The 72,089-nt window shown below is 35.0% G+C and overlaps 2 protein-coding genes across 5 annotated transcripts; both read right to left on the bottom strand.

The window, feature by feature from the left end:
- Positions 1–46,135: 46,135 nt before the first annotated feature.
- LOC131061045 (putative pentatricopeptide repeat-containing protein At5g09950) lies at positions 46,136–48,642 on the bottom strand. The gene is made up of 3 exons (XM_057994550.2): positions 46,568–48,642; positions 46,442–46,472; positions 46,136–46,201 (listed from the first exon to the last, which is right to left on the bottom strand). The coding sequence occupies exons 1-3, from the start codon at positions 48,640–48,642 to the stop codon at positions 46,136–46,138; spliced, it is 2,172 nt and encodes a 723-aa protein (XP_057850533.2).
- Positions 48,643–58,268: 9,626 nt separating this feature from the next.
- LOC131061024 (pentatricopeptide repeat-containing protein At3g24000, mitochondrial-like) lies at positions 58,269–62,221 on the bottom strand. 4 transcript variants are annotated; one of them, XR_009110479.2, is made up of 4 exons: positions 62,093–62,220; positions 58,785–61,992; positions 58,526–58,589; positions 58,269–58,396 (listed from the first exon to the last, which is right to left on the bottom strand). XR_009110479.2 is itself a non-coding variant. In XM_057994534.2 (2 exons), the coding sequence occupies exon 2, from the start codon at positions 61,920–61,922 to the stop codon at positions 58,875–58,877; it is 3,048 nt and encodes a 1,015-aa protein (XP_057850517.2). In that variant the 5' UTR covers positions 61,923–61,992; positions 62,093–62,220; the 3' UTR covers positions 58,269–58,874. The 4 variants fall into 4 exon arrangements, 1 of the variants encoding a protein (XP_057850517.2); XR_009110480.2 differs by having other exon boundaries at positions 58,269–58,589; positions 58,785–61,588; positions 62,093–62,221; XR_009110478.2 differs by having other exon boundaries at positions 58,269–58,589.
- Positions 62,222–72,089: the final 9,868 nt, after the last annotated feature.

Genomic DNA, 72,089 nt, shown 5'->3' with positions numbered 1-72,089 from the left:
TCTAACCGGTTATAGAATTTTCTTAACTTAAAACATGTAGAGCATATTAATACTGTGTACTGGTAAGCAGAAAGTAATGCAATAAACAGAGATAAAAACAACCACATGAAAAACACACCATAACACAAGGATTTAACGAGGAAACCCGGTGTGGGAAAAACCTCGGTGGGATCTGTGACCCACAATATTCACTTATTGGCCAATAAGAGAATATTACTGCTACAAGAGGGGCTTGCACATGCAGGAAGGCCAACTGCCTAGAGCTCACTGCTCAAATACAAAATGGGAAGTCTCACTGACTTACAAAATGGATTATACAAATCCAGTATCTTGTACTACTTCAAAATAACATCTGCAATGCCAGATCCAATACCGGTTTTTGCTCTGCTTCTTACATAAATCCTTAACCTATAATTCGCATAATAGGTCTGCCTTATTTCACCTAATATATTCCTCTACTTACTTACAAATGTTCTACAATGATCTCTCTTATATAAGAGTCATTTTACAACTTGCCAAGTCAGCTTACAATGATTTAAAAAATAATAAACAAAATATATTACAAAAAAAAAATCTTGTCGGCCTTTGTGCCAGTATGCTTTCTTTCTCTGCTGGTATGCTTCCTTTCACTGCCGGTGCTGGTGATGTGAGTGCCGGTGTAGAGTCTGATTTTTCTAGTGCCGGTGTAATGCCTTGTCGGTGCCATAGGATTGTAAGGTTGTCATCAATGACAAAACCTTCAATCACCTACAATGTCTCATTGGAGTGTGCATATGGCAACATACACATGTGAAATAGTAAAGTTTACAAATGTATCAATAAGTGCCCATGCTTGTTCAAGTAAATACCTTATCTGCCAATTGTCAATATTTCTCTTTATGCAAGCATTGATAATAATAGTTGAGTCGCCTTAGATGTGAATATAAGAGATGTTTAATTTTTTAACTAGTAGAATGCCTTCAAGCAAAGCATATGCCTCTACAAAGTTGTTAGTACCTGGTGGAATGGAAACAAATTTCAAAGCAAAAACACACCCTGTGTGGTCCCTTATGCATACTCCTACTCCTGCATCACCCGGGGTCCCTTTAGAGGAGCCACCAAAATTCAATTTGAAATGCGTCGAATCTGGAGGACACCATTTCACTTTATTTCTATCAATTTTACTAGTTCTCACTCTCAGAAAGCAAGGTGATACAAGAATAGAAATGCCCTTCCAATAATAAATAACTTGACCATCTCAAGAAGTAAATTCCCTATTTGTATTGAACTGATTGGAAACATGCGCATTAACCAGTTCTAATATTGATTTTTTAATTATTAGTTATGGATGGTTTAATAATTGAGAAAATGTGTGATAGTATTAAAAGCTCAATTCTTATAAGAAATTATATTATTGACCATATGATTAAAAAGATCTATTGATTTAATATGCACAATTCTTTTTAAATGTATGCTTATATCATTCTTAATTTTAACTAAGAAAATTATTAAAAAATTTATCAAAAAAGGATCAATATTTTGATGTTAGGAATCTGCTTTAATAATTTTCTGTAAAGGAAATTGCTTTTTCTTTAAAAGATAATAAATTTTCATTGCGTACACATTAGTTAGGTATTCACTATAGTATTCAATTAATAGAAATTACTTTAAAAATAGATTGTGAACTCATTTTGTTGAACCTCAAAATTATATTATCCAATCTAAATGGGACATGCATAAGATATATCTTTAATTTTAGATATTTTGTAAAACTATATCTTTAATTCAATTTTAAATTTTATGTTTGACGACTACTTTTATATATATATATATATATATATATATATATATATATATATATATATATATATATATATATATATATATATATATATATATATATATATATATATATATATATATATATATATATATATATATATATATATATATAGTAGTACCCCTGCCCTAATCAATTTCTAATCTCGGTTTAATCTTGGTTAGTTTATCTTATATAATGTTATAGTCAGATGTTTGATTTAATGCATAGCTGTTGATGTGATTTTCACACTAGTTGTATGCAAGTTGTTTAGTGTTCCTATTTCGTGGTATTAATATCGGGCTAACGCTTTCATTAAGTTTATATATGTATGCATGTATGACTCTTGGTTGCAGGAGATTTCAGGTACAACGCCGCATGAGTGCGAGGTTCGTCTTCACCTGGATTTGCAGGTTTGAGTGTACCTCTTTATCCTTAGAGTTGGATTAGGTGGTCGTAAGACCCTAGTTGACCTTAGTCGTGCTCAAGTGAGCATCGTCAGTCGCCGTCGGTAATCCCTTTTTATTTGGGTTTGCAAGTCGTCTGTTTGGTTGACCTTCTCGGTTTGCGCGCTTGGTGTGTGGTTAAATTGATTAATTAGTCCTTAGTAATTATTTTGATTATATATGTGTTTGTGCATTGAAGATTAATGGACTAGATTAATCGGGATTTCGTTATGCGATTTTCGTTGATATTGGATTGCTCGTTTTAAATTGGGAGTAAGTTCAATTAAATAGCTGATTTTGAATATTAAATGCATTTTGTATATGTTGTCGAAAAAGAAAGTTTTGTATTTAATTGCCATGGATTTAATTGTATTATGTTGGCTTTTGAAATTAGAAAGGGTAAATTGAATTAAATGAGAAAAATCGATTTTTAATTGGAAAGCAATTTAATTGTTGATATAGTTAGAAAATAATTAATTTTGAGAATTATTTTTAAATAAAAATTTTAATTCCAAAAATGGAATTTTGGTCAACTCTTCCATATAACCTAAATTTTGGGAAATTTTGGAGGATGGGCATTTTTGGAAAATATTTGGGTTGGAGAAAGTTTTGGGTTGAAATTTGGGGATTCTGGAAGGAGGAGGAATTCTTGAGCTTGCAGGTTGGGCTCTTCAGTAAATCTCTACCAGGATTGCGTATGAAGGTAGGATTCTAAATTGTGTTCTTGTTGCCAAAAGAATTTACAGTTTTGGTTGAAAGAAGTGAATTTGTTATTGAAAAATCGGTTTGATTGATTATTGGAGTAGAATGGGAATAAGATCTTGAAATTATCCCTCTTTGATTTCATTCTTTGTTTTCAAATCAATTTCTGGTTTGCTAAGAATGATTTAAAATAAATAAAATTTGAAATTTAGTTGGGGGTTTGGCAGATTAGATGTTAAATTTGTGAAGATCAATCTTATTTGGCCAATATGCTGTTGGTCTTTGGAGAAATTTTCCCCTTCCCTATTCTAGGTAGTTTAAAAATATATCAATGGGGTTTTGGTTTAAAAAAAAAAAGAAAAATATAAATATTTTTGTTAGTCTCTGGGAGACTGTTTTTTTTAGACTGTGTAAAACACAGTAAACAACTTTGTTTGAAAAATGAAAATCATTTTAAAAAAAAGAAAATTTTATATAGTTTATTGGGGAGCTGCGCACCCCAAGGGAGTTGCGTGCTTCCCTTTGGGAACAGCAACGCTCCCTTAAGGGAATGTTGCGTGCTCCCTTGGGAAGCAGCGCATTCCCTTGGGGGCTGCGTGAGTTGTCCAAGGGGGACCACGTGGAAACCCCCCCCCCCCCCCTTTTAATTTGCTTTTATTTATTTATTTATTTATAGTTAAGAAAAAAATAAATTAATAAATAAATTTATTAAATTAAAAGTATTTTGGTTTAAAATAAAGTTTTCAATTAATTATTATTATTATTTTATATATATATATTATTAATGGAAATTAATATATATATATATATATATATATATATAAACTAATGGATATTTAATTTGAAATTGGTGCAATACATTAATTATTAGTAAAATATATTTTATTAATAAAGATTAATAATTATATATTAACTAATAATTAATTGGGTTATTGTGCACTATCAGTCGTTAATTGTGTATATTTTATTTATCGTGGAATAATAAATATACTCTTTAATTAACAGTTAATTTTCGGATTCCCTTATATATTTATATTTCCGTGATCCGTATAGAGCAACTGGGCTTGGAAATATGATACTGTAGAGGTTGATATCGAACCAGTATGTCAGTGATGTTTTAATTGGAGATTTAATATCTTATTTAATTGATTAATGGTTATCTGAGTTTTATTAATATGAATTTGGTTTAAGAACTCATTATGGCTTAATATGTCTGTTCGATGCTTTGAACCTTAGAGAGTTAGAAAACCAAGAACAAACTATTGCTAGATGAGGTAGATAACTGTAATCTGATATAGATCATGTAGAAAACCTGATCGACTATTAATGTTTAGATCAATTCGGAAAGATTGTATTTGTTGAATATTACCTATGCGAGTTTAATTTCTGTATTTGCTTTTAAATTATGAAATGGCAAGAGTGCTTTGTTTGATAGGTCCCTGTCGTATGGAATGATTTGGGGTACCTGTTTCTGTCCTCGGTTTTGAGTTGACTGTTGTTTTGTGGTTGTGTCATATTTGGTCATATCCTTTGTGTAGGTGTCGAATGATGAGTCGTGTTTGACCAGATGGTTGGTCCCTCCTTCTTGAACTCCGTTCGTCTGACCATGTGTATTCCTTGGGTTTTGAGTTCGTTTGAGTATAGTCTAGTGTCGTATGGGAAAGTGGCTTTCGATTGGGGGTCGCGCCCAAAGTGGCTGTTGGGTAACCCATCGAAAGTGAGTCTAATAAGTGATAACCTAACAGTAGATTAGAATGTAATCTCTAAGTAAGATAATTTGCCTCACACATGGGACGAGTGCTAACATAGACCCGACATGCTGAGAGAAGGCCTGAAATGGCAAACCATCATCCTTGTCTTCACGAGAGGATGTGTGGGTCCACATGAGGCTTGGATGGACCGGAGGCTCGGATTAGGTTGCCAGGGTAACCCAGTGTATGGGCCCGGGACCTATGAAGACCTGCCATGGTAACCATACCAGGTTGTGTGATGACACTTGTCCCTACGTTCGCTAGTGTATTGTCGTTTTGTCCTGTTATGAGTACCTTTGTGGGTCGTCCTATTGTCTCTGCCCTTGTGAGTACCTAGTTTCGTGTTAGACCTTGGGTGGTGATGACTCAGTTTTGTGGATGCTCTCCTAGACCTTTGTATTAGTTTGATTATGTTCAGCTAGATCCTGTTCTTTTCAGGGATCGTTTATGTATTAATTGGCCGATGTGGTCGCTTGTATATTGTTTATGTTTCGCCTTGATGGCCGGATTATAATGGTGTAACCTCTTGTACTCTTAACTTTATTATTTATCAGAGGGGTCTTGCAGTTGAGCAGACCTGGAGATGTAGCCCTTTAGGGGTGAACTCCGAGATCATTATGGTGTTATGTGATGTTATTCTCTTATGTTTCCTTTATTCAGCTTTATCTTGTGTGATTAGCTTATGTTAGAATGGATAAGTGGATAAATGGAATTAACTTTAAATGCTTATATGCAGTCCTTTCTTGAATGCCTTTTTGATCGAACGCTTAAGTGGTTTAGATGAGATTTATCGTAGATGCATGTATGCAATCGTCTTTTAAATGCAATAAATTGGAATATGAAAGAATGTAACTTAGAGAAATGGAATATATATTCAGTTGTTGTTAAGGAAATATTTAGTATGCTTGAAAGATCTCATATGTTTATGATGAAATTCTAGTGTGATAGAATATTAGATGTATGGCTTCTATTTTTAATGAAAAGCTTGAATGAAGATTATGAATAGATCTTAATGGATGAATCTTTGCTTGTGATTTATATTTCCATCTTTTGAAAGAAATTACCCTGATTAAGAATTATCTCGTTATTAAGATAATCAGCTTATTGGATTAATTGTGTGAGTTAAGTGAATTGTGAGATTTAAGTAATCTCGTTGGGAAACTTCTTAGGTGTTAGTTGATGTCTTCCGCTATGTAATCTGAATCTTTGATATCTTGTTGTATCTTATGTGGTGTATCTTTAAAAAAAATTAAAAAAAATAAAATTGTTGCACTCTATTCTTGTGTTTTTGGCTTATCCCTTCGGGGTTTCTTGGCGGGGCATATATATATATATATATATGTATGTATGTATATACATTTATACATATGTGTGTTTATGTATGTTTGTGTGTATGAATCTACATATGTATATATGTATGTATGCATGTATGTGCGTATGTGTATGTATGCATCTATGTATGTATATAATGTATATATATGTATGTATGCATACATACATAGATGCATACATACATACATAGATGCATACATACACATATATGCATACATACATAAACATACATACATAAACATACATACATACATGTAGACATACATATATATACAGAAAAACATATATATACATACGTACATACATACATACACATACGCACATAATATATACTTACACACATATGCACATACTTGTGTGTGTGTACATGTATATGTGTGTGTATATATATATATATATAGTAATTAGGTAACTAATTACAAAATGATAGAGTCAACCACAATTATGATGAGATTATATCTCTTCTCGCAAAGGGGAGGCTATCTTCATATTGCTAACCATTACAAGTAGTATCTAAACCAAAACTATAGACACTAATCTATTCTCGGGATCATTACATTCATCATATTCTCTTCTTTCAGAATAGATTTTCTTCTTCTTACATTATCACCTTGGCCACAAACTTGTGAAAATTACAAAATATGTTTCCTCAAGATACTAACTGAAGCAATAATAGTTGGTAAATAATCAAGTTTCACAAAAGAGTAACTAAGAATGTACCAGCAATTCCTAAATAACAAAGAAACTCATGCAAGCCCAAAGTCTTTTGTTGCTTCTTCAAGTTGATCACAAGAACAAAATTATGATATATGAGTAGCTCAAATTCTCTCACTGTCTTACATACACCACAATTCAAACTACTCAAGTCTACAAATAATAGAATACAACACACAGTCTCCAAACTACTATCAATTCGCAGATATCAAGAACTTCAAATATAATGATGTAGCACAAAGTGTACAAGATCAAACTTGATTACCTTTCCACAATACACAATTCAATTAATATAAGATAATGCAATGAGAAGGACATAAGAACAATCTCACCACATAAACACATTGAATCCAAGACAAAGATTGGATGCCAAGTTGCTTTCTTTATTGACTAAAACTTGAAATACAACTTAAGCACAAAGTCTTAAAATGCTCTTCAAACTGGCAGAGTTTTGATGCATAAGCTAGTGATGATTATTTACAATGAGGCTTCCTCCTTTATATAATGAAAAGCATTGAGACAAAATAGGAAATCTACAAATACTTTGACTTATTCAACAGTACAATTGGGTGAACCCACAATAGTGGGTTACACTTTTTTGGACGAAGAAATTATACTCGTTTGTCCAAAACATAATTTTTACCACTTTCGATCAAATGCCATGTTCGATCGGACCAAGAAAATGATTCGATCAAACGTATTATTTTAAATACGTTTGATTGAATATAAAATTATTAAAAGAGGGGGTTTGATGGGTTCGATCGAACCCCCTTTTTTAAAGGTTTTTTAAAAAGAACATGGTCAAGGGGTTTGATAGAACATGGGGTCGATCGAACCCCGCGGGGTTTGATAGAACCCCTTTCAATAGACCATATGTTCTATCGAACCCGCTTGCTAGAGATCTCCCCCCGAAACTCTCCTTGTTTCTACAAATTTTTGGCCTTTGAAGCTCCAATTGGGGGCTCAAATGGATGAATTTTGACAAACCCAAATGCATGATGGTAGTACTCGAAGTGACCTTTCCAATGATTATTATTTTAATATATATTGACTATATTAAGATTTTTTTTTAGGTTAATTGGACATAGGTTTCACACCAAACATCAACTTTTGAGTTCAACGATTATGGAAAAATAGTAAACAAGTGAACAAAAATTCTGAAAAATATCTACGCACTAGGTAATGATGTCATCTTTCCAACAACAAAAACAAAAACAAAATTATTACATACACAACAAGTTATGAATGACCAAATGGACATATGTCAAAATTAAGTTAACTCGACTTCAAAACTTAATAAAATATGAAATATTGAAGATAATGTTATGAAACCAATTGAAAACATTAGATATGGATGTTACAAAACTAAATTCAAAAGAATCACATTCATATCTATTTTAGAAAAAAAGTTATGCCTGACCAAGTGAGTATCACTCTTTAAAAATGGTGTTTTTTGTTAAAAAAACTAGTTTTCGAGGGAGATGAAAAAATGGAAGCAAATTGATTCCAAAAAATTTCAATCTAAACAAAAAATGACACAAATCACTAGTTCACATCATCTACAAATTCCTTACAGTTTAGCAATAATAGGTGTCCAAATGTGAAGTTTTTTCTGAAAATTAATATTGCAATGTCAAAGTTGGCAAAAAAGTGTAACCCACTATTGTGGGTTCACCCAATTTGATTTGATTTAGGACTTGTGCTCTCTTTACATGTCATTTCATATGTACTCTCTTTAAATGTAATTTCATATGTACAAAAAGACATGTAAAATATCGATAACAAAACTAGAAAGCATGAAAACATGACTAAGTGCCTGGAAACACATTTCTATCATTGACTTCATTATTTTTCAAGAACTCCTTGAACCTTTGAATGACAATGTGCATCTATGATTCATCAAGTCTCGGAGTATGACTTGAGATGGAAAGAACCCATGTGATTGAATCTTCTACGTTGATATACCCTTTCTTTTGCTTTTTCAAGATTGTTTCTAAATTATAAAGGCTCACCTAAAAATCCACTAACTTATCAATAGAGGATATTGTAAAATCTCATGCTTCAATCTCCTTTTGAATTAGTGAACTAAAATATTGAACAACAGTGTATGGGAAGATTTTTTTAATTTTTATCCAACAATTTGCAAGGGAATCCTGAAGCCTTGGTAGCAATATCAAGCTCTTTATTCGTGCATTCTTCTTGTTCTTCTTGCAAATCCTTTATCAATTCTTCAAGAATATCTCTGCAATGTATCATAGCTTACCTTTGCTGAATGTACATTTTCCTAGTAGGGATCACTCCATTTTCCACCAATATCTTCAATTTAAAGTCCCTAAGCTTTTTCCAAGCCTCAAGGTCTTTCTCTTGCATTTGTAGTCCCTATAAGAGAAGATCAAGTGTTTGGTCCAATTCAGACTTCCAACTTTCCAAGTTGTCAAACAACTTGATTGAAGTACTCAATAGATGTGTTCCTTGAGACAACATTCTATCGATCCATATGTTGTCTACCATTCCCTATGAACTGATTCACTCAACTTGTCTGATGATGCCACTGGTTTAATCACCTCAAAAGACAGAGTTAGTTTAATCAATATGACATTGAGATGTTCAACCTGAAGCTTGAACTTATCTTTAATGGCCTTATCTCTATCATATCTCTCAACAAGAGCATCCATTGCATCTTGTAGGTCATCTTTACAACTCTCATGAGTTTGTTTCCCAAGCTTAACCCTTGTTATCACATAGCCAAAATCCTAGACTTCCTCAACTATTTTATTTGGTGGAGGTACGACCACTTGTGCATACTTATCAATTGGTCCACCTTCACCCTTGAAATAGTTTTGGCCTTATTTGAAACTTTTGGTTTTATAGGAACAAGCTGGCCAAAATCAAAGTCATTTGGGGAAATCGCTTGTTTATTTCTTTTGGGTGTCACTGTTTGTAGCCAAGGGGGAAGAGTCGGATCCAACTCTCCACTTGTAACCACTGCTTTAACAAATGTTTGTTGTTTCATTATGATGTGTGTAGTGTGAGTCATTATTGCAGATGGGGTTTCTATAATTGACACACTTGGAAAAGAACCAAACATAAACCTGTCAAAGTCAATCAAGGTGGCATCAAACATAGTAGTTGACACTGTTGATAAATTGGGAAAGGAGGAAAGTAAACCCAAAAACATTTTCCATATTATCATGGGAGGTATCAAAAATTAAATCACTGGTGGTGGAGGAAATATTAGTTTGAACAAAAATTGTTGACACCACAATAGGAATAGTAGAGACAAAAGGTGCAGATGCAATAATATAAACAAAACGTAAAGATTGCACATTCGATATAATAGAAACATAAGGAATATATTGTACACTAGTGGTAGTTACAAGAGTGACTATTGTAGAAACCAAGGTGAAGACCTCTAGAGCCACTTGTGGTGTAGACTCATGTTATGATGTGGTTGGAGGCTCTAGTGCGCCCTCCTCCCGATTTATTCTTCTTGTTCACCATTTTCTTCTACCTGCTCCTCAACATGATTAGATGATTACTCATGTATTTTTCCCTTGTCCTTACCCATAATGAATTTATACAACATCCTCTTTATTCTTGGTCCTTAATTCCCACCTTTTACCAATAGGTCCTCCAATGTCCACTTTTGAACTTGTTGTGAAAAGGCTTCAATTTGATTCCTTTCTCCTGCAACCAAGCATTGGTATTAGCAAGGATAGGTTGGAATCTTTCTCTTATAGAGGTTGATTCCTTCTAAGACCATTGCATTAGTGGAAGGGGAGTGTCAACAATCTTCTTTTGTTCATATACAAGGTCCAAGATGTCTCCATGTCATTCAAGTTTAAGATCTTTTTAAGCTTGTCCTCCATTCCTCTATAATCAAAGTCCTCTCTTCTTTTGAACCTTTTTATTGTTACCCATTGCATTTTTGTCTCCATGGACTTAGCTTTGTATATGTGGTTAATGTGTACTGACCAATAGACATAATAAATTTGAAACCAACCTTATGTGATTCGGATTGATGACCATGAACTATCATGATTTGTCGACACAACTCCATAAACACAATCTTGTCACTTGGATACCTTGGGAGCATAAAAGGACTTCCTTCATAGCAACCTGTTCTGATATATGTAAATGTCGAAATTGTAGGAACATGCAACCATACTTTTTAACAGTTGCTCAAGCTTCCTCTGAAACTCTATTCTTCCATGCCTTCTTATCAAACATGCACGTGTATGAAGCAAAGAAAGCATCAACAACTCTTCTAAAATGATGAATACTTTTTTTCCAGAGTTAATTGTGAGTAGTATACATGCACAAGAATCCGCTTTCTATCATCCCCTGTGGTCAAACCTGGAAATTGCCTCATTGAAGCAACCACATAGACAAGGTAAGAAGCCATGTAGAACTTGAGGGTAGTTGTGACCTTTGCAAGCTGATCACAAATAGCATCACTAATTTGTTTCCACCAAAAAATCTTTTGTTTGCCTTGCCTAATAATATGGATATATTGGTACATTCTTTCTTGAAAAACATTTGACATAGGAAGGCCCTTAACCCTACTAAGAAGGGTTATTATATTACTGATATCCTCCTTGAAATCATTGCACTAGAGGGTTTTTGGCCATCTTGTAATAGTTGGCCTAGATCTTTCAAGCTAGTTTGCACAAGTATGTTTCGTTTACACTTATCATAAACTTGATCTTAATACTTTTGAGTTGAATCCACTATGAGATTTGCATATTCTTCTATATCAAGACATTTGAAGATCTTGTCAAAGAAGTTCTCATCAAGTCTTATAATCGTGTTATCATCTGTGTCCTTCACGCTTTTTCTCTCTTTGTTGAAGTGAGTAGCTGCTACTAGGACAAATTCAAGATCATGAGCTACCACAGGGAATGAAGCCACAATATAAATATCATTGTTTAGAATTAGTTATATATCAAGTAACACTGTCTCCTTGTTCACTCTATCTTGGAAATTTACCATATCTACATGTCTAATCTTTGTATCCTTGATGTGATTGGCATTGGATGACACCGAGCTTTCTAGGAACACATTATGATATTTATAAATTTTCATACTCGAGGAGGGCTCTGACATTTCTGAAGAAACAAAAAAATTGTTTGACAAATTCCTCCATAGTTAGAAAAATCATATATTTTGAAAAAAAGTGCAAATCTAGTTTTAAAACCCAATTTGCATAAAATAATTGCTTATACGTGCAAGACATGTTCATCGAGTTTCAAACCTCGATGAACAATTTGGTAAAACCTTTGACATGTTCATTGGGTTTCAAAACCTAATGAACAAGTGAAATAGTGCAAAATCGAAAAGGTTATGGTGTTGGTTGGGGCTTGAAACCCAACCAACACTAGATAAGTGTTGGTTGGGTTTCAAACCCCGACCTACACATAGTGTTTGGTTGGTAGTTTAATAAGTACTAGTTGGGATTTAGAACCCAACCAACACGTAAATCGTGTTTGGTATTTGAAATCATGGTGCATTGTGCTATGGTGTGGGTCATTGTAGCATAGGTCGGGTGGAGTCCGAGTTTTGAAATTTGGACTACACCCTAACATGAATACTAGGTGTAGTTTGGATTTCTCAACTTGAACTCCACCCTAAGAGGATTCGACAATCAGTTGAGAGGGTAGGGTCAGAGAAGAACTCCGCCCTCCCAAGGAAGACAAGACAATAAACCCTAAGATAATAAAATAAAGACAACCATGAAAAAGAAAAATGAAGAAAAATACCTGCGAATAAAGACAAAATGGCACGAAGAAATCCCTTCCAAATCCGAATGTGTGAGAGAGAGAGGGCACGAGAGGTTAAATGGAGATAAACAAAGTTCAAATGCCCTGAAATGATTGTAAATTATGATAAAAAGGAGTTCAAAATTATTCAGAAACTTAACTAATTCACATTTCTAACAAGACGTGTGAAAGGAGGATTGCATTTCGGGTTTTGAAACTCGAAATGCAATCATGAAAAAAGCACTTCAAACATGTGTTTTGGGATTTGAAACCTGAAATACGTGTATTTCAGGTTTTGAAACCCAAAATACGTGTATTTCAGGTTTTGAAACCTGAAATACGTGTATTTCAGGTTTTGAAACCCAAAATACGTGTATTTCAGGTTTTGAAACCTGAAATACGTGTATTTCAGGTTTTGAAACCCGAAATACATATTATTGAAACAAAGGAATGTAATTTTGGTTTTAAACCCCAAAATTATGCATAAGCAGAAAAAGGCTAACTCTCAAAACTAAAAATTAACAAAAACAAAAATACTAATGAAAGACCTAGTCGAAGCAACTTTTGAGGGGGTTAGACCACGCATGAGGGGGACTAAAAATTACCTCCTAGAGCATTCTTAGAGTCTATGGGCTACAAAACAAACAAGTTTCATAGGGTTTATCCCATAATTTGAGTCAACTAAAAATCGAGGATAACACGTATACATACATACACATATATACATATATGTATATATATGTGTGTGTACATGTATACATATACCTACATACATACACATATACATATACATATACATATGGAAAAACATATATACATATTGTAGCATCCTAAATTGTAGTCCCTTACAATTTCATCGTCATTTGGGCCCTCACCTTGGCGTTCATGTCTCGAGGCCTGATCAGAGCCCTAATCCTCCTCACATTATGCAAACTTGTCATTATTTTCATCTCGCACTTCATTTCCCCTCATTTTCTAGTGTCTGATTAGTCAGGACCAAGACGCCATGGTCCTCCCAATTAGGACCTATTTTGAGGCCCCTTAATGGTCATAATATTTTGGTGGGGACCTAGATCCTGTGTCATCTCATTTCGGAAAATTAAGTTGTTTTTCGATGGGTGAGTATAAAAGGAGGTCTACCCCTCTCATTTTGATAATACACAAACATCAATTGAATTTGACATCAAGCAATCAAGCATTCAAGTTCAAGTGAGCAAGCAATCAGTCTTCTTTCAAGCATTGGAGTAGAGATAAGGTCAAGATTCAAACATTGGAGTTAACATTCATATTCTATGTTGTTGAAGACTTCATGAAACCCTAATTTCGTATGGAGACAAACAAAACTCCATACCAAGGTATATTATCAGTGTTTTAGTCATTATTCAACATCTCCCTCAAAAGGATAACATTTCTATTACTGCAATACTATTACATTTCATTTCTATTTCATGGTTAATTCGAAAATTGGGACTTGACCTAAGGCAAACCCCTATTCCCAACCTATTTCCCTTCTCTAGTGTGCGTAGGAACAGGTACAGAGCTACAATATTTAGAATTAGCTTTATTTACAGTGATGAATCAATCCCCCATAGGAGTGTGAAAAGTGCAGAGGACCAAAGCAACCACCATCTCGATCTCGACAAATCAGGAGCTCCTTCTTGGAACAAATATGAATATATTTACATTTGCCAGATCCAGGTTTGTGGCTCGATCCAATGGTTAAAGCTCAATGTTCATGTGTTTTTACATCAATTCCAACACATTTACCCTAATTTAAGCATTTTCATAATTCAATTTAAAAGAGGGTAGTCAATCTAGATAACCAGTAAATCCAATAAAATTCTCAGCCCTTATCCTTGTTGGTTTGTGGCTAGATCCATTGGGTTTACCCCTTTTTTCAATGTAATGGTCCCCAAGTAGAAACTAACAGTTTTCATATATCTAATTGTGGAAACCCTAATATTTCACCATTACACATATATATACATGTATGTATATGTGTATGTATAAATGTGTATGTATATATATGTATGTATATGTATATATATACATATATATACACACATATACATATATACACACATACAAATATATATATGTATGTATGTGCATGTGTACATGCATACATACGCGCGCGCGTGTGTGATCCTTCTTCTAAATATGAGAGTTTTTAAAATCTAGAATTCATAGTAAAGAATCATAGAGAAATTTATAAATTTTATACATGTGAGGATTTTTTCCACAAGCTTAAATGTAAAACACTTTTTTTTTTTATGTATGTAATCTTTATAAGAAATAATTACAAAAAGACTTGTATATCTTGAATATGTGTAGATTTGTTATATTGAATATTTATAATTTCACAAAGTATGTGTATGTCTTATGTTGAGTATGAAGGCTACATTGTGTGTGATCTTCCTATGTTTTAAATATGTGTCAAGTAGATTCTAGATGTGAAGCTATTTACTATATACAAATTTTGCATATATACAATTATAATTGTTCAATATTTGTAGGTGTCCTTATTATCTTAAAATACTCAAACATTTGGTTATAATTGTGTTGTTGGATGTGAGGATTGAAATATGTGTAATATTGTTTACTTACAATGGTGGTCATGGAATATATGATAATGTAAAATTATTTTAGACTTTTTGTTGTGCAAGTACAATAATTGTATGTGCAAAAGCTAATTTTATACATACATATATTTGTAATTTTCTATCAAGTTATGTGTATATTGGATCTCTATTAAATAGTTTAATTTACAATTTTTATTTATTTATGAAAATGACTAAGTAAAGAACTATGTGACCTCTCTATAGATATAAATAATGCATACATGCAACTATATATTTATAAATTTGCATACATATGCAACTATTATCTGTAATTATTGCATTCATACATTTGCACATATGCACATATTGGGATGTGTTTCGATAATGGCGACGAGCAACGAGAAACTAGGGTTTCAAGCATGGTCGAGCGACTCAAAACCATGGTGGAAGAACTATTCCGAGGAACAAAAATCCTTCCTGGCATCCACCAAGCCGAGCTTGGGAGGATAAGACAACTAGGAGGCTGGCTTCCTTTCTTGTCAAACAATGAGACTACTTTGATTGAGAACGACGTCCACAAAATTGGTGGGGTTTTGCAAAAAATTTCCTTGGCCCAGGTGGGGGTTTTAAGAGTTTGGAGGGTAAAGTGTGGAAAACAAAAGGTTCACAACTCAAAAATGGGTGACCAAGATAGTATCCAAACCACTCAAAATAGAGTGATTTCCCTTTAGATAGATAATATAGAATGGAGAGATGCAGTTAAAATACTTAAAGAGAAATATTTTTACATGAAGTGGGCTAGAGAGTGACCAACCTTTTCTAGAGTCCATAAATGGTATGATGAGCATTGGGGTAGCAACTTTGTTCTAATGGCCTTGCCAAATGGTTTTTTTTTGGGTAATCTATGAACACACTAGAGAAAATAAATGGATTTTAAATGATGGTCATTTTCTTATGGGGGAATGGGTTTTTTTTATTAATGATTGGACCCCCAACTTCGATCCTTTAAAGACATCCATTGAAGATATCCTTATGTGGATACGTCTTTATAATCTTCCACAAAAATACTGGAAAATGGAGACCCTCAAAATAAGTGGAAACAAGCTTGGAAGATTCATTAAGGTAGATGAAGCATTAGAAAAAAAGGACTTCAGTAAGTATGTGAAGATTTGTATCTACTAGAAACCTCAACCCCTCTTACCAAAGCAATTGAAATTGGTTGGATGAAGGAGTTTGGAGGCAACACATAGAGGTGGAAGATATAGTTGAAAACTACAAGAATTGCAAAGAGGCTACTCTACTAAGGACCGTGTCAAAGATAAAAGGGGGAAAGAATTGGAAAGATCAATTGGTCAATAAGTTGGCCAATTTGAGTAAGGATAATGAAATGATCCCAACCATGGAAGCTCATACCAACAAAGAAATGAGAGAGTCATCATATCTTGGAGAGGGATTGGGGCCTTTGTTAGAGCATGTGGCAGACGATCAAAGCAACCAACATCCTTTTGAAGAGATAATAAGACGGTAGGATAAGAATCAGATGGAGAATCCAACTCTGGAAGAGCCTCTATGTGATAAGACTGTAGGTGTCTTTTATTACAAGGAATTAGACCATGTAAAGGATCAATAAAATTTAGATGTTGTTTTGGGGAATGAGAGAAATGAGTCAGTGGAAGACCCAAGAGCTAGTTTGGAATGGGAGAATGTTGTACTAAGCAATCCTAAGGAGAATGTGGATACGATTATTGATGCTATGGGTAGGTAAAAATCTAGTATACTTGATAGAGAAGCTCACATATTTGTGAGAAGAGAGGTCATTGATAAGGTTGAACTAAATAAAACACACCAAGATAGTGAAATCCCAAAATAATGATAATGGGTTGGAGAACACCCCGAAGTTTGATTAGAACTTTCAACCTATTAAGGATATTCATATTTCTCTAGGAAGGAATTCTTCTCCTCTACGAGAGTGTGATATTGTATGTTAGTCAACTCCAGTAATGACTTCCAAAGGTATCTCTGATATTCTTTTCTTGGATGAAGAGAATGTTCGAGGTGTGGGGGATTATGATAGTATTTTAGAGAATAGAACTATTTGTCAAACCCAATGTACTAATGACAGAGTAAAAAATGGTGAAAAAAGATCTAGAGGACCAAAGAAAAACAAAATGAAGCTGTAAATAGTGGGAAGTGCAAAAGGTTAATGAAAGCTCAGATTCAGGAAGGGCAAGGAGCCATGAAAACCTTATCTTAGAATGTCAAGGGTTGTAATGCCTTTGACAAGAGGTGTTTGATCAAATGGTGTTTTGATTAGACGTGGCAAGATGTAGTTTTAATTCAAGAAACAAAATTAACTAGGGAAGAGGTAGAGAGGATTCTCAGAAGTTGGAAGTAATGGAAATGGACCCTTGTAGAAGCGAACGGGGGCATCTATTGGCCTAGGTGTCTTAGGAAACCGTATCATTGTAAGGGCAAAAATGATTCTTCAGGACAAAAATTGGTAGTTGGTTATACTTCTCCCTAACACAATCAATGGAGAGATGTATATTCTAAATGCTTATGGCCCACAGGCATAGGTCCAAAAAGAGATGTATTGGAATTGCTTTTCAAGCATCATTCAAAACTATGGTAATGCAGTCATGATTATTGGTGGTGATTTTATTGCTACCCTTGAAGTTGTAGACAAAAAGGGAGGCAAAGTTTGGTTTGGGGCAATTCAAATGGATTTCCAAAACTTTGTTACAAGTAATGATCTGTTGGAGTTCAAACACAAAAATGGTGCATTTACTTGGAAAACCCACAAACAAGGTTTTTTTAATATAGTAGAGAAACTTGATCGTTTCTTCCTAGTTGGTAAATGGGCAAATCTTCCCTTTGTATTTGAAGCCAACATCCTACAATTCTCAGGTTTGGACCACTACTGAATCTCCCTATTGTTACAGAATGATGCCATCCCTACCAGGTGCCTTTTAATTTTGAGAAGATGTAGTTACGCGTGGAAAGTTTCTAAGACTTAATAGCACAGTGATGGGACAATGCTCTTGCTAGAGAAGGTAAAAAAGCATTTATATTTTTAAGAAGCTTCATTTTATTAAATCTAGCTTAAAGGAATGGAATCGAGTGCACTTCAAAGATATTATTGTAGAAAAGTTTCAATTCAAACAAAAATTGGAAACCCTATATAGAATGGCATGGAAGAGGTTGATTTCAATAAGGAAAAGCTACTAAACTCACAATACTAAAAAGTTTTAGCTAGAGATGAAGTATTTTGGCATAAGAAATCTAGAGAGTGTTGGTTAAAAGAAGGAGAACATAGCACAAAATCCTTACATAATTTAGTTAAGGCTTAGAAGATATAGTTATAGAATTCATGACATTAAAAAGATAGAAGGCTAGTGGCTTAGGCATAAGGAAGATTTTTAATAGGGAGGTGATCAAATACTTTGAAAATATTTTGTCCATAAATGATAGCCATCATTTAGAGTCAAATGATGACATCTTCAATGTGATTCCAAATCTAATCTCTGAAAATTAGAATCTCATGCTTCAAGAACAAGTCAAGTTAGAGAAAGTTAAAACTTCCCTCTTCTCAATGGAAGGTGAAAAGGCACAGGGCCTTGATTGTTTCCTTGTGATTTTTTTCCAAAAGTTGGGGGAAATTTTTAAAGATGATCTTTTGGGGTTGTTGAAGAGTCAAGAACCGAGAGCTTTGTGCTAAATGATTTAAATAATATAATGATTGCCCTAGTTCCCAAGAAATAAAAGTGTCCAGTCTTTTGATGATTTCAAACTAATATCATTGTGTAATATGGTATACAAGGTTATATCCAAAGTAATGACAAACATATTGAAGAAGGTTTTGGGTTCAATTATTTCTAAAGAGCAAAGCAGGTTTGCCCTAAACAAATCCATAGTAGAGGGCATTATCATTGCTCATGAAGTAATCCACTCGATAAGGACTGCTAGTATTGATAGGATGTTTTTGACATTAAAAACGCTTATGACCAAGTTGATAGAAGGTTTTTGCTAAGAGTCCCAGAACGGTTTGGTTTTTGTCAAAAGTGGGTAGCTTGGGTGTGAAGTTGTATTTGTAGTACACACTTTTCAATCTGAGTATATGGCAACCCTCAAGGTTTTTTTCAGACTTCAAGGAGAAATAGATAAGGGGACTCCATCTCCCCTTTTCCATTTATTATTATGGTAGAGGTACTTGGAAGATATATTTCAAAAAACAGGAGTGAGGGCCAATGGATAGGAGTGAGGATTGTCAATGGATTAGAAGCAACCATTCATCTTTAATTTGCAGACGATACACTATTAATAGGAGAATCTTCTTTCAGGGAAGCTTGAAGTATGAAAGCAATGCTTGATGTATATAGCAAAGTTTTTGGTCAAAAAATAAACTGGAAGAAGTAAAAAAAAATCTTCTTTAATACTAAATTGGAGAAGAAATGAGATATTGTTGAAATTCTAAGTATGAAGCTTGGCTCTCTTTCGAGTAAATTCTTGGGAATCCCCCTCTTTTTTGGGGCTTGTGGATCTAATCTTTGGAGAAGTTTGGTGGACAGTTGCCTTAGCAAAATGGATGGATGGAAAAGTAAGTGGCTTACCTCTGTAGGGCTTATTCTCATGTTGAAATCAGTAATTTCTACAATCCCAATATTTTCAATGGCGTGTCTTAAAATTCCATCCAAGATTCTAAAGGTGATTGAACAAAAAATGCAGATTTCTTTTGGAATGGAAACCATGATCATGACAAGATTCCTTTGCTAGCATGGGGAAAAATATGTCAACCAAAGCATGATGGTGGTTCCAGTTTGTGAAGTTGGTAGGTAATGAATGAGGCAATGGGGGCAAAACTAATATGGAATATGTACAACAACCCAAATCAGAAATGGGTTAAGATTTTGAAAGCCAAATATCTTGACAATCAGTCAAAAGAAATAATTTTTTACCATAAAAATCCTCCAAGGGGTTCAACTATTTGAAACTTTATGATTTCATTTACAAACATGTAATAGTTTATCATATCACACATGGCTTCTAGGTGATGGACGGTCTGCAAATTTTTGGGATGACTCATGGGAAGGTTATCCAATTTTGGGTGAGGATGCCAAATTCAAGGAATTGAAACAAATAACAAGGGATCGATGGGGTTCCAAGGTAGTGGACATGATGGAAAAAACAATGGTGGAAGGTAGAGAAGAATGGAGGTGGAAGCCAATTAGAGGGTTAAATTTGGATAGAGAAAATACTAAACTACTTCAAAATATTCTTTTAGTGAGGAAATATTGTTATCGGATGGTCAAGATGAAATTATTTTGTGTGGATCACAACAAGGAAACTACTTGGATAAAATAGGATATAAAATATTGGGATCTGTATTATCTGAGGAGGATTGGCCATATTATTTATGTTGGAACAAAAATTGTCTACCCAAGGTGAGATCATTCTCTTGGTTGGCTCTGAGGGGCCGTATACTAATGGGAGGAAGGCTTAAAAAATTTGCATTCTTGGGTCCATTCAAATGTGTCATGTGCAATAAAAGTGAAGAAATGCTTGATCACCTCTTTCTACATTGTGATCACTTATTATTGTTGCAGATTTGTAACAAAGAACCTTGGCTAGAAACTTCCATTTCCAGTATAGAGCACAATGAGAAGATGGAATCTTTTTATTGCATGTATGAGAGAATTGAGAATGCCATTTCAGAACTTGTGAGTACCGTTGCAACAAAGATTAACCCATCCGAGGTTCCTTTTCGTCAAGAGGATAGTTTGATTTAGTCTAAATGGCTCTACATCATATTTCAACCTATGAATGGGTCTTCCTGGGTTAATCCAAAAGTGAAGGAAAATAAATTTGTCAAATGGTCCAAGCCAGTAGAGGATAGTTCAAAGTAAACTTCAATGGAGCATCAAAGGGTAACTTAGGTCCATCAAGGGTTGGATACATAACACATGACTAGACTGGTAGTATCATGGCAATGGGAGCCAAGAAATTGGTGGAAGAATCAAACACTGAGGCTGAAGCACAAGATGCATTATTGGCTAAAGTACAAATGTCAGAGTAAGTGAAGAATGGAATCAGGTTGCACCTGAACCTGAGATTGAAATAGAAGACACTCCCATTATTGCAAAAGAGAAGGATGCTCTGAAGATAAAGAAGAATCAAACGTAGAAGAAAAAGAACTTGAACAAGCACCTAAGACACTTGCAAAGTAGGTCCAGAAGAATCATTCAGAAGATTAGGGCTTTGGACATAAAGATAAAGGAGTTCAAACTAGACGAAGACTTGTTGAGGACAATAAACAAGCAAACTTGTGTTTCTTATCTAAGGTGGAGCTAAAGGCTTGAAAAGATGATGAATGGATGAAGACAATTGAAGAAGAGCTAAATCAGATAGAAAAGAATCAGACATGGGAATTGGTACCTAGACCAGTAGACAAGAATGTGATAGGAACAAAGCAGGTGTTCTGAAACAAGCTGAATGAAGATGGAGAAGTCACAAGAAATAAAGCAAGACTAGTTTGAAAAGGCTATTCACAAGTTGAAGGCATAAAATTTGATGAAATTTCTTTTTTGGTAGCTAGCATGGAAGCTATAAAAATATTTCTTGCAATTGTTTCTTACAAGAACTTTAAGGTATATCAGATGGATGTTAACTCAACATTCTTGAATGGAGAACTTGAAGAAGAGATTTACATTGAACAACCAAATGGGTTTCAGTTGTCAAAAGATCTGGATATGATTTGCAGACTAAAGAAGGCATTTTATGGGCTCAAGCAAGCTCCCAGAGCTTTGTGTGCAAAATTGGACATATATTTGTTGCAACAAAACTTCAAAAAGGGTACCATAGATACTAATTGATATCATGATAATGGAGATTAGTGGAAAATCAATATGAGTTCATCTAAATAACATGCTCAACCATAAACATAATGAACTCAAACCCTTTCAAAACATATCAAGAAAGATTAGTAAAGAAGAAGAAAGTTAGGAACAATAAACAAACACAGATATTGTTTCCCTCATGAATCTTCCATGCTTTGGCTCTTCCTTGTCCACCTCCTTTCCAAGAACTCGTTACTACATGAAGTATGCCCTCAGCTTGAGTACTAGCACAAAAGGATGTCAAATGGAGGATGCGAGATGGTTGATGATAGTCAAGTGTGGATGTTTGAAGATGGAAATGAAGTATTAGATGTCAAATAGCAATTCCAACTAGTGGAAGAGCTAAAACATAATACAAAGACTTCTTTCAAACAAACATTAAAAAACAAAGTAACAATGTATATGGATAACTCTTGTAACCCCTAACAATGAAGGAAAGAGCTCTCTTTATAAGGAAAATGAGCAAATGAAAGGTTGAGATTGAATTGATTGAGGAAGGGTTAGGATTGATTGAGTAAGTGTCGATCCTCAATCCATGTGCTCCCTCTTAAGCCAATCACATGTTGGCAAGTGTCCACAAGGGAAGACTTGAGAGGAGATGGGGACAAAGCATTAAATGCTTGAATACTTGAAGGAAGTCATTAAAGGCTTGAAGACTTTGAAGGAAGCCATTAAAGACTTAAGAAGATTCTAAAAGGAAAGGCTTGAAGACTTTAAAGGAAGCCATTAAAGGGTGGTTAGGCTAATGATAGGGGGTTTAAAAATGATTAGGAGGAGGGTTAACTTGCAACTTGCATTTTCTAGAAGATGCAAGTGGGTGAGGGATTTTAGGAATTTATTTATTTAAATGTGAGAGAGGGGATTTTATGATTTTAAATAAATATTAATTTATATAAATGTGAGAGATGGGATTTTAGGATAAGATGAATTAATTAAACAAATATGTCTTATTTATTTAATTAATAGTTTGAATTAAGTGGTCAAAATTGGGTGTCTACAGTAATCTTTATTTTAAAGTTGAAAGTGGGAAACTATTGATAAAGGTTGTATATGTTGATGATATCATTTTTGGTGGAGATGAAGATGTTTGTAAGAAGTTCGTAGGTGAAAATGCAGAATGAATTTGAGATTTCAATGATTGGTGAGTTGTCATTTTTCCTTGGTCTTCAAGTAACATAGTCAGAAGATGTTATTTTCATTTCTCAGGCCAAGTACATCAAGGAGATGTTGAAAAAGTTTAGTATGAAAAATTGTAAGCCTGTTGGAACCCCTATGGTTACTAGTTGTCACTTAAACAAGGATAATGAGTCTTTGTAAGAAGATCAGAAGCTTTACAGATTTATGATTGATGGATTGTTATATTTGACTGCTTCGTGACTCGATATTATGAATGTTGTTTGTTTGGCTACCAAATATCAAGCTAATCTAAAGCAATCTCATGACTCAGCAATGAAAAGGATATTTAGATATTTGAAAGGGACATAGAATTTGGTTTATGGTATAAGAAGAATGATGATTTCCCTTTGAAAGCTTACACAAACATTGATTGGGATGGATGTGCTAATGACAAAAGAAGTACAAGTGGTGGTGCATTTTACTTGGGAGACATATTGGTCTCTTGGTTGAGAAATATGCAAGATTCAGTGTCATTATCTACAACATAAGTAGAGTATATTGTAGTAGCATCCTATTGCAATCAAGTCATGTGGATGAAAGAAACTCTCAAAGATATCAAGGTGATATATGATGAGAGAATTCTATTATGTGTGATAATACAAGTGCAATTAACATTTCAAAGAACAAAGTGATGCATTCAAGGACTAAACATATTTCTATTTGATATCATTTCTTAAGAGAGAAGGTTGCAGAGAAGGAAGTCAAATTGGAATATGTGCCAACAAATTATCAGAGTGGTGCATCTTTTCAGGGGGAGATTCAAAGTTCATCTATTGTCTCATGGATTGATGTGGTCGCTGCTCCCGGGGGGAGTAGTGAAGGTTGTGGTTTCCTAGTTGTAGGAAAATGTGTGCAAAAGAGAGATATCCCTCATAGGGGGAGTGTTGCAAATACAAGAGATACACTCGGAAGGGGGAAAATTGTTTGAAGAGATTGTGGTTTCAAGTGTTATGCTCTTTGGCCTTGATGTCAAAAGCTGAGAGAGTTACTGTTGGAGAGCCTATTGTTGATTGGTGGTACAAGTGTTGTCATCAATGACAAAGGGGGAAATTGTTGGAAACATGAGCATGTATTGTCATTATGTCAAACTTGTTGTTATGGAAATTTTTTGTTGTTGTCATTGATGTCATATCTGTGTATATTGATGACAAGGGTGAAAAGCAAGTTGTAGATGTTCAATTGTAATTATTGCTTGGTATGTATGGTTAGGAAATGAGTGTTCAGATATTGTTCTGATGTCTAGTGGTGATATTGAGTGAATATGTGGTGGATTTGGAAGGTGATAGTATTGGAAGTTACAATATCTAGGAAAGAATATTTAAAGTCCTTATGGGAGAATGCTTTGCATTCCTCTAGTTTCTAAAGATGATGACTTGTGGCTCTGGATTTAATATATGTATTGTGGATGTTGCACTATTATGTTTTCAGGTCCTTATCTATTCAAGTGTTCAAATTGGTTGTTGTAGTTTGTTGATAGTGAGGTTGTTTGTTAGGACTAGTTCAAATAATGATTCGCATTGCTCTATAAGTGTTGGTTCAAGTGTTACGGCTTGGAGGACATATTCATATTGTTTGTGCAGTATTCCAATTTAGAATTCAAGTGTTGGTTTTCTCTACAAGTGAAGTTATGTTGATCTATGGTTCAAGGCTATCTGGTGTGTTGGTCTCCGATTGACTCAGTTGGTTTATCTTATTTGAATCACATTCTTTTGGTCTGGATATGCATTGGAGGATGAACTAAACTATTGTTTGTTGGTATTTTGATGATGTTTTGATTGTCATTGATGGACACACACTTACTTGATGTATGAGTTATGCTCAACCAGTAGTTGTTCCAACCGGTATTGTATGCCATTGAATGTGTAGTCTTTAGACTATCAGTATTTTGTAGAAGATGGTTTACCGGTCACAGATTGACTGAAGACCCCAAGTGGTATGAAGACCCCAAGCGGTACGAGGATCTCAAGCGGAACGAAGGACTTGAGTGGTAGTCAATTTTTTATCAGAACACTATGATATTCCAGTCTTCATTTTTGACAACCAGTAATCGGTATATTGTATTAACCGATATATATCTGTGATGAGTTACCAACCGGTATTATTGTAATGTGTGATGAGTTATCATCTACCGACACTTTGGTGGTGTTTTTGTGTCGTGTTACCAAATGTGTCTAGATGCACTGTACCTAGGAACTTGTAGTCTAATCTTATTGGAGCGACATGAAATCAAATTCCTTTATAAGGACATCATGTCTAGGTTTTGGAAGTGACACAGAGAAGGAAAGGTTATTATGTGTGATCATTGAAGAGAAGGTTAGGTCTGTGTGAGGAGATAGAGTGTGCAGATATAGAAGACTGAAGTAATGTTGAAAGGCATTAACAAGGAGCTATCAAAGATCTTTATAAGCATAGTGTGCTATTATCTAGATCATTCACTTGTTGATTACTCACATCTTCGACAAGTCTAAAGCCCTTAACCAGGTAGGCTCAACAAAGCCTTTGTAAATCCTCTAACAAGGTGGTTCACAACTGTGGATCTTAAATCCTCTAACGAGTAGTCTTTAACAGGACTTATCTCCTAACAGAGATCTAGATTCCTAACAGGATTTGTTTTGGTGAAGAACATTGTATGACCTTAACTGGTCTGACCTTAACCGGTCTGGTTACTATTCTGCAGATAGTTACTTGTGAGTTTCTGCTCACTGTGGTTTTTCCCATTTGGGTTTCCACGTCAAATATCTTGTGTTATGGTGATTGTGCTCTTGTGGGTGAATGCTTTGTTTGCTATTTGGTTTGCATTTATCTTAACCGGTTTATTAGTGAATCTGCTACACCGGTTATTTGCTAAATTGTTTAAGAGTTTGCTTATAGTATTATTTGGCATACTAATTCACTCCCTCCTCTTAGTATTCATCATTGTTATGGGTCTTACTATGGTGTGAAGATCCAAATTACATTATTTGTATTGGATAATATTTTTGGGCCAATTGGTTAATGTACTTTATTGTTTATCTACACATTACATTTGATGTTGATTTTAGAGGATGCAATGGTGTGTGTGGTTCGTTGGAGTCGACTTAGGAAGACATGTTGTGATGTATTTGGATCTCCTTTATCTCCTAGATTGGACTACATTTAGCCCAATTTCGCATGGTGGCTGACTTTATGTAATTTATGTTCACTCTATTTGTGGCCAATCTAGTTGAGTGTTTCGGTGAATAAGTTGGTATAAATAGATGTGCAGATGTGTGAATTGTGGTGTGAATTGATTGAGGATGATGTGGAAGTATATGTGTGAGAGAAGAAGTGCAAATATCAATTTGTGACGTGTTTGTGATCAAGAGATCCTACTTAGTTCAATTCATCTTTTCTCTGTCTACCCGAAGACAATGAGTTCTTTTGGTAGCTTGTGTAGATTTGTATCTTGCCCTGGGATTGTGTGTCTCAGTGCTATAGTCATTTGTATCTTGTCTTCGAGTAGTGAGCTTCAACATGCAAATCTATTGTATCTTTCCCTAAGGTCGTGTGCCTTAGCTCGCAAGTCCAAATCAAGAGCAGTGAGCTTCCTTGGCCTTGAGCCTAAAAAATTGTATTCAGTTATTTATATTATGAGTGTGATTCTCACAATGGTTTTTCCCACATTGGATTTTCCATGTAAAATTTTGATGTTCATGTGTTTAGTATTTGTTGTTTCATCTTATATTGATGTTTAGTTGGTTAATTATGATTAAACTAGTTTAAGGATTTGGTCAAGATTGATTCGCCCCTGCTCCCGCCCTCGCCCCCGCCCTCCTCTTAGTCTTGCAGTGTGTTCAAGACTAGTTCCATCAAGAATTGTCATCTACAAATAATGACATATAAAGTTATAAGACTTGCACTAAATATTAAGTTATATTGTCATTGGGGTTTTAAGTTGTTATTGTGGTCATCTATCTCCAACTGATATTAATATGGGGTTCTAAGTTATATTGTCCATGGTTGCTTATTTAATAATATAAATATTGTTCAAGTACTCTAACAGTCGTGTGGCCATATCAACATTGAGCTACTCGGTGGCGTATGCAAACTAAGAGCATATCTAAAACAAATCATTTTCATTCTTTTTCTATGCCTACATGTTTATAATTAGTGTTTTCACATCAACAGACACTTATTCTGTCATGTAGGCAAACTAGGGGAGAGGGGCTAGAAGTGGAGTAGGGACGTGAAGTGGGGATAGATGTGGGGGATTTTGGGATCCACAGTCGAGCAGCCAAGTGTAGACACCTAAAATTGTCCTGTCTAATTAAATAAACATTTTTATTTATTTAATTATTTAAGCCTAATTCTTCTATTAATTAAATAAATCTTTATTTATTTAATTAATTCATTTATCCTCTTCTAGCCTTTTTCCTCATTTAAATAAATACTTTTATTTATTTAAATTGTTCTTCCCCTAAATTAAATAAATATTTTATTTATTTAATTGAATCCCACTTCCTCTATTAATTAAATAAATCTTTATTTATTTAATTAATTCGTTAACCTTTTCTACCCATGACACATGTCATTCATCTCTTAATTCCTACACTACCTACCCCCTTTATCATTTAATTATTTCTTCTACCTACCCTTTAATCCTAGCTGATCATTTATTTTTTAGGCCTCTTAATCTTATCCCTCCATTTCTTATAGTGTCTTCTATATAAGAGGATACTCTCCTTCATTATCAACCCTAATCAGCTAATGAACATTCTAAACAATCTTAAGCAATCGATTCTTTTTGCAATCAAGCTATCAACCACATTTTCATTCTTTGTTGAGCTCTTGTGCACACATAAAATCTGAAAGCAAATATATCAAGCAAGATCAATGGAGATAGGAAGAATGAAGATTCAAACCCTAGTGGACATGTGATGGTATAATCTTTTTTATTTTCTTGATTTGCATTGTCTTAGGTAATCTTCATATGTTATGGTGGATATTTGTTGTTGTTAGGCTAGGGTTTTGTGGTTGAATTCATTTAGTCTTTCAATATTGTTGTTTCATTATCCACTTTTCACCATACACATTTTGGCATGCCCGGTGGGACTCTTGTCCCTTTTGCATTTAACCACTTTTGTTATAGATTTTGTGTTTTTGAAGTTGCAGATCCGACATTTTTCGACGACATTTCGACTTTTCACATCTGCACCCTCTAAAATCACGTTTTGTTTTTGTGTCGCGTTTGCGCATTCCAAAATCGCGTCTGTGTTCCTGACAACATTTTTATTTTCCAGATTGCAGTTATTCATTTCAGTCGTGTTTGTGCAGTATTCAGGGGTGTCTGTGAGTTTAAATCGTGTTTGTGCATTCCAAAATCACGTCCGTGTTCCCGACAACATTTTTATTTTCCAGATTGCAGGTTTTCATTTCAGTCACGTATGTGCACTCTTCAGGGGCATCTGTGAGTTTAAATCGCGTCTGTGATTGGTATAATAGCATCTGTGGTCTCTGCATTTTTTTTGTGTTCTGCATTTTTTTAAATCTTCAGTTCCGCATTTGGGGTTTCTATTTCGTCATTTTGTTTTGCATGTAGGGTTTTAGATTTGGTTCATTTAAGCTATTATCTTGTGATCCAACTAACGAAGTGGTATAGCTTATCTTTGGAAGCAAATTGTGCATCGAAGGCCCCTATTTTTCATAAAGTGTTTTGGGATTTTGTTAAAATAAACCTAACTTGTTTGCTTGCAGGTAGGGGTAATCATTTGAAACAACCCAAACTACTAACAAATCTTTGTTGCAGGACCTTGGCAAGGGTTTGATTTTGATTTTCATTGTGTGCTTTGTTTTCATAGATTAGCAAACACTTCAATTGGTGCACTAAAATTGAACCAATGTCTTTCGTTTTTGAGAATTAGGCTCTTTTGTGTTTATCTTTAGAGGGTCTGCCTCCTCGTGTGGTCACTAGAACTACTAGTGAGGAGGAAACAACCCAAGTGAGTACGGCTAAAACCCAAGCATTCCAACTCACTATAATAAATAGGCCTCTTGGGATGAAAATTTCAGAGGTTGGAGCTATCTGAGATTGATCTCATATCAAGCACTTTCTAGGGCCCTTGAGGTCTAAATAATGCTTGTGTGACTACTAAAGTGTTTGGTACTTTGTTGGGCTATAGGCCTCAATCGTGCTTGCACGACTTCAAAGGATAGTCTCCTAACGGAAACCCTTACTAGCACCTTTTTGTTTTAGAAAGACCAAAAACTTTATAGTTGTTGGCGCAGGAGGTCGGACCTTTGAAGCGGCTCACATTCTTACGGTTCTTAGTAGAGATACAAAGTTCGCCACAGGGAGTTTTCATGGGGATTGGTGCTTGGCTACCCTGGAGAAGTGAGTGTCGAGGGTGGAGCCAGCGGGGTCAAGCACCTAAGTATCCGCTCTGAATTGCGTAGCTCGAGGTAACCCCCCACGTGAGATTCAACAACTATTGTCTCGGCCAGCCCTAGGATTTGTGCTAGCATGATCAAAACACTCAAACATTTTCAAACAAAACAAAGAAACATTGTGGCTGTCATGTTTTCAAGTGTATGCAAAAACATTTCACATTATACTTCACATTTGGAAACATTTTGGATCCTTAAGACAAAACACCTTCAAACATTGAGTCTTCATTGTTATTGTGTCTTCTTGCCACTAAAAGTTAAAACATTGAGATTTGGTCACATTCAACAACTTCACAATTGGACAAAATTACAAAACATTTTCAAAATCACGTTTGGGTTTGTTAAAACTACGTTTGCATTCACAGTTGAGAGATTACAAGAAAACTCTTGAGAACAATAAAGACTTAAGTTTTCAGATCTAAAGAGCTTCTAAGGCTGCTTCCTATAGGGCTTCATTTTTCATTCAACCTATCTTGGTCACACATAGCCAACCATTTTCCTTCGCTTGCATTTCCCTCATACATATTTTCCACATTTGAGTCAAAAGGTTGCTTTGCTTGTCCTCATCAAACTTTGCAAACATACATACTTGAAGTCAAAGTCAACTTACCTCATCAAGAGATCCATCATCTCTTTGGAAGCCACACCTTGCTCTCAAACATACATACATACCTGGAATCAAGGTCAACTTACCTCATCAAGAGATCAATCATCTCTTTGGAAGCCACACCTTACTCTCAAACATACATACTTTGGTCTTACACTCTTGGACATTGCAAGTTTACCTTAGATTCATCTACACTTAATACACCTCTTGGTTTTCCATAGTCTTTGCACTTTCATACTACCTTTCATTTTGGTCAAGACTTTAGTCCATGGTTGAAACCCGTTCACAAAGGTCTAGAAGGGAAGCCGAAGAAGCTTTAAGGTCTTTAAACATGAGTACCTATGAGTTTGATGGAGATGAATTCTATAATCCATTTGAATACTGCAACAATATACCAGACAATGACAACAATGACAATAACAATGGAAATGATAATGGCAATGACAATGTATCCGTGGATTCTGCAGAAGTTGAGGAAACTATCATGTATCCCCATTTTAATAGATTGGTTCAAGAAATCATGAAAAATGATAGACAATATTTCGTACAAGTCATGGCACAAAGTGGGATAAGAATACCTCATGGATTTGATATGTCACAAATTTTGGAGGGTGATACAAACTAAATAAATCAAGTTAATACAAGACAAAGGAGGCCCAATAGTGGTGGTAAGAAAGAGCATCTCGTGCTTGAGTCACCTTCATACCTATTTCAAAAACCTGAGATTCCAAACACTTACACTCATTCTCATGCCAGTTATGATAGACCTTCTCATGAACAACCCCACAATCATCCTTTCCCATGGAGAAGAACTACCACCACACATGCCCATGATGATACCCAAGATAATACCAATGCATACAATTACACTCAATCGAACATTCAAAATCATGACACAAGGAGACCCCGTGTCATATTTGGGGGCAATATCCTAGATCACTCTTATGACACCTCATGTCCCCATGGTCATGATATGTATCGACCTAGACCTGGTGCTCCTCACTATAATACCATACAAAGTGGTCCATATCCAAGCTATAATTATATCCGTCCTGCATATGAACACATCTATGATCAATACCATCCATATATGCATTATATCCCTCCTCCTTCGCTTGGTGGCTCAGGCATGGGACTAGCTCAAAGAGAAAAGACACAACCCAAGAATGACTTGCAACAACAGATAAAGGACTTACAAAAGCAAATGGTGGACATAAATACACCAAAGCCACAATACACAATGAGAGATACATGTCCTTACCCATTTGATAGAAGCATTCCAATGCCTCCATTCCCTCCACATTTTGTCACACCAAAGTTTGATAAATACAAAGGCAAAGGGGAATCCAAAGGCACACATAAGACAATTTTTCACAGCTTGCATTGAGGTAGCAGCATAAGAAACATACTTGATGAGATTGTTCCCACAAAGCTTAGGTGAACAAGCAATGGAATGGTTCTCCCAACTTCCACCTGGAATTAAGTCATGGGGTGATCTAGCAGAGGCTTTTATACAACATTTTTCATACAACATTGAAACAAATGTGTCAGTAGCCACCTTATGCAATACTAAGCAGAAACATGGGGAATCTTTCTCTTCATTTTTACAGCGATGGAGAGGTGTTGCTAGTCGATGCTCTTGTGATATACCACAAAAACAAATGGTAGAAATGTTCACACAAAACGTCAACAAGGATATCGAATATGAGCTAAGAAAAGCTTGTTTGTCTACCTTCAAAGAGGTCATTGAGAAAGGAATGTCGATAGAGAAAGTCCTTATTGAACAAGGTATCATCAAGATATTTAAATACAATAAAGAAGAATCAAACGGAAAAGACAAACGCCGCTTTTGGAACAAGAATAAGAACACAGTCAATGACGGGGTAGTACAGGCAAATGTCGTAAAATCGAAAATAACCTTCCCCGGTGCAAGTTCTTCCAATACGGACAATCAAGTGAACAATCAAAGACCATCAAAACCTCGAAGAAAATACACCCCGTTGGGAGAACCAATTGAAACAACATTCAAGAAGTTAGTGGCAAGCAAGCTCATAACACTACCATATAATCCACCATATGAGCCAAAAGTGAAACCAAATTGGTGGAATGATGGTGAATATTGTGAATATCATAATAGCAAAGGGCATCATACCAGCAATTGTCACAGATTGAAGAATATCATACAGGATCTCATTGACCGAGGTGACATAGAAGTTGATGGACATACCTCCAATGAAGATCATGCAATGTTTAAGAAGCCATTGCCTAAACATGACAAGGGAAAAGCAAAAACTACCGATAATCAAGCAAATTATACCAAGATGCCCTATGAATATGATTCTACCATTAATCACATTTCAATGGACAACCATGTTTCAACCATCATCATCAAGGATAAAACTCCTGAAGGTCCTGCCCAAAGGAGTAAAGTTGTTTTAAAAGGCATCGGACCATCTTCCTCATCTTCTAAAAATGAAACCTCGAATGTAATGTCACAACCCGTCGAGGTAAAGTCACCTTGCAAGGCATTCCATCCAAGCCCACAACCTCTTCATCCATAAAGAATGAGTATGACCTTGTAGATCAGCTAGGGAAAACACCCGCCCTCATTTCCATCCTTGAGCTTTTACGCATATCCCTCACAGATAAGGCCATCCTTGATAGGACCTTGAGAGAAACCTTCATACCCACTGATCTAAACGTGGACCAATTTCAAGACATGGTGGGATACCTTTCCATTCCACATAGCCTCACATTCACAGAAGCTGATGACGCATCTGTAACCTAGCCTCATAATTATAGGAGCTAAGAAAATACAACACCACAGGAGCCCAAATAATCTCTGTAAGCTCAAAAACCTATTACAAGGAGAAGCAATGAAGCAAATCACAGAAGGAAATAATACACAGGAAAAATATGCTCCAAAAGATGAGAGCTCAATAATCTCCAAAACGTATTGTCAATAATAATCCTTCTTCATACAATGAAAAGAAAGAATTCAACCTTTAATAGGTCAAGAAACCCTAAAAAGGAAAATCTAGGTTTGCACATAATAATTAATTAAAATAATTAATTATATGCAACTAAAGTTAGCTTAAGTGTAAAAGAGATAAAGGGAACTTAAATAATTAAACAAATAATGTTTAATTAATCAAGTAAATACCCGAATACTCTAACACCCCCCCTTAAGCTAGACTTAGGGAGAAGCTAAAACCTAGAACAGCTACTGAAAGCATGAAAGATAGGTCCCGACAACAAGGCCTGATCAGGTACCCAAATACAATGAAATCTCTATGAACTAGAGAAATAGAGAAAACCACGTGGGAACAAAACTCTACTCCAAAAAGAGATGGAAAAGAATATCACTGAAGCATGAAGAACCTGCAAACTCTGTCGAAAAATAACTGCTGATCTGAAGAACCTCCACTGAAATAGAACATGACCAGGTAGAGAAGACTGTAATCTGCATGAGTGCCCTCAAATGACACTACTCGAATCAGGAGGCAAACAAGGCAAAAACAACTGAAATCGAAGATACAAATGGCATGAGAAACCAAAGCCTGAAGCGTTGATCAATCGAACCACGGAAGCAGCAGAACCAATAGGATAAACTTCCCCATAATGCAGAAGTGGGAGAGGGATAGGAACACTGAAAAGGACAACCAAAAACAATTGCATGATGAAGAACCAAGAACATCAAAGGTGCTGAGACACATCATCATGAGGCAAATGTCGTGGAAGGAACACTCACTGGACAAAGGAAGATGGCAAACAACAGGCAACCATCAACCCCCTCATGGCACTTGATCAATAGTGCATGTACAACAAGACACAAGATATGCAAGATTCCAAGTAAACAATGCATGATGACACTTTATCTCAGTGTGTTTGCATATATACAATGCTACAATGATAAGAAGACTGAAAAATGGAAATGAGAATCAAAACAGAGACACCCTACTCAAAGAAGAGATCCCAGGACCTAAAACAACCACGATATCCACCAGAGTGCTGAAAAGAAAAAAACTAAATTAAATATGCATGGAGCAGAATTTGGATATAAAACTCATATTTCTGGAAAGTACACAGCACACGCTTTCCGAAAATATAAAGTTTTCAAAAAACGGAGGTCGAATGCTCATTCTACGTCTCCCAGAGCTGGGGGTCGCAGGGAGGCGGAGGCAGCCAGGCGGCTGGGGGGCCGCGTGGGCGGCAGGCTCGAGCGGAGTGGGGGCCGCAGGGGTGGCAGGCTCGGGCGGTGGCCAGTGATTGCAGGGAGGTCGGTAGGTGGTTGGGCCGGCGGGGGCCGGGAGATGGCAGGGGGCCGAAGACCGGGCCGCCGAGGGCCAGAAGAGGGGGCGAGGCCCGAGGTCCTGTAGGGGCTGCGTGAGGGTAGGGGGCCCCACGGTACCCTGCGTACCGTGGGGGTTGCCCCCCAAAAAAAAACAAATTTTTTTTTTTTAAAACCTAATGTTTTTTTTCCTTTGCTTTTTTTCAAGATTTTTTTTTTTAAAAGCAAAAAATTCGGCTTGCATGCCGTAAAAAGGCAAAAAAAAATTTCAATTTTTTCTCGCGTGCCAGGGCCGTACGGCCTGGATCTGAGAAAAAAAATGCTCCCAGAGGCTCAGGAACCAAAATAGGTCGAATTTTATATGACCATAGGGGTTTTCGGGCCTTCTGAGTACGATGGTGAGGTTTGTTTAGGCCCAAAGTGCTCAGAAAAAGGTCAATCCCTAGGTACATAAAAAAATTCTTGAAACACCAGATCTGCTTCCAAAGCGAAAATTCTCAAAACAAGAACAGGCAGCTGCAGATTTGAAGCTCTGATACCATATAGGAGTTGAGAAAATACAACACCACAGGAGCCCAAATAATCTCTGCAAGCTGAAAAACCTGTTACAAGGAGAAGCAATGAAGCAAATCACAAAAGGAAAGAATACATAGGAAAAATATGCTCCAAAAGATGAGAGCTCAATAATCTCCAAAATGTATTGTCAATAATAATCCTTCTTCATACAATGAAAAGAAAGAACTCAACCTTTAATAGGTCAAGAAACCCTAAAAGGGAAAACCTAGGTTTGCACATAATAATTAATTAAAATAATTAAATATATGCACCTAAAGTTAGCTTAAGTGTAAAAGAGATAAAGGGAACTTAAATAATTAAACAAATAATGTTTAATTAATCAAGTAAATACCCGAATACTCTAACAATAATGCACCTCTACATATTGAAGCATTTATCTATAAAAACCACATCAAATGAGTCTTGATAGATGGAGGAGCAGGTATGAACATTTGTACATTGAACACTATTAAGCAATTGGGATATTCTGAAAAAGCTGTGAATTCTACACATGCAATCACCATTAAAGCATATGATGATGAAGAGCGCTCATCCAAGGGCACAATCACCTTACCTCTCAGAGTTGGGCCAGTTACAAAGGATGTGGTTTGCCAAGTCCTTGATTTAGATCTCACATACAACATACTTTTGGGACGTCCATGGATTCATGAAATGAGAACTGCTCCCTCAACATATCATCGATGTATCAAGTTTCCACACAATGGAGTTGAAGTAACAATAAAATGTGATCTGAATCCTTTCATATATTGCAATAACCCACGAGCAAGATCAGAAATAATAGTATCGATCAATTGAGAAGCCATTCCATCATCCGCATATGTTGATCCTGAATCATTGAAACCTTCTACATCCAAACAAGCAGAGCTCAAAGAAAAATTCAAGATTAAAGGCATGGGATGTGGTGAGTATATCTTTCATGTTGATCAACTCCCACTATCTCCTAAGACATTTAGTCGACAGGAACAATATACAAACAATTTGCAATATTGAGGAATTGGGTATGAACCACCTAGTGTTGTGGCTACTAAGTCTTAATGCAAATATCCTCTAGTGGTGCAAGCAGCTCTTGATATCAATAGTCCTAAGAGTGGTTCCAATGAGGAATCTATTGAATATATCACCAGCCCTCTTGAGAACTCACATGGCCTTACCATTTCATCCGCTCATTCCATTTCCGCTCCTCTCCTAGACTTGGATCAACAAGAATCACAAAAGCCCTTACTAATTGGGGGGATAAAAAATCAAGCCTTGAAAAGAAAATATAAAAGTCAAAAATAAAGAAAAGGCCTTTAGTCCAAATCAAAATCAAAAGCTATTGGACTTTGAAAAAATCAAGGTCAAGGATAAAGACCCTATAAAAGAAAAAGAACAAGAGATGATCTCCCCTATAATCAAAATAACTCAGGGCAAAAGTTCTAAAATTTCAAGTCAAAAAGCATACTTGTTGATCCTAAGTCTCCACCATGCTATCCTACCTTCACTTCTTTTCACAATCATAAGCCTTTATCACTCATCCACTTGTTGCGCACACCCTTTCCCTTTTGGCGATATATCATGGACCTTTAATGGAACTTCCTTGAAGGAATTTGTTATTAGGGATGCCCAATCTTCTTTAGGTGACACACATACAGGCCTGTGTAGTCCACACGCTAGTAATTCTATCTCAGTTCCTTTATCAAGGAAGACAATCACTCAAGCTACCCATCATTCAGTCACGGAACAATTCAACCACAATCATAAGGTAAAGCCTCGTACATTTGAGGTGGGTGACTTAGTTCTCAGAGAAAATCCAAAAAATCAACAGGATAGAGAAAAAAAAGGCAAGTTCGAACCAAATTGGCTTGGTCCTTACGTCATCACAACAGTCTATGGATCGGGTGCATATCAACTTTCAACACCAAATGGAGAACCTTCAGAAGATCCTATCAACAGCATGCACCTTCGCAGGTTTTGGTGCCCAAAACCATAGATTGGAAAACCAAAGACTTGCCTAATCCTTAGTTGATCCAATCAGCCTTGGCCAACGAACATGGATGGTTGAAGACCAAATCCCTCTGCACTTTAGGCTCCACTAAATCTAGGTGGGTGTACCTTACACTCTCAAGCACAAAAGAGGTTTGTTTTGAGTGAATTTAAACTGTGGGAATTAGCAATTGTAGGGATGGCAAAAGGTTTTCTTGCAACTATGCTAACAAAAGTGCTTTTTATTTAATGCCTTTAAAACTGATAAAATAAGTGTGAATATAGTTGTGTTATGTAAAAGGTTACTGTTAGGACTTTAAGCCATTATGAAAAAGAACAATACTTATAGAAATTAGAAGATTTTTTTCTTTGATAAGGACCTAATGCATACAAACTTATTCAACAAAGATTAATAACAGACCAGTGCCTTTATCTGACAATTAATGAATGACTTTGTGGACAAGAATCACTATCAACTCAAGAGACAATTATAAGACAATCACTGTGAAGGTTTCATTATGTGTTGCATGAACAATAAAAACCCAATTTTACATTCAATACAACATCATGTGATGACACATCACAACAAATCTAAAATATTTATCAAGAGGACGTATGATTCCATCAAACACAAAATCACACATAATGATCTGAAGATAAAAACATGAAATCTTGTATATTAGCTTCTGGAATAAGAATGTGCACAAAAACTGCACTTACAAATACTCCAATACATTTAGTTTGCACAGAATAAACTCCTCATTCCTATTAGACCGTTCTAGAACATAACACTTGCAGCCCAATCAGCAGAATTATTTATCTATCTCTTCATGATACAAAATGAATCACTACATATATGTGAGCCAAAGGTTTCGAATGAAAGGACACACCCTTTCATCTTGCTAAACTAAACTTAACTAAAACCTAACACCTAACTGCTTAAATACTAGACACAAAATATAATAAAAAATTAGTTATGGCCGTCTAGTATTGTATCACACTTTTGTATGTGCTCCAAATACTTGTTGTCCTTGTGAGTGCTGGTATTGAATGCGGTATCTTTGACAGCAATCTCCATGGTAACCAATCTCTCCATCTGCTCACCTGTCTCCTTCATATCCAAAACATCTGTCCCGACAACATTAAAGGATGTGTTAAGTACATTCTGGCATTCTGCAATCTAAATCTCTTTGTCCTTTAGCTGCTCTGCATAATTAAATAATGACTATCATATCAGATATTCCAACGGCTAATCGATGTAACCCTACCCGATAATTCAATTACTTGGCGCCACCTGTATTTTACATTCCTTCAATTACTTTTTTGTCTTTTTGATCGACATAGGTCACTCCAACTAGTCCATCGGATCTCACCCTGACCGTTTCCCTTTTTTCCTCAAGACTTGGCTTATCCCGATGGATCCACCTTTCCTTTCTATTAGTCAACTTTGCTTTATGTTAGATTGGGGTATGTTTCTCCGATGAAACTTCCTTCTGTTTATCCTTCAAGTCGCTCCATCGGGCTTCAGAATGAATCACTTAATACTTTATTCGATGGTCCCATGACATCTAACTTTCTTTTTGATCGGTGTAACTTTCCCCGATTGCTTCATCGGGCGTCGACGTAGCATATTTTCCTTGCTTTCGATGGTTATAGTTTCCCCAATAGATCTGCCCTCTATCGCAATCTGCCCATCGAGCCTCGGCATAACTTTGAAAATGCTACCCAATAAAGTATGTTGTCCCGATGAGTCTTTTATTTTAATCCGCACCTTACTCTCCTTATCAGGTTACTTTGGTCTATCGGCGTAGGTTTTCCCAATGTGATCTCTTCGTGCTCGACTCCCTCATCGGGTATCAGGATGACTCAGAATACAACTCCTCGATGATGTATGTTATCCCGATGAGTCTTGCTCCCCTTTTTGCTTGGTACCACTCTATCGAAGAAAGTCTCTCCAATATAGTCGCCTTCTCAAGTTGGTCTATCAGGTATCGGGGTAACATAAATTAAGACCTCCCAATGACCCGATGTCATCGCTATAAATACATCGCCCCATCGATTGTCGACAAGAGTTCCACCGATAACCCCATCGGGTATGGGGATAACATTTTTTCTTCGTTCCCGATAGTGTATGTTACTCCGACGACTCCGACTTCTTATCACATCATCGCCGCAACTCTCCCCAATGGATTAGCACTAAGTCACACTTCTTCACACCGCTCATGACTTTTAGGAAACACCGTTGGCATGAGTTACTCAGATCAACACACTTCGTCCTCCTTGGGCGATCTCATCGGGATGACTTATGCCGATAAGAAGAATTTTGCATTTTTTACAAAAGAAGCCCTTCTCCATGGATGCAACTTTTAATAATCATACTGAAAGGTTTCTCCCACACCATTTACATCTCTAAACATGCTCACAACTCTGCTCTATGCTAATCTTCCAAAAAGTGCTTCTGCAATGAAACTAATTGTGAAGATGAGGATTGCCAGAATGCCATCATACTTAACATTTCCCTTGAATATGACAAAGTGATGCTTTTTCATGAAGACACTGCAACATATCACCTGCACATACAATCCAACAATAAATGCTCTTATGATGAAACTATATGCAAAAAGCATCCATATATAACACAGAAATATTTTGTAAAAAGATGTGCTAACAATAGGTTCTACACATATCTTTTCAGAATATCCTAATTCAAAAATACAAAAAAAAAAAAAATGTCAAAAAAAAAAATTCATAAAAATAAAAAATCGTTACTTGGTGAAAACTTGGCAAACGGGCGCCTTGTGACACAATTTTTTTTTGAAAAATCGAAAAAATAAAGAGAAATAAATTCGTCCAACGGTGAAAACCACTTTGGTGGCGCCCTAGGCAAGTACCATGGTGAAAACCAGGTTACTGGCGCCATGTGTAGAGACATTGCTCATCCCTCCTTCAAGATTCAATCTCATCCTTTCACCTTGCACACACTCACAACCTATACATCCATAATAAACTTACCCATTCCCATCATGGCTTGTTATTGATCTACCTAAGATTGGTTAGCCATTCATAATAAACCTCCCTTTTCACCCTTTCCGTCCATAATAAATCAGGTTCAATCTATAATTGGGGCAAAATCCTAAATCTAGTGATGAAAGTGGTACCCCGAGCATCGCATGTTTTGAGGAGCATCGTATTTTCATTCCTCCTTTTTGCGCACAATCTGTAATAAAAAGGTCATTTGCATCGCCAATCTGCAATAAAGTTTCGTTCTTCTTTGCAATAAAGTATCAGTTTCATGGATTCAGTTAGTTTCAGATGAGACACAAGTAGTAGTGGGCTTTCAACAAATCAAATCTTTTAGCAGACTTTGGCAATAATATGGTTTTTTAGCATTATTTGTCTTTTATCAAAATGACAACATTGTGACCAAATCAAACATGTTAGCATATGTGGTAAGAAACACAAATAACTTGAAGATTTCATTGTGTGTTGGTGTCATGTCTTGGTTTTCTTTTGATTTTATCTTTTGGTGACATGTCTTTTAGCTTTTCTGGGATGTCTCTGACTAGAGATTATATCTCCAAGATGTCTTTGACTAGAAAGGCATGGATGGGAATGTTCACCTATTGTTTTGTTGTCTGTAGATTGTCTCTTAGTAATGCTATGACTTGTCCAAGGATATGAGGACATTGTGAGTCTAGTATGAACTGGAGCATTTCTTATTTGCGACTGTCTGATCTCCATGCAAACGGGTACAATGACTTTCTGGGTCGAACCTATACCTCGATTGTCATAACCTATTTGCCATAATAAAGCTCAATGATGATAAAGCACAAGAAGCTCTTCCACTTCCATATCTTCTACCTTCCATCCCCCTTTCGTGATTGACCTCTATTGTCCTTCCTTGAGTCCATGTAGCCCGCTATCACATGACTGAGTATAATGACATGCCAAAAATATCTGCATTTCATGTAGTTTCCACCTGCATCATCACATTTTAGCATATCTCATTTCATACATACATATAGATATCACAATTATATTACATCTTGCATATATCATTGGTTAGTAGTTGCATCTGTATATAAAAACATAAAATAACAAAAACATATTGCATTTCATCACGTACATATTTGCATCCATATCATAAGTATCATAAAATAATCATAAAGCATATAGAAACATAAACACATATAACACATGCATATAGTTGCCGCAAGGATGGATCATCTCATATCATATATATCAAAATAATAAAGTGTCATAATACAATGATGTCAAAATCTCATATGGCTACAAAATCAGCCAAAGGTGTCTACATCATCATACAAAAACTGATACAACCTAGATCATCTCGTCTATCCCCTCTTGCAGACTTTTCGGGACCATCTTTTCACCAAAGTAGTTAACAATATTGTGTTTTCCCAAATCTCACGCATATACATAATGTGTCTCAATCTCATCGCCTTGATCGTGGCATGGTCCTCGACAGTCAAATCTATTCATAACTATTGTGTCATAGGAAATCTCTCTCTAGACTCAATCTGGGGTAAGTACTCCTGCATCCAATCAAATCAATCGTGTCAATCCTAGTTGTACTCATGTTTATCACATAGTGCTTCTTTTTATCCTATCCTAGCCTAGTGGTACCTATGTCCATCACATGGTGCTGCTCATCAGGCTCTATCCTAGTGCTTATATCTATCACATAGCGCTGCATCCTAGTGTATATGTTTATCACATTGCACTATATCCTATCTTACTAGAGCACTCCCCGTATTTTATCAATTCGATAGCTTATTCTATATCCATCTTAGCAAACCTACCTGTTTAGGGCACTTGTTGGGTGAATCCTCTCAGCGGCTTATCCAATTGACAACGTATGTTTATCACAAAATTGTCAATTCTAGCCTTGTTTTCAGTTTGTCTTTCCCTAGGGCACCTATTTGAGTGAATCCTCTTAGTAACTTATCCAATTGATAGCGCATGTTCATCACAAAACTATCAATTTTCGCCTTTTAAGACACAAACACGATTTTGTTGATTCCTCTTGAGTCAATCTTTTTCCCGCGTGACCTTGTCACCCTATCTTTTCAGTCCTTTCTAGCCTTTCTTTCTTATCAAGAGATTGTCTACAATCTTTTTTCAAACAAAATTCATCCAATCTCTCGGGCAACTTTGTATCAGTTTATCTTATCTTCTTTGAGCCAACGCGACAAGCTACATTGTCTCAAAGAGGGGCAAAATGTAAACACCTAAAATTGTCCTGTCTAATTATTTAAGCCTAATTCTTCTATTAATTAAATAAATCTTTATTTATTTAATTAATTCATTTATCCTCTTCTAGCTTTTTTCCTCATTTAAATAAATACTTTTATTTATTTAAATTGTTCTTCCCCTAAATTAAATAAATATTTTATTTATTTAATTGAATCTCACTTCCTCTATTAATTAAATAAATATTTATTTATTTAATTAATTCATTAGTCTTTTCTACACATGACACATGTCATTCATCTCTTAATTCCTACACTACCTACCCCCTTTATCATTTTATTATTTCTTTTACCTACCCTTTAATCCTAGCCGATCATTTATCTTTTACACCTCTTAATCTTATCCCTCCATTTCTTGTAGTGTCTTCTATATAAGAGGATACTCTCCTTCATTATCAACCCTAATCAGTTAATGAGCATTCTAATCAATCTTATGCAATCAAGTCTTTTTGCGATCAAGCTATCAACCACATTTTCGTTCTTTGTTGAGCTCTTGTGCACACATAAAATCTAAGAGCAAATATATCAAGCAAGATCAATGTAGATAGGAAGAATGAAGATTCAAACCCTAGTGGACATGTGATGGTATTCTTTTTTATTTTGTTGATTTGCATTGTCTTAGGTAATCTTCATATGTTATGGTGGATCATTGTTGTTGTTAGGCTAGGGTTTTGTCGTTGAATTCATTTAGTCTTTCAATATTGTTGTTTCATTATCCACTTTTCACCATAAACACCAAGTTATCAACACAACATAAACATTATTAGAAGTAGTGATTAAATGGACCACACATTGTACACTTAAGGAACTAGTTGCATACCTAAAATAATCTTTTTCATCATATGCTTATGCTTACAATCATCTGTATTGTCCAATGGGGTTCTAAGTAATGCTACACCATACTTGTCCAAGGTGGATAAAAAGGATTTTTTCAGGTTTGCAACTAGTTTGACTATGTGGTAGAGTAGTTGGATGCCAATGTGTGCATGCGTGGCAGTCCATATGGTGGCCCGAACATAGGGTGCCTCATGTTGTATCTTTTAAGTGTTGTATGTGTCGATCTAAGTACCACTACTGTCTTTTATAGACTGAAACTTAGGTTTTGTTTATATCCTTCAACTACCTTTCCATGTTCGCTTGTTGAAATACTCCTTTGAGTAATTTGAGTGTCATTTAATGTCCTACCCAGTTTGTTGTAACTATGCTTTAAGTGTTATTGTCAATATCATGTATGAATTGTAATTGCCTTTGTAAGTGTCCAATAATGTTCTACCATGTTTGTTATAATTGTCATTGAAGTGCTCTCTGTGTTGTTTGTTGTTAGTAATTTTTACAGTTCAAGATTCTCAATGCATTTCAATGCTGTTCTAAGTTATAGTGTTTATAATTCTCAATTATACTATTTATGTCTACATGCGTACGCTTAAGGAACTAGTTGCATACCTAAAGTAATCCTTTTTATCATATGCTTATGCTTACAATGGGGTTCTAAGTAATGCTACACCATACTTGTCCAAGGTGGATAAAAAGGATTTTTCTAGGTTTGCAACTAGTTTGATTACGTGGTACAATAGTTAGATGTCAACATGTACATGCATGGTAGTCCATGTGGTGGCCCGAACATAGGGTGCTTCATATTGTATCTTTTAAGTGTTGTATGTGTCCATCTAAGTACCATACTGTCTTTTACAGATTGACAATTAGCTTTTGTTTATATCCTTCAACTACCTTTCCATGTTCGTTTGTTGTAATACTCCTTTGAGTGTCATTTAATGTCCTACCCAGTTTGTTGTAACTGCACTTAAAGTGTTATTGTCAATATCATGTATGAATTGTAATTGCATTTGTAAGTGTCCAATAATGTTCTACCATGTTTGTTGTAATTGTCATTGAAGTGCTCTTTGTGTTGTTTGTTGTTAGTAACTTTTACAATTCAAGATTCTCAATGCATTTCAGTGCGTTTCTAAGTTATAGTGTTTATAATTCTTAATTATACTATTTATGTCTGCATGCATTGCTATTTCTAAGTTTTATTGTGTATGCCTCCATGCATTGCTATGATGTTTTGGGTTATATTGTTTATGTCATTTAATGTTTTACCCTTTCACTAGATTGTACAAGTCCATGTCTATGATGTTTAAAGCAATAATGTTTACAAAACACTCAAACACATATGTTAATGTCTATGGTGTTTAAAGCAATAATGTTTACAAAATACTCAAACACACCTGTTAATGTCTATGATGTTCAAATCTATAATGTTTATAGAACACTCTAAACACATATGTTACATTGAGAATGTAGTGTACAATACTGAAACATTGATGAAAACTCTAGGCTATTTGGCTATTCGCATATACTTGCCTCTAAGTTGATTTTTTTATAGAACCAATCTGTGTACATAACCACCATGAAAATAGAGAGTAATATTTTTTTTCCTTTGTAACTTAAAACCCTAGTGATAGGATAACTTAAAACCCCACAGTAACTTAAAACATCAATGACAATACAAATAACGTTAAACAACACATGGAAACCATCGACAATATACCTTAGAACTAATATATTAAACTTGGCACAACATATATATTATAGTATAAAGAATATTGGGCATAACGTTACAGCCAGTTACCAAACACCACGTATCCAAGGAAGGAACAAGAATGAACATATACAAAAGTTGTAGACAAACAATACAAAGAAAGGGAATACCTATATGAAAATGGCTTTGTTTCTCCTAATCTTCTGCTCCTCCTCCACAACCTTCTCTGAAGCAATGTAATGAAATGAATTTGAGTGGATGTCATACTATTTGAATTGCTTGCATTAATGATGTGTCTTGTTATTTGGATTGTGTTATTAGATTTCATTTTTATGATTTCAAATTAGCCATAAATGAATGACTTAATTGGTTTGGTCAATTGCTTGTACTATGTGCTTGTGTTTGAAATTATGTCCTATTAATTTAATAGTTTCAATGGTGGCCTTACATCTTGTTGTTGTTTGATGTAGGGGGAAGTGGGTGCAAGTGCCCATTATGTGTGTGTTTCAGTATGTTCAATGGGATACAATGTGCTGGTTTTGGTTTCATAAATAATGTGAATGTGGATCTAACTGACTCGCACTAGATTTGATTGGTACTTGTGATGGGATGAAATGTCTTGTCAAGTGATAGCGAGGATTCACTTAGCCTTTTGTACAAGTTAAAAAGTTGAGCAGCTAAGGATTATGTGTGTGTGCACAGTTGTACTCTTTTTTGTCTTATGTGGGGGTGGTTTTTTCAATGTTGTAGCCATTTGCATACCACCACCAATGCAATATGGGTTATGACAGTTGTCATTTGAATATGCTCTGACTTGAAAAACTGTATTAATTTTCACTTAATTTTGACAAATATATGCAAATTATAAAATACTTTTTATGCATACAATGTTTTGTCCATTTAATCACTAATTTTGATATTTTTTATAATATGCTGACAACAGTTATTTGACAAATGCATATTATAAAACACTTTTTTATGTGTACAATGTTTGATCCATTTAATCACTGCTTCTGATATTTTTTTATGACATGTGTTGACAACATGACTGTTTAACCATGAAATCCATAACCTCCACACATATCCCCACCATTGAACCCCACTCCACTTTGAAAATATAATTGAATTGCATGTTTTCTATGTTTAGAAGGCTGACAACAGGAGAATAATTGCTCTGACAGTTAAGCTGTACACTCTCGGATGTTGGCGGGTCAATCATAGTTTTCTAAGGATCATCCATTTAATATCATCCAGAATGATAAAATTCTCAAAAAGTCTATCTCTACTGCTTATCATAAGATAGGTAGCATGTAAGGCAAGGATACACCAAAGATTAAATTGATTTGTACATTATTCCAGATACATGCCATTTTGAGTCCCCATTTTCTTGTACACCCGTGGTGAATAGAAGCCGCCCTGCACAAGACAAGCAGACAAATATATCATACCTGATTCTGGTTTGTTATGCCATTAATTTGCACAAAGACATTTCCTGTCCTTGAAAAGCTATAATTATAGCCATGGCTTAACAAGTTTATTTCCAGCCAGTTCAGGGATTTGAATTCCTCAGAAATATCAATCTGGCTACACGCACACTGGTTTTTATTTTTTTGAATACTTGAGCCTAGAGCTGTGCTTGAAGATCAACGAAATTACCAACTTCTCACCCTGGTATTTCCTTCCACTCCTACTCAAAAGCATGCAGCCGGTAAAATCTGAGGAACATATATTCTATCATATTTTTGATTTTGCATTGATTACTAATATACCATTCATTGTTACCTTCTGCTTTCGGCAACGAATACATAAACCCTGTTGTTGATTTCAATCCAACTGCATCCTGGTTCTTTTTTCACTTCAAGGTTTTTAATCAATGTTCTCACTTTTGCTACGTCATCCCAATTTCCACCTGTAGCATATATCTGTTGAAGCAGCAAATGAGTGGCAGCGTCCTGTGGCTCCAACTCAAGTACGCATTCTGCCGCACGTTTTCCTATATCAAGGTTGCCATGGACTCTGCATGCACCAAGAAGAATACGCCATATCAAAGCACTAGGTTGTAGTGGCATTTTTTTAATAAAAGATTCAGCTTCATCCAAAAATCCACAACGACCAAGGATATCAACCATACAGGCATAATGTTCTACTCTTGGTGTGATTCCATAATTCCTTTTCATTGAATCAAAGTGGCTGCGAGCTTCATCCACTAGACCAGTATGGCTGCATGCAGAAAGAACATTAACGAATGTGATGTGGTCTGGTTTTAAGCCTGCTTCTTGCATTTCAAAAAAGATTTTCAACGCTTTGTCAGCATAACCATGCCGAGCATATCCAGCAATCATGGTATTCCAGGAAAAATCTCTTGGTTCAAACATGCTGTTAAAGACTTTCTCCGCATCCTCTATGCTGCCACATTTTGCATACATATCAACAAGGGCAGTATCAACAAAGATATCCGAATAAAATCCAGTTCTCATTATACTTGCATGAACCTGCTTACCATTCTCCAAAGTTGCTAAGCTTGCACACGACGTGAGAGTTGTGGCAAAGGTGAAATTGTCAGGTTTGATGTGTATGCCTATACGATGCATTTGGGAAAAGAGTTTGAGCGACTCCTTACCAAGGCCATTTTGGGTATATCCAGCAATCATTGCATTCCAGGAGACCACATCTTCTTTAGGCATTTCAGAAAAGAAGTTGCTAGCATTATCTATGCTTCCACAGTCTGCGTACATGGTAAGAAGCGCATTCCTTACAATTGCCTCTGCTGCAAATCCAGCCTTAAGGAGATGAGCATGCAATTGCATGCCCTTTATTAAACTTTGTGGGCTATTAAATGCACCTAGAATGGTAGCAAATGTGATGTGATTCATCTCACCTACCATGTCGTGCATTTGGTTAAAAAGCTCAATAGCCTTTTCAAATTGACAACCCTGAACATATCCTCCAACCACAGCATTCCAAGAGGTCAGGTCTTTCTGGGACATATATTTAAAAACTTGGATTGAATCCTCCATGCTACCGGATCTAGCATACATAGTAATAAGGGAATTGCCTACAGAAACACTGGGTTCGAATCCAATTTGAATTATTTTAGCATGTATCTGCTTGCCCTGTTCCAGTCCTTCTAAGCTGGCACATGAACTAACAACACTGGACAGAGTGATTGAATCTGGTTCTATATTACTTTGTTGCATTCTACAATAATATTGCAGCGCTTCCTTATCCTTTCCACTGTGAGTATATCCAGAAATTACTGCATTCCATGATACTAAATCCCGTTGATCCATTTCATCGAACACCTTGCAGGTGTAACGGGTATTTCCACATTTGGCATACACGCTGACCAGTCCATTCCCAACAGACAGACTAGTGTGGAATCCTGTTTTGATAATGTGGACATGGAGCTGCATACCCTGTTGCATTGCTTGCAAGTGAGCACAGGCACTAAGTACAATTGCAAAACACTTAGAATTAATCCTTATGGTTTGTTCCTGGATTTGTATTTCTTGGTACATCTGCAAAGCATCCTGAGCATATCCTGCATGCACACAGCCGACCATCATAGCAGTCCATGATACTACATTTCGCTGAGGCATTTTGTCAAACACTTGGCGCGCATTCTCCAGATAACCACACTTGCCGTAAACGTGGACAAGGGTACTTGCTATATATACATCCCACTCTAATCCAGTTTTAATGATCAAAGCATGTGTTCGCTGAATGGATGAGAGGTTGGTGCAGGCACTTAAAATTTTGGGATAAACATACTTAGTTACGGGTAGTCTTTGAAGTTGCATACTGTTAAAAACTTCAAAAGCATTTCTGCCAAGAGGCCCTTGGCTGGAAACTTTCATTCACGAAGAGTTTATTCCGATTTGTCAAGTTATTTAAAGTTGGATTCCTCAAATACTTTTGATGAAATAGGCAGATTTCTTCCGTGACGACCTTGAAGCTGAACAGATAACGCAACACTAGAAAATGCCACCTGATTTGTTTTTGTCATTCTGTCAACCACTTCCACCATACTGCAGAGTAGTCACTGTATATGGCATGATATTTTTTGTGTTGGTGCGAGTTAATGGGATTCTTTATGGTGTCTGGGTGTCTGCACTACATGAGCCAAACACCTCCATTGTTAAAATGAGGATCACTTTGACATTATTTTTTAAGTTTTTAGAATTTTTTTAATTATTTTTATTAATTCTTGGTATTAAGAATATGTAAAATTAAATTATTTGTAATTCATTATTATTTTATCATTTGATCTATTAACTAGTAATTGCACTTTGGTGTACAATGGGTACGTCGAAGAGGGGTGGAATGTTAATCAGGGAAAAAAATTGATAGTTCATTTAGCAAATGATATTGCTTGTGCAACAAAGGTGTCAATAAAGAAGTGATTGCTTCAAATCAATTATGCATCCACTTAAAGGTATCTAAACATAACTGAAACAAAATTTATGAATCAGAAAGATAATTAGGGTCCATTATCGAGAGAGAGAGAGAGAGAGAGAGAGAGAGAGAGAGAGAGAGAGAGAGAGAGGGGGTGAAGATAAGGATAGAGCAAGAGATGAAGAGAGAGACAAATAGATAAAGAGATAGAGATAAAGAGAGAGATAGAGAGGGTGATATGTTGATATAGAGTGAGGGAAGCAGAAATATAAAAATTGAGATGAAGAAAAGTAGGGGGAGATACAGAGGAGAGAGACAGAGAGAGAGAGATATATTTATGGGAAGAGAAAAAGAGAAATGGACATATATGGCTAGAGAAAGGGAGAGAGGGGTAGAGAAATGGATAGATAGGAGGGATAATGTGTAAGAAAGGGAAGAAGAGATGAGAGATAACAAGAGAGAGGTAGAGGGTTAAGGTTTCAATTTGGTATAGGGTTTGGGTTTAATTTGCTATAGGATTAGGGTTCAATTCAATTTGGTTTAAAGTCAACATTAAATTTGTTAGGGTTCAATATGATTTAATTAAGTAGGGTTTATTTTCGTTTAGTATTAAGATTAGATTGAATTTTATTTATCGTCAATTTAAATATTAAAATATATTTTCTACATAATTTAAATTTATTATTATTATAGTATTATATTTGAATATTCTATTGCCACATTAATATTATAAAATTATTAATAGATATAATTATTTTATTTAATTATGATATAACATATAGAGAATTACATATTATACTGTATTTGACATATACAAACATGACAAATATTTATTTAATCTATTTAAAATATAGAAACATCTTGATTCTCATTAATTTTGTTTTCATATAATTTCTCTAATTTATTCATAAGATTATAAATAACAAAAAAAAATCTTCTCTATAGTTTTTAAAAAAACTATTTTGTTATTATATTCATATTTATAAGTATAGAAAGATATTTTTGGTATAATCTTAATTTATTTTAAGTAATTAATTTATAGAAACGTCATAGAATTATGAATTAAAATATTAAGACAACAAATAGATATTTATTTATAAATATAGAAAGATAGTGTTGACATAATCTTAATTTATTTTAAATTAATTTATGGAAACATCATGGAATTGAAGATTCGATATAAAGGTGACAAATAGACAATTAAAGAGAATAGTTTTGTTACTATATTGAATTTAATAAATATGTAAAGATATTTTTTATAAAATCTTGATTTATTTGATTTTGCTATATCTCCTTATACATAAAAAAGGGTGACAAAATACATACTAAAAAATAATGAATGGTCATGATATTTTGAATCATCTTGCACACTCCTAGATCAGTGTAACCATTGATCTCAAAAGTTAGGCATAATTATATCATAAGGAACGCCTTCGACGTAACTATTATCTAAATATTCATTAATCTATAGTCTATTATCATTTCTTATTATTTGATCAAAATGAGCTAATTTATATAGATAAATAAAATTCTTAATATTCATCTATCATTTATCAAATAATTAAACTAGCATACTTATATTTTTAAAAAAATATGTAAAAGACATTGAAAGACACCATTATGGAGGCTATTATTTTATTTGTCTATTATTCTATTTGAAGCATTATTACGTTATAATTAATATTAAATCATTATATTATTATTATGTTTTCTTATTCCTATTAAACTCTTTACAACACCAAAAAAAACTATTACAACTAAATTATTATTATTATATTTTTATCTTTCTATTAAACTCTTGGGTCTAAGGCTAGCTTATTCTAGCTTAATCTCGCAATTATCAAATGCAAGTTGATGTCCCCGAATCGATTCTAGAACTATTTTAGCAAGAGAGGGGCTAGTGGGTTGCTCACCTTAAATTCTATAAACTACTTGCCCTACTATAAGATCATATTATCTAGGGAAAACAAAAAATAAAAATTAAAAAATGAAAATTAAATTATTATACATTTTAAAACTCCATGTTGCCATTGTATAATGTCTTTCCAAATAATAAAACATCTAATTTCATCTCATATATTCAATTTTCCATAAATATATAAAATCCATAAATTTTATTCCATGAATTAACTATCTAACTCATCATTCTATTCAATCACTCACCAATCTATTCAATTAACTCATAAATCAAATCAGTTCACTCAACCATGCAATAAATTAGCTCCCTCATACAATTAGTCAATTTCTTCAAGGGCTCTCTTAACTACTTCATACATTTAGTAAACTTCAACTCACCCATCTATTCTCTATGCAATCAATTAACTTCTAACTCACTAATCAATTCACCCAATCCAATAATAATTAGTTTAATTAAACTAATGAACAACACTTATGTGATTGATCTTATCCATTCATCCTTCCAAAAGATTATGAATTGAGCAATAATGTTAGCAATATGTTGGCCAAATGAGAGCACCCACATATCAAAAATATCTTGAGCATATTCATTGATGCTCAAATGGAAGTTCGCTAGACTAGAATAATATTTTAAAATTAATTTCTAATGCTTTATTGTTTTGTTCTAATTCTTATGTATACATATGACTCAAAATTCTATGAATAATTGATTTCTTTTATTAAGTATTGAGGATTGAAGGGTATCTTTTCTACCACAATTATTTGGATTATATTATTGATCTTATCCCTTTAAAATATTTTAACAAACCAAAAAGACTACTTGATACTTTGATACCATTTTTCATTTTCATTCTTTTTTAAATTGATAAAATCCCAACAAAGAAAAAAGAGGATTAATTCTCCCTTTTCTTCTTCTTTTATTTCAATAAAAAATATAAAACTAATATAAAAAAGTAAATGGAATAATATTTTGAAAGATAATGTTGGGCTTAAAAAGAAACTAAAAAAAAAGCAGTAGTTATATGCAAGTCAAATGAATAATTAATACACAAAATACATAAATAGAAACAAACAAGGAAGTATAATAGAGATTGAATAAGAATATATTATAGAAAATTCAGTATAGAATGAAAATAATTTACAAATGAATTAATAGGTGAAACTTGACAACATTATATGCAACTCAACTTGTCAAAAAACATCGTGGAGACTCTCTGCAATACAATTACTCTATCTTTAGTTGTACCTAAACCCTTACTGCATACCAATTCTCACCCTTTAAGAGATCAACATTCTCACATTTGCTAACCCCCTAAATGACTTAGCATCTAGAATAAACAACATTAAATCAAATCTAATTTATGGTGGAATAGAAGATTGATCCAAATCATTGTCATAAATGAACACCATGGAGGAATTCTAATTTGTAGGATGAACAATGTGCAACCTACAAGTAGAACATTTGTGCCATATCTTTAAATCCAAATTAAAGCTTCCCTAATATTTCTAGAATTGACAAACCTTTAGAAAATATACTCATTGTAGTTTGGCCAAAGCCAAATTCACATTAATACCTTGTTCATGCATTTTAACATCTATCAACCTTTCTAAGGCACAAGTGCGTGGTCAAGTTCCATGAGTAGAGGTTATTGTGCGTTATGTTGATTGCATGAGGATGTATAAGGGCAAAATCAAAGTTTGTGTCACCTTTGGCATGAGAGAAAGCTTCTAGGTGAGATAAGATGCACTCGAATAAACATCTGCCAACCTACAAAGTTTGCACTAAGCCAAATAGTGCACTACCAACAGGGATAGGTTGCATAGGTCACCAAAACCACTCTAGACAAAACAAAACAACACATGCATGTAAGTTAAGCTTGTGATAACAAACTACCAATATATGCACATAAGCTAGGATTGCATGTGGAAACAACCACAATAATAACAATATTTTTGGTTGATGCAAGATTTCACCATCCTAAGGATGCTCCTATGTTGTATTCACTCTTTTGGTTTTTACCAATGTGCACCTTTAGGATCTACACAATTCATTCTCATTGCCTTTTCCATACTCGTTTTTTCTAACTAGGCGCTTCCATCAATTGTATGACCTCTAAATCCTTAGTTGCTTAGTAGGACATAGATCACACTATCCTAACAACTTGATCTCATATTTCTCATAAAATCTACACATGATGTGACATGGATTGATTTCCTTTGGCATTGTCTAATTGTATATTCCTCATTCCCTTATGACCAAGCCAAAGGCAAGCTACCCACTAATACAACTAAAGAGACAACAATTGGCAACTAGATTGACTCAACCCTAATAGAGTGACTTTAGGGGCCCAGGTGGGCCCCCCCTTCTTTATACAAGCATGGCCTATTGATTGGCCTCCATGCACCTTTCCATATGTGCAATGATGAATTGACACTTTGAGTAAGTCTTTTATTTTTTATGATCATTGGGAATTGAAAACATTTGTAGGAATATGATGTAGCAATGAACAATAGGATATAGCATTTGAATTCAAAAGCTTGGAAGTCCACTAAAACTCCACATGAAAGGCTAGGTAGGAATGGGAGAAAATGTGTAAGGGTAGAAGGCACAGAGTTTCAATGTGAGGCTAGAGGTGGGAAGTGGACATATGGATGAAAGTTGAAAAGTCCCATATAAATCTACATGATGAACATATTGAAGGTGTGTGAAAAATAGTGTAGAAACAGTAGTTGGAAGTGGATAATATTGAGTAGAAATGGAAGAAGTTCATAATCACCTCAAATGTCCACAAAGGGGAGGAAGTGGAAGATTGCAAGAAAGGAAGGGAGGTTGTGGCATAAGGAAAAAAGTTTGAATTCTATCAAAATCTCACAAACAAAGAGAAATAAAGGAAAGGGAAAGGGAAAGGGAAAAGGAAAAGGACTTGAGAGACCTTGCGTGGATTTTATGCAAGAAAGGAGATCAAGACAAAACATTTGGATAAATATGAAATGTTAGGTAGTCCACCAAAAGTTCACAATTTTGAACAAATATTAGAAAATGGGAAAAACAGAGAAATTTCTTAAATTTTGCAACTTGTAGCATTAGATAAGGATATGGAGGATTAAAAGGAACAATAATTAGGTAAATTTAGCAAAGAGCAACACACTAAAAGATTTCTCAAATCATTATAAATGATAAATAAAATTGTCTAATGCATAAAGGTGTTGGAACTCAAGAAAATGTTTGCACTGCCAGATTAAGTCTTAATAGGCACAAAAATAGAGTAGATCCCATTTCATGTGACTTAGTAAAAAGTGATGTCATAATGTAGTAGATACTCCAAAAGGAAGGATTTTTAATTTTATAGAGAGGGTTATTTGCTTTGACTCTACACTATTGATGAAATTCACTAAGATTTGGAATGCCAAGATGGCAAAAAAGAGGGGCATTGAGTTAGAAGTTTTGGAGGAGTTAATTACATGGTTTTTTGGGATGTCTATCAAAGGTAAAAGGATATACATAGATAGTTGAAATAAGGAAGAGGCCTTGCACTCATTTTTAAGGGGAAGAATAAAAATCAAGAAGTTACAAATTGGTTATCCAAGGGGGTCCTTACCTTGACCATGGGATGAAATTGATTTGTAGATTAGAAGCTATGTCACTTTAGATGGTTGTTTTTGACCTATTTACATGTTCCATTTATCTTTGTTGAATCACTTTTGAAATTGTTACAATATCTTCTTGTTTCTCTTATTATCTTCTTTGAAATACTCTATATTAAAATGCAGTATAGGTGTGGGCTCTACTCCTTTGCACCTATCTCTTATTTTGTTGTTAAGTAAGAGTACTATTTCTTTGAACCCCACCACCACCTTATCTCCTAGCAAAGAAGGGCTAATTCCTCCCAAAAATACTCTATGCCCAAAGAAGAAATTGAGGCCCTTTTCTATTCCAAATGGTTCCCCTCCTACCTTTGGTAGCCTTGAGAATGAAAAGGAGGTGGACTTTGAGGGTGGTATGGATGTGGCAAAGACCAAGACTAGAAGTAAGGGTAAGTGGAATGTTGTGGTGGTGCAGTTTTCAATGGGTTCTAAGTTTCTTGAGGTTGAGGATTTTTTCCCAACTCGTAGTTGTAGCAAACATCTTTCCCCCCTTCCTCATCCATTAGAGAGTTGGCATCCATTGTTAACCTATTAGCCAACAAAATAGGTGGCATGTTGAAAGGAATTACAATACACTATAATATCTTAAAGTGGGTTTTCTTGGAGATAAATAGAACGAACATTGATATTTCATTTTTGGTGAGAAAGTTGATAAAGACTTTGATCCTATAAGAAGATGATAAGCACAATCACAAAAAATGGGAAGCTATAGAGGATATTTGTAGGATTAAGGTAGAGAACACCAAATAGAAAGAAAAACTAAGTTTGTTCAAGAAATATGTATCAAGACCAACTTAAAAAAGGTTGTTCATATCAACAAAACCACCAAACAAAATAGTATTAATAGTATAAAGATACTCAAGGAGTATTCTCAATCCCAATCTTATTTTGGCATGGTTGACCCCAATGCTAAGACTCAAGGTCAAATGTCAAATGACTAAGGAGACAAAGACATTGGAAGTAGAAAACACATACTTTATTGAAAAACATATAGATTTTTCTAAAAGAGGAATGCAAGGACTTAGCAGTCTTGAACTAGTTTCCATCTTCTACTACCTTTGTTGTATATAAACATGTACATTTATGTTAAAATTCCAAAATTTTAATAATTTCTAAACAAAAATTATTAGCCACATGACTCATATAAGTCTTTGAACGATTTGAATTGAATCCTTTATTATTAAATTTGCATATGAAGCAAATATAAAAATTCAAGATTCTAAAGATAGTTGTATTAAGGATTTTAAACAAACATTACATGTGGTAAATGGATTGTAGTCTTCATTAGCATTGCTAGATATGCAACTGATGCAAAATTATCAATTGTTGTCCTATCAAATGGAATTTAACTTTTACCACCATTTGCTAGGTTTACTTGAGATGTTAAAAAGTTGTCAGTTTAGTCATATCATGAATATAATCATAATATTCTTTTTAAATCTTATAGCCATCTCTTATTGTGTCTTTGAAATTATTATAGCTTTGGCCCTTTAGAATTCCTTTGGTTTTAAACCTATTGCCACTTCAAATAGAAATGCCCTATTTAGCTCTCTCTTGACCACCTTCAAACCCTCCTCAAAATTATCAACTTATAAATCTCCTCATGTACAATTTTGTAATACCATGAACATGCAATTACAATGCAATATAAATTGTGATTTTATTTTTTAACATTTAGAAATGTTTTTGATTAAGTGAAAAGTAGGTTTTGAAGGGGCCCCGAAACCCTACACATCAGATTAAAAAATAGATAGCATTGAAAGCTCAGCTAGAAAGAACAACCAGAAAAAACAGGGACTGCCCCTAGAGACAACAAGCAACCCATACAAAGAAAGGGCCAAAAAAACCAGCCTAAACAACCAACTACAAGGGCCCTCAAGATTTGCAATTGGCCTTGTGGGAATGAAGAGTCATATCAAAAGAAGGCTTGGACGTCTTAGAATTCTTCCCCTTAATAGTAATCCAACCTTCTTCAACTTTAGCTGCCGCAACTGACCAATCCGAAGGGCCCAACACTGATCTTTTCGAACTGGAAAAAAGAGCATCAGAAGAGGGAGCAATAACTGTTGTGGGCATAGGATCACAACCAGCAGAAGAAGTTGTACCAAAACCCTGTGAAGTAGCCGACGGGGTAAGAGAAACCATTGCGAACATAGGACCGCAACCAGCAAATGGGGCAAAAGTTGTATCAACACACGATGAAACCGGTGGGGTAAGAGACAACAATCCATTTTCAGTAGAGGGGACAACAGGATCCTGTATCACAACATCTTTAATCTTAGTCACATCCTTAGTGGCATCCGAAGAATCATTCATAGTCAATAAAGAATCTGAACCAGCCAAGGTAGAAACCCCAGCATCCAACGATTCTTTAGGAGATTTCCTAACAGAAAATGTCGGTGAGAGGCCCTCGACCACCAAGAGGCCAAAGAATTTTTCTTCTCAAGCCCACAATTCTCAGTCACATGGCCAGTTTTGAAGCATCTACGACACCTAAAAGGAATACCCTCATAATCCAAGGTTTGGACCCAACTGGCAGAAGAGGAGTTAATGGTGATTTCAGCTGGCAGACCCTTAGAAACATCTAGCTCAACCAGAATGTGAGCAAAAGTAGTATGATAAAGCCCATAGGAGTCATTATCCACCATAATGAAGCTCCCAATAGCATCACCAATTTCCTCAAAGATAGAATCAGCCCACAAGTGAAGAGGAAGGTAAGGAAGCCTAACCCAGACCAGAATTTTGTTGAACATCTTAGAAAGGGGATTAAAATCAGAGTGCCAAGGTTTGGCCAAAAGCGGCATATTATCTTTCTCATAGAAAAAACTTTCACACGGGATTTTTCTTCTGTCATTAGCATCCTCAAATTTAGCACCAAAGAAACCTTTAGCCATAGGGAATATGTGAACTGTACCAGAAATGAGAGGATCCCAGTGCTGGGAAATCCATTTATGCAACTCCGGGAGGTTGGGCCAGATACCCTTGAATCTACAGATTGCGCTTTGTTCCGTGAAGACCTTAACATTGTTCTCTATTTCTTGTTCAAATTCCTTATTCGCATTAACAAAAACGACACAGGAGACAAGGATAAACCCTCTCCCAACCCCTCTGCGTGAAGAACGAACCCTCCTAGATTTTCGATCAAAGTCAGGGCGATGGCCCTCGACGGCCACCGATGCCCAAGAAGGACCATTGACAACGGCCCTTATCGGGCCAGCAGGGAGATCATCGATAGGGGGGGCATGCAGAAGAACATGCGGGAGAACCAGAAAGTGGATGAGATTTCAAAATCTCTATCGCACGCTTACATTTAGAAATGTTATTCTCTTCTCTCTAACATAAATCTATAAACATAATCATGTAAGTTTTCAATTGCAATGCATATCTACTAATTACAACACAAACATAATTGCAATTTTTTTACTTCTCCATTATAAATTGTAATAGTTAATTTCTAATTAAAACTAAACAAATTGAAATCAAATTATTTTAAAAATGCTTGTGAATTCACAAATCTATTAGCTATCTTACCAAGCAAAAGCATTGGTAGCAACATTAGAAATATCTAACCATATATAATATAAAATTTACATGACACTTATATAAAATAACATACCTGATCAGGAATGTGTAATTTAATCTCAAATGATGGACCTGACATAGGCAAAAGATGGTACAATTAATCCAAAGAAATAACTTTACAAAATGACAAAGGTGGATTGTGAACTCTCTCCCATTTCCTTCTAGTCAAGCATCATTCCATTTACTTGAAGTGTTCCTCACCTTTCTTTTTGCTTCATTTTCCACCTCTTTCTCCAGCTTTTCATTTCATAAATATGCAAGTTTCCTGAAAACAAATCAATGAAACGTCCATTTGATCATAAAACAAGTCTTGATAGATACACTCCAACAATGTATATAAACAGTGATCAGCATTCTATTTATCTAGTTTTACAAAGCCAACAGCATCACCTAGATTGCTCAAAACAAAACAAGAAGAGACTCCCCCACCCCAAAAAAATCTAAAAACTGAAAATAAAACCTTGTCCCTTCATTACTAGTGCATCTGCAGGTCTGACACGCTGCACATTATTGTAGTGCAAGCCAATTTTTCAGATTGCTTCATTTATCATCACCAATAATCTCCGCAAGAACATTGTCCCTCTTTAAAATGATGAAAACGGTTCACATCTCTCACAACAATTTCACTTCCAACAATCTTGGAGATAAATTTCGTTGCAGTGTGGCAATCAATGCATACTCGAAGGTTCTTCACAACTCTAATGGTTGTTCCAGGAGGCATGTTTAACAAACCAAATGCAATTGCCAACTTTTCACTATGGTAGCAGAGAAATAATTCTTTTTCCTCCTCTTCCACATCATTAGGTAAATGTGATGAATCTGGAAAATACCCTGCTGCCTTCATCTCCCAGGACAATTTCTCCAACTTTGCATAGATCTCTTTTGTCTGTGGATGTGATCTGTCTCCTACACAAAAAGCATGTACCATTTTATTGGCTTCAATCCAACTACATCCAGGGATCTTATTAATTCCTCTATCTTTCATCAATCTCCTTACCATTTGAGCCTCACCCCACCTGCCAACTTCTGCATAGATGTTCGAGAGAAGAACATAAGTTGCAGCATTTTTAGGATCCAAATCAAAAAGCAACATTGCTGTATATACTCCTAAGCCTATATTCATGTGTGATCTACAGGCACCAAGAAAACACATCCATACAACCGCCACAGGTTTAGCTGGCATCTTAATGATGAAGTTTAGGGTGTCCTCAAGATAGCCAGCACGAGCAAGAAGATCAACCATGCACACATAATGATCAACTGTAGGTGTAATGCAATAAAGGTTACTCATGTGATTGAAATATGTACAGCCCTCATCCACCAAACCTGCATGACTGCATGCACATAGAACACAAGCAAAGCTTACAATGTCAGGATATATTCCAGAGTGCTTCATTAATTCAAAGATATTGAGAGCATCCTTGCAAAATCCATTTTGTGCATGTCCTGCAATCATTGAATTCCATAGGATGACATCTCTTTGAGGCATTCTGTCAAACAGTTCACGTGCCTTGTCTATGCTTCCACATTTTGCATACATGTCTACCAAAGCATTTCCAACTATAATATCTGACAAAAATCCCCCTTCCATTATGCTTTGATGGATGTCCATACCCTGTTCCAAAGCACCCATTTTAGCACAGGCAGGCAGGATGCTGACAAAGGTTGTAGAGTCTGGCTTTACACCTGCCAATTGCATTTGCTGGAAAGTTTTTAAAGCCTTTTCAACAAATCCATTTTGTGCATATCCTGCAATCATCGCAGTCCATGAAACTACATTTCTTTGGGGCATACTGTTAAACAATTCACGTGCCTTGTCTATGCTTCCACACTTTGCATACATGTCTACCAAAGCATTTCCAACTATAATATCTGACAAATATCCCCCTTCCATTATGCTTTGATGGATGTCCATACCCTGTTCCAAAGCTCCCATTTTGGCACATGCAGGGAGTATGCTAGCAAAGGTTGTGGAATTTGGCTTTACACCTGCTAATTGCATTTGCTTGAAAGTTTCTATAGCCTTTTCAACAAATCCATTTTGTGCATATCCTGCAATCATGGCATTCCATGAGACCTCATTTCTTTCAGGCATTTTGTCAAACAGTTCAAGTGCCTTGTCTATGCTTCCACATTTTGCATACATGTCTACCAAGGCAGTCGCAAGTACAACATCTAACAAAATTCCTCTATTCATTATGCTTTGATGGATATCCATACCCTGCTCCAAAGCTCCCATGTTGGCACACGCAGGCAGGATGCTGGCAAAGGTTGTAGAATTTGGCTTTACACCTACCAATTCCATTTGCTTGAAAGTTTCTAAAGCCTTTTCAACAAATCCATTTTGTGCATATCCTGAAATTAAGGCATTCCATGAAACTACATTTCTTTCAGGCATTCTGTCAAACATTTCACGTGCCTTGACTATTCTTCCACATTTTGCGTACATGTCTACCAGGGCAGTTGCAACTACAACATCTGACAAAATACTTCTATCCTTTATGCTTTCATGGATGTACATACCCAGTTCTAAATCTCCTATTTTGGCACAGGCAGGGAGAATGCTAGCAAAGGTTGTGGAATTTGGCTTTACACTCGCCAAGTGCATTTGTTTGAAAGTTTCTAAAGCCTTCTCAACACAACCATTCTGTGCATATCCTGCAACCATTGCAGTCCACGTGACCACATTTCTTTGAGACATATTGTCAAACACTTCACGTGCTTTCTCTATGCTTCCGCATTTTGCATACATGTCTACCAGGGCAGTTGCAACTACAACATTTGATAAAATTCGTCTCTCTTTTATGATTTCATGGATGTCCATACCCTGTTCCAAAGCTCTCATTTTGGCACAGGCAGGGAGGATGCTGGCAAAGGTTGTGGAGTCTGGCTTTACACCTGCCAACTTCATTTTCTTGAAAGTTTCTAATGCCTGCTCAACAAATCCATTCTGTGCATATCCTGCAATCATGGCATTCCATGAAACCACGTCTCTTTGAATCATTTTGTCAAACAATTCACGCGCCTTGTCTAAGCTTCCACATTTTGCATACATATCAACCAGGGCACTTACAACTACAACATCTGACAAAATTCCTCTTTCCTTTATGCTTTGATGGATATCCATGCCCTGTTCCAAAGCTCCCAATTTGGCACAGGCTGGGAGTACGCTGGCAAATGTGAACTGATCGGGCTGGAAACCTGTTCGTTGCATTTGGTGAAACAGTGTGACTGCCTCATGAGGAAACCCATCTCTTCTGTACCCTGCAATAATCGTATTCCATGAGAGATTGTCTCGTTCCTTCATGTGGTTAAACACATTACGAGCATCAACCAAACTTCCGCACTTGACATACAGGCAAATGAGCTTATTATGAAAAGCTGTGCGTGTAGCAAATGCAAATCTCCTGTGAGCTATGAATGAGTGGTGTTTATTCCCTTGTAAAAGCGTGTTTTTGAGAATGCAGGTCTGCAATAATTGAAGATGAGGAGTTTCATGGAGTTTGTGTACAGTAAGCAAAATGGGCAGCGTCTCCTTCAACTGGTCCTCTCTACATAATGCTGTGAGATTGCGACGAGTGGTGGATGGCAATGGCATTTTATGATTGTGAAAAATGTGCAGTCTTATTCAGTTTATGTGTACCATATAGACATTGCCAGTGGTAAGCCTGGAAGCATTTTCAATTGATAGCAGACAATCAAATTACAAAGAAATTACAGCATATGCCCAGTAAAAACTCAATGGATTGTTACATCTACTGTACTCACCATGTGGAATGTTACAGAGTTCTAGCGTTGCCCATGTCGACTCCCTGTACATTGGTTGAATATTTGCAGGCGGCAGCAACCAGTACTTTCAGACCTGGTACTCCTTATGAAGAATTTCACAATTAACCCAAACTAAGGGCTGGTATACTGAAATGTTATATTTTAGAAATTAAATAGGGAAAGATTATATACAGCTTTGACAATATTGACTAGATTAAATTTATTAATTTTTTACAATTTGATATTATTTTTGGTTTTGATTGTGTATATTTTTGTTGCATCAATATTTCCGATCACATTTTGTGATCTTTACAATGATGTAAAAAATTATACACAATCAAAATAAAAAATAACATCAATAGACATTGAATAAATGATAAGATGGTGTATAAGATTTGTCATCATAGTTTTGCATTGTGGTTAAAATTTGAGGTTTTGAAAGTGAATTCTAAGTGTAGGGTTATTGATTTGACGAAAAATGAATTTTAATGTCGAAATGATTTAATAGAAATGTATGTAGATTTCTATTTGTCTTTACCTTATCCATGTTTGAATTTATTGATAAGGATGAAAGTATTTACAAATATATTTGAAAGATTGTGGGATTGTTAGAGTCAAGTTCTCTTAGGTCACTTCTTAGATAAATTATCTTTATGAATTGCAACATTCTTAAGCATACGTGTTCTTTATCTCTTAGAAAATCAAACTATGTTCTAATGATTTATGAATTGATATTGTAATTGTAGCAATACCAAATATATAATAAAAAGAAAATTCCAATACACACAATTGTTACAAGATGAATTTTAAATTGATAATATAATTATTTGTACATAAACATGTTATATTGATTTATGTGTGACCATATACTTAACATGTGAGAAAATTATTTGTTTATCTACTCCATAATACATAAAAAAAAGAAACACAACTATGAACCTTTGCTAGAAAAAACTACTTTACCATCCCTTTTTATATTGAAAAAGCCAAATGAAAAATAGTACAAATAAAGAATAAGCAGTCCAACAAAGGAATTGCACAAAATGAAAAATAAATTGTTCACTAACAAGACTAAATACAGTTGAACCAATCAGCTATGCACAACATGACTAAACATCACAACTTGTGAACAACAAACCATATAACAACTAGAACAACCAATCAGTAAAAAGTGAATATGGCAGTTTAAGTAAGACAAAAACAATGCTAAGGTAACATAACCTTGTTGAAACTTATACACGTATACAATAGATATAATGAGCACAACCAGACTTTACACTCAAAACTTGAAAAACTTATACAACATATTAGAGCACTTGAAATCTCTTTCTTGAAGTTGCAAGAACTGACATTTAATCTGATCCAGGTGATTGTTGCAATGAACACCATCCTGATGACCATGCCTCAAGTGTGAACACAAAAAAATGAACTAAAAGACGATGTCAGAATAAAACATTAGAATATCTACTTCTTGATGCAGAATGTGATTAGAAAACATTGCTTTACATCTACTTTTCCAAATATGTAACAAAATGCATTGCCTCATAGAGTCTGCAATCACATTCTTATGGAGGCCAAGACCAAACATTGCTTCTTTCCATCTAAGAGGATGACCAAAATTGCTGGAAGATGATTAAACATATTTTTCCATTTCTTTTTTGCTTTAAAATAGTCCCAAAAAATATGTTTTAAGGTCTCAATGTTGTGACAAAAAGGGCACTTTGCTGATTGTAGTTTCAGATATCTCAATTTATCACCAACGGGTAGTTTTTGATGCAAGACTTTCCAGGCTAGAATTTTAGCATTTGCCTCAACGTTAGATTTCCAAACTTGAGCACTGAGATTCCTCCATTTCCTTTCTTTAATTTTGTACTTCCATTTTGTATTGAGTCTTGGGTTTAACTTCATTGGAGGAAGAATATAATTATAAATCTCTTTTAGAGGAAAACATGAAAATGGATACTTTCCAAGCCATAGCCAAACTCTGATGACACTGCACTATAAGGGAGTACATAACTTCATAAGCAATTCCATAGGAACCAATGCCTTGACAAAAATTAGAAACCTTTTAAGCCTGTTATTTAGATGGAAGGAAATCTTGCAACTCTGCCAGCTAGTCCAATACAAGGAGTTGAAGTCCCATAAATCATTAAATTGTTTCATTCCCTTCTTAAAAAGGTAGCTAGCTTGCTGAGGAAAAGAGACATCCAAGGGTTGACCATGATATTGCACAAGTCTATTCCACCAAATGGAAGAATTAGCAAAGTTGAAACCATGTTGTAGTGATTTTATTCTCCAGTTTAAACAGTTACAGACAAGTTTCCAAGCCTTCCATATGGACTATAATGGGAATGAGGAAACTTGATACAAAAAAAGAGGAGCAAGCAAAATCTTATCAAGCCAACCCATATTTTGCCACCTATTTTTCATAACAAGAAGGAAAATTATGTAACAAACCAAGACTTTCCATTGTTCATCCCCTAAAACCGCTCCTATAATCCATTTGGCAGCTAAATAGGTACCTTGGGTCCTTCAATCCAAAATACCCAACCCCCCTTTAGATTTTGGTTGGATACAATGTAGCCACGAAGAAGATTTGAAACCTATTTTACCATCCCAATTAGACCATAGACACTGATGAATGAGCTTATTCAAATCTTCATAACTTTTATTTGAAGGCATCCAACAAGAAGAGTTATACACATGAGATGCTAAAAAAATACAATTAATAGCCTACATTTTTCTAATTAATGAAAGATATCAATTGCCCCAATTAAATATTTTATTCTTCAATTTAGTGAGAAACCAATTCCACATCTCATGTAAAGAAAACCCCAAACCAAAAGGGATACCAAGATAACTTGTGATTTGTCCATGTTTACTAAGTTTCCACTGCTAAGGAATCCATGGCAGAATTGGATCAAGTCTGATCATTAAAAATTATGTTCTTTGATAGGCCAATTGAGAACTTGAAACAGAACAATATAACTCCAAAACCTCAAAAACATGCTTAATTTCATATTCAAAATTTTGGATAAACAATAGGCTATCATCAGCAAAATGAGAGTTTATAATAGTTGATCCATTAGGAATCGGAATTCCCTTAATAAGGCCCATATAATTGTATTTTTGCAAAAGATAACCAAGTGCATCAACAACCAAAACATAAAGAAATGGAGATAAAGAACAACCCTGCCTAATAGACCGCTGAAGTGGAAAGCATCAGACAATGAATTGTTGATCCTCAAATGAGCATTAGCATCATTGAATAACATTTTTACATGTTTACATATTTTGGGGCGAAAACCCAACTATTGCAATATTTTGATAATAAAGCTCAAACGCATTCTGTTATAAGCTTTATCAAAATTTAATTTTACCAATAAAGCATCTTGACTTGATTGTTGTGCTCATTCACTAGTTTCCCATGCTAGAATTAAATTATCCAGGATGAACATACCACCAAGGAACCCTATTTGTTCTAGTCAATTTAGTTACTAGTTTGATTCTAGTAGCTAAAGCCTTAGCAATAATTTTAGAGGAGGTGTTTAGCAAAGTGATGGATCACCATCCAGAGATATAATTTGTATTTTTCCCTTTTGGAAGGAACCTAACAAACCTTTATTGATCTCTAGTCCCAAGGAGATTTCATTAATTTCTTCTAGATAGACTTGATAAAAATCATCTTTAATATGAGACCATAAAGTTCGATAAAATTCAATTGAAAAACCATCAATCCCAGGACTTTTATTTAGAGCCATAGAGAAAACAACATGCTCCAAATCTTCATAAAAGACACTTGCAAGAACTTTCTTTAGACATTTTATCAAGTATTATTTTGAATTGGTGGTTCTGAAACCCTTAAAATAACTAATAAATTAACTCACACAAAAGAAAATAAACAAATAGTGTCATTTAGAAAGGTGTGTCGAATGTGATCTAGTTTAATGTGAAGGATTAAAAAGGGGTCATGATGTGCACCTCATAACAATATAGTAAAGACGAAAATATATTCCTTTTTTAAAGGTTGTGTAATGAGAGTCTCATACACCAAATCGGTGTTAGGAAAATGGTGTCTCAACAATGCATATACATAAGATTATTATTTTAAGTAAGTTTTCATTTGAGCATGGATTGATCTAAATTTCCCCCCAAACTTTCAAATTGGCTAAATAAGCATGCCCATAACTTTTTGTGGCAAAATTAAGTTTTGACTTAAAGATATTAAAATATTTATTTTTTACAACGTCGAACGTAAGCTTCAAAGTTAATTTTGAAGACCTTAGAGGCTTTAGATAGACCCAAAAGTGGTTGTAAGTTATTTTGTACATAAAGATTCATAGATTGCTTCACGAGCTTCCTGATGATTCAAATGGTTCATCAATCAAACACCTGGTTCAAAAGTTATGGCCTACAGAAGTTGGGTCTCCTGAAATAAGAAAGATAAAAAACATGTTGGACACATAAATGAGTTGTAAAAGGGAGTTACACATGATGGTTTGTGTATTGACACATCATAGGTCATCTCATATTAGAGATAAAATTGGCCCACTCTTGGGTGGTTTTAGCCCATGGTTTTGTAATATCATTTGACATTTTCATGTATTGTATATCCTATATATTAGGTGTGAGATAGAGCTTGCATGTAAGAGGTTTATAAATATTGAGCTACCTCTAGATCTTCATTGGTCATACTCTTGTGAGAAGCTTTCTCTGCAAGTATATTGTAATCTATTGTTGATTTTTGAATAATATAATGGATGGCTTTTGGAGTGTGAGGTTTTTCTCTTGAAAGGGTTTTCCCACAAATTATTGTGTTGTGGTATGCATGTCATTTATGCTTATTTATGTTAAATTTTTGGAATTATCATAAAGATCTAGAAAAAAATTGCATTACCTTCCTCTAAAGATTAGAGTAATAAGTTTCACTACTTAACTTCCTTACAAGTGGTATCAGATCTTGATCACCTTTGGTTTTAGTTGTGGGTAGTTGGATTTTTTAAACTAATCCAAATTTGAGTGGGAGCTTTTGTAGACGATACTTTGTGATTTTGTTGCAAAAAAATTATATAGCAAATTCATTAGGGAGAATAAAGGTAGAGAAATTTTCTAGAAGTAATTTTGAGATGTGGAAGCTGAAGATGGAGGATACGCTAATAAATTGAAATTTGTGGGATGCTATTGATAAGAAAGTCTCTTGACCTACAAATCCTTTAACAACTTCTCGGTATGATGATATGGACTGTAAAGTCAAGGGTCTAATAAGATATTGCTTGGAAGACTGTGTTCTAATCAATGTCCATGGAGAGGCCTCTAAAACGAAGCTATGGAAGAAACTTGGTGAGATGTATCAAGTCAAACCTTTCTTAAATTATATTTTCTTGATGAAGAAATTATATTCCTTGAGAATAGAAGAGGGTGGATGAATTACATACCACTTGGAAGAATTGAACAATACGGTGTTGGCTCAATTGGTATTTGTTGGTGTCAAGATGGAGGAGGAGAAATGTCAAATTTTGCATTGTTTTATCATATTCATGGGATTCTTTTGTTATGGCTATTGACAATACTTCTATTATTTTGAAGTCTAAAGATGTGGTGGGTACCGTACTTGGTGAAAAGATACAAGGAAAGTATCCATCAGTTCAAAGGAATCTTTAACTATTCATGGAAGACCTAAGAAAAAAGGAAAGAAGAATGAGAAGTGTGATAAATCCAAGTCCAAAGGGAGATCCAAATCTCCTAGAAAGTCAAAGAATTACGGTAAATCTTGGCACTTTCGTAAGGATTGTAAGAAAGAAAAAAAGAAGAAAAAGAAGAAGTTTGGTTATAATTCTAAGTCCAGGAATGAAGATGATTCATTCATTATAGCTTTGGCTACTTATGTAGGTGATGATGCATAGTTCATTGACTCAAGCACATCGTTTCATATGACTTCCAATAGATACTACTTTTCTAAATATGAAGAATTTAATAGAGGTAAGGTGTAATTTGGTGATGATTCCCATTTAGATATTGTTGGTTGTGGTAAAGTTAGAGTCATGTGTCTTGATGGTAGAGTAAAAAGGACTTATGATGTGTTACATATCCCTAGACTAAAACAAAATTTGTTATTTGTGAGCAAACTAATAGATGTTACAAGTGTGTAGGCAGTCTTTTCTAATGCAGGATGTAAAATGGTGAGAGGTGCTATGGTGATTGCTAGAGGTGTTAGATTTGGCACATTATATAGGTTAGATGCATACGTTATTGAGTCTAATAGCACTTCTATTAAAAATATATTTTTGAATACTTTGTTAGAAGATGTGAAGGTTTCACCTTCAATAGATGGTCATGGCTTTTGGGTACCTAAGGGTGCTCTTTCTTCTTAAAAAAGGTTACCTACAAAGAAGACTATGTTATGGCATCAAACACTTGGCCATATTAGAGAAAAGGGTCTAAGGACCTTGAAAAATAAAAACCTTTTTGAAGGTCTAAATGATTGTTATCTTGAATTTGATTTTTGTGAGCATTGTATTTATTAAAATAATTATGTTTAATTTTACTCGATTTCTCATAAATCTTGTGTTGTATTGGATCTTATTCATTCTAATGTGTTTGGTCTTGTAGATGTTCCTTCCGTTGAAAAATCCACATATTATGTTTCATTTATTGCTGATTCTAGTAGGACATGGGTATATTTTTTTAAAGATTAAATTTGAAGCTTTTAGTCGATTTAAATTTTTTTAAGCAATGGTTGAATTTTAGACTAGAACAAAAAATAAAATGTTTGAGGGCTAATAATGGCGGTGAATTTTGCTCCAATGATTTTAATACATTATGTTAAGACTATGACATTAACAAAAAGAAGACAACTTAGTATTCTCCACAACATAATGGAGCTGCTAAAAGAATGAATAAGACAATAATGGAGAAGGCTAGGAGTATGTTGAGTGGTGCTAATTGAAAACAAAAAATTTGGGTTGAAGTTGTTGCCACTACTTGCTACTTGATTAATAGGTCTCCATCATCAACTCTTGTTGATAAAACACCTATGGCGGAATGGATGGGTCATAAGCTTTCATTGAGACATCTTAGAGTTTTTGGTTGCAAGGCATATACACATGTGCCAAAGGAGAAGTGTACAAAGTTGGAGAACAAGGTTGTGAAATGTATCTTCATCAGCTACAATTTTGATTTTAAAAGGATACAAGTTTCGAGACCCTATTGCACAAAATGTAATACATTCTAAAAGTGTTATGTTTAGAGAAACTAAGCATCCTTCTGTTACATTATAGCCAAAACATACTAAAAAATGAGATTTAATTCAATTTCCCTCTATGCCTAAAAGAGTTGAATTGACACCCCTAGATAGGCAAGAAGTTGAGGAGAGATCATCTAGCTTTGAATCTTAAGAAGGGGAGAAAGAACCTCTAACTCAGTTTGTTCAAAGGTCTATAAGACATAGACAACCACCTAAAATGTATTCACTTAGATTGGAGATGTGTTTTTCTTTGAATACTAATGTGGATGAACTTAGATCTGTAGAAAAGTCACTAAGTATGAACGATGCAAAATCCTAGAAGATTGCTATGGATGAAGAAATGGCGGCTTTGAAAAAGAATGATACATGGGATCTTGTACCATTTCCTAAAGGACGAAAACTTGTTGGTTGCAAATGGGCGTTCAAGGAAAAATTTGATCCAAATGGAGGTATTGAGAAGTATAAAGCAACGTTGGTTGCAAAAGGCTACTCTTAGGTTGAGAGCATTGATTATGGTGAGATATTTTATCCTATTGCAAAAATTGCATCCAGTATATTTTTATTTCTATTGTTATTTCTTATGATTTAGAGGTTGAGAAAATGAATGTGAAAACTGTTTTCCTTCATGGTGATTTGGAGGAGGATATTTATATGACCCAACCAAAGCACTATGTGGTAAAAGGTAAAAGTAATTTCGTTTGTAAACTAAAAAAATATTTGTATGGACTCAAACAGAGTCTTAGAGTGTTGTATCATAAATTTGATACATTTGTATTGAGTTTAGGATTTGAGCATTCTAAATCAAATCATTTTGTTTATTATAAATCTGAAGGTGATTATCCTATACATTGCATTATATGTTGATGATATGTTATTCATTGGTAAAGGAAAACGTACGATTTTAGAACTAAAGGACTCCCAACTTGCTACTAAATTTGAAATGAAAGTCCTTGTTGCAAGTAAACACATTCTTGGGATGGAAATTATAAGAGATAGAGTGAACATAAAGATATGGCTAGGTCAATGTAAGTATGTGAATTCAGTTTTACAAAGGTTCAATATGTAGGATTGTAAACCATTATATTCCTTTTATAGTTAGAACAAAGTTATCTATTGGAGATTGTCTTGCATCCCCCTCATAGATGGAATACATGAGAAAAATTACCTTACCAGAGTGTAGTTGGAAGTTTTATGGATTCTATGGTTTGTACTAGACAAAACATTGCCCAAGAAATGTCAATTCTTTCTAGATATATGTCTAGTCTTGGTAGAGTTCATCAAGATGTAGTTAAAAGGGTATTTAGTATATGAAGGGTACCTCAAGGTATTCTTTGTGTTATCATGGTTATGTGGAATTAGATTGAGTAGGTGATATTGATAGTAGAGGATCCAACAGTGCTTATCTGTTAATTTCATTTGGTGTTGCAATTAGTTGAATGAGTAAGTGACAAGTTGTGGTTGTCTTGTCCACTAATAAGTAGAGTATCTGGCACTACTCATGCTTGTAAAGAAGCTATTTGTCTTAAGAGAATTTATTTAGATATTGGAATAAAATAAGGTGTAGTGACAATTTACTATGATAGCCAAAATGTGATTTGTCTAGCTAAGAACCCAACATTTCATGCTCGAACCAAAAACATTGATGTTCAATATCATTTTGTCAAATATATGGTCAAGGAAAGGTAGAGACTTTGATGAATGTTGCAAATTTTGAAACCAAGGTTGTGAGCACACATAGGTTCGGATGGTGTTTGGAGTCTATGGGCCTCATGGCCCCTAATAATTAAATTATTGTGTAAATACTCCCTTTACTCTTGCAAGTGTTTGACAAGTGGGATAATATTGGGAAAATGGTATCTCAACCTTGCATATACATGTGGTTACTATTTTTAGTAATCTTTCATTTGAGCACGGATTGGTCCAACGTTTTTCCCAAACCTTTAGATTGGCTAAATAGGCATGTTGATAATATTTTGTGGCAAAATCACGTTTGGATTTAAATATATTAAAGTATCCATTTTTTATGACGTTGAACGAAATATTCAAAATTAATTTTGAAGGCCTTAGAAGCCTTAGATGGGCCCAAAAAAGGTCATAAGTAATGTAGTGCATTACAACTGATAGATCACTTCATGAGATTTCCAATTATTCATATGGTTCGTCAATTGGATACCCAGTTCAAAAGTTATGGCCTTCAAAAGTTGGGTCTCCTAAATTAAGAAAATTAAAACAATATTGGATACATAAATGATTTGTAAAAGGGAGTTGTGTGTGTTGGCGTGTGTATTGATACAACATAGGTCATTTTGTATTGGAAAAAAATGGGTTCCATTCTTGGGTGGTTTTAACCCATGGTTTTGTAATATCGTTTGATGGTTTCATGTTTTTTATCTCCTAGTGTGGGACAGAGGTTGTGTGTAAGAGTCTTATAGCTATTGAGTTCCCTTTGGATCTTCATTGTTGATACTCCTGTTAGAAGCTTACTCTGAAAGTATATTGTATTTTGTTGTTGACTTCTGAATAATATATTTGATTGTTTTGCTCTCAGAAGGATTTTCCCCATGCAAATCATTGGGTTGTGGTATGCGTGCCATTTATAATTGTAGACACCTAAAATTGACCTTTAATTACATAAATATTTATTATTTATTTAATGATTTTATTTTAATATCTTCTATTAATTAAATAAATATTTATTATTTATTTAGATCTCACCTCTTTTTAAAATTAAATAAATATATATTTTATTTAATC

This window comes from Cryptomeria japonica, chromosome 9 (assembly GCF_030272615.1).
Source record: "Cryptomeria japonica chromosome 9, Sugi_1.0, whole genome shotgun sequence".
NCBI lineage: Eukaryota > Viridiplantae > Streptophyta > Pinopsida > Cupressales > Cupressaceae > Cryptomeria > Cryptomeria japonica.
Note: the sequence above shows the minus strand (reverse complement) of the source record. Positions and strands in the feature narration are given on the sequence as shown.

Excerpts from the sequence above, each read along its gene's own strand:
- LOC131061045 (XM_057994550.2), bottom strand. The coding sequence starts at position 48,642 with ATGAAAGTTTCCAGCCAAGGGCCTCTTGGCAGAAATGCTTTTGAAGTT. Across the intron at positions 46,473-46,567 it reads TTCGTTGCCGAAAGCAGAAG|GAGTGGAAGGAAATACCAGG; the intron begins GTAACAATGAAT and ends GCTTTTGAGTAG. Across the intron at positions 46,202-46,441 it reads AATACCAGGGTGAGAAGTTG|GGCGGCTTCTATTCACCACG; the intron begins GTAATTTCGTTG and ends TGTCTTGTGCAG.
- LOC131061024 (XM_057994534.2), bottom strand. The coding sequence starts at position 61,922 with ATGCCATTGCCATCCACCACTCGTCGCAATCTCACAGCATTATGTAGA.